Source organism: Strix aluco, chromosome 5, assembly GCF_031877795.1.
Source record: "Strix aluco isolate bStrAlu1 chromosome 5, bStrAlu1.hap1, whole genome shotgun sequence".
NCBI lineage: Eukaryota > Metazoa > Chordata > Aves > Strigiformes > Strigidae > Strix > Strix aluco.
Window position 1 is genome coordinate 12,671,472 of NC_133935.1, and position 60,948 is coordinate 12,732,419.

Here is a 60,948-nt window from a genome sequence, read left to right on the forward strand (position 1 = left end):
CACTCGTTGCAGCACTAGGACTTCCGCAGATTTTTATCACAGTCTGAGGATTCATATTTCTCTGGACCATTTCTTGAAAGACAAGACAAATGCACCACGAATGAGAAAGGAGGTTTTTGCCATCTGGGAATGCTGCCTAGGAGAGCAGATGTCATTATGCAACACAATGGGATTAGCCTCTGCTACTGTGGCTCCTGCACCCAGCCCCTCCTCTGCTTCCTGCCATTTCTGCTTCAGGCATTTTGCTGTCAATAAGAAGGGATCTGTGCAGATGTTTTGTGCTGTAGCGTCTGACTGAGGAGCTGATTATCACCATCACCCAATTTCATGTTTTCTTCCCTTCACATAGATTCTCTTTCCAAAGCCACCGAGACTTAGGGGGTTGCTGACCTGGCTTCCGAACAGCACTGAAAGAAGAAACACTCTCCTCTCTGACCTCGTGGTGATAGCACAGAGCAAACACTCACAGGTGCTTGAAGTGCTGCCTGTGAAAGTTTCTGGGAGGTTTACAGACATGTTTTTGGCTGTCCCTCACTCAAAGTGTGGTGATACCCAGCAAACCTTTTGTTCCATTTATAGTAGTGTGATCTCTATCACAAAAACAGGCCTCTCTGAACTACGAGCCCATCTCCGGGGATTTAGACCCTGCCTTACTCATGCTACATCTTTTCTGTTTTCTGCTGGTGTGAGACAGTGCCTTGCACCGAGCTCCCCTTCCCAGGCGCTCTCACAGTTTCGCTGTTTGCTGGAGAAGCTCGGGGTAATTCCTGCCACTCCCCACAACCTGGCAGCTGGCGCTGCCCACACCAGACGGGGCCCTGGTAGCTCAGAGAAGGACGATGCCTCGGAAACTGGGGAAGCCCAAAGCCTGCTGCGTGCAGACACCCTGAGAGTCTGGCAGCCTCTCCGGCAAACGCCGGATTCACCAGCCCCCACACGGTGACGTGCCCAGATTGTGTTGGATGACTCAGACTCGGCTTTACTGCTAGGGAAGATGTAAGGATAAAAACTCTGCACATTCACTTACAAAAGCACAGTAATGGAGCAGAGCTATAAGAAGATAAAACCCAGAAGGAGCTACTGAGATGGTGCTCGGCCACCATCTGAGGCTAATTCACTGGCCTGCTTACAGCTCACTTGCCCTGCAGTGATCTTGGACAAACTTCTGTCTTTTCCAGCTGTTGAAGAAGGCCACCAGAGAAGCCATGCTCCTTTTCCAGCCCCAGACAGAAGGGGACATCCTACCTCCCTCTTCCTCCCTCAGACTGGTTTGGAAGATACTATATGGCAATGCACACCACCTCCTCTAGGTATAAAACATACACACTTTTTAACATTTTCACCAAGGCTGCCTTCCACACTTACAGCCTCCTTCAAATATGATATATCAGGAGCAACCATCGCTGCACATGATTTGTTTTTAAGCTCTGCACAGAATGTATATGTACCACAGAAACTCAAATACAGTTCACAATTAGCTTAAGCTGTGGTGCCCCTGAACTTTCTTGTTCCCTGTTCCTCTCCCCCCAGGCAACGGCCACAGCAGTTTGGGCAGGAGAGAGGTCTGTTTGGAAAAGCCCTAGCTGTACGGCACATTCACACCCAAGGAGAAGCAGAGTCACCAGCATGTCATGCTCACTGCACCACGGTAAACTGGATTCATATAGAAAGTCAAATTACAATGCATGCAACAACCACCTACGCTGCGTATGAACAAGAAGGACAATATATCCATGATGGATTAGTCACTATCATTCCCTTCACCATGCTTGCATCCTTATTTCAGCTTTTGATTCCCTAATTGTAAATACATGAAAAAGGTTCCCATATTTACAGCCTTAGCTCAGTATGGTGTAACATCAAGGAGACAGAGACACTACTCTAAAATGTCTGTTCAGACCAGAGCCACCCCCAGTTTTGAGTAGTCTGCAAAAACTGCTTCCGTTTTCTCTATTTTATGTTTTGCTTCCTTCTCCTTCCCTTTCTTACTGTGCTAAGAGGAGCTGCTTGTACACCATGAAATGTTCCCTCGTCGCTCTCCCATCCAGTCAGAAAAGGATTTTCAATGACATTTTGGAAAAGAAGCTGCATGACAGTTAGTTCCCCTGAAAGTATGTCAAGAGGCAAGCACACAGATCTTTTACCTTTGAAATCTATCTCACATCTCTGTGAACCAACATGAAATTCAAAAACACTGATGAGTTTGAAACCATAGCTCCACATCTGCAGAAGTTATAGGTGCAACACTTTGTTCTGGATGCTGCAAAGGAGAGGGATATGTGTTAGCAGTGGGCTCTGGGCCACAGTGGTGTCTCACACTTAGCAGAGTTGGATTTAGCATGGATACAAGTCATGGAGAAAAGCCAGTGATTTAAACTAGTCAGATCACGGACTCACCTCTGAGCTACGGCAGGGTGTCTCTGCTAGTCCCTGCACCACAGCACATCGGAGGGGCTCTGTCCTGTCCATCTCTTCTCCCTGTGTGGATTGCTGGTGGCTGCAGTGCAGTCTGATTACCTGTGCATGTTGCCTCCCCTCACCACCCTTGTGCAGTGCCACCCGCCAGGCTCCCCACAGAACCTCATCCTCCTCTGACTGCCCTGGGGTGGGGAATAGAGGCTCCCTGGTAGGGGGAGCTGCGATTCCAGGCTCCAGAATTATTTCCAAGTGAGCTTATAGATGGGGATGACTCCCAGGGGCTTTGATGGGAAATGCAAGTGGTTTTCAGGGATTTGTTTTTCAGCAGAAGTATGCAGAAAGTGAACCCTTCTCACATACACAGAACTTTCAAATTAAAATGAGTTTTCAACAAATTCCCCAGCCACCTGTAAAGGCAGACTGTGTTCAGAGCTGAATTTCCTGAAGCAAAATCGGCAAAATGACAGAAAAGCACAAGGTGATTAAGAAAGCACTGGGAGAGTATCTGCATCACTTTTATTAAGTAAAGCTAGCAGGTGCTAAGTTCAAAGCAAGGAAAAAGAGAGCCTCCTTCAAGTAACATTCAGTTCAAATGTGGGAATACTAACCACAAGACGTTGTGGATGCTAAAAGTTTTTTCAGATTTAAAAAGTGATGGAATAATTACTGAAAGAAGAACGCATCCAGGATTATTACATATATAGATACCAACTCTGATGGAGGAGATCCCCAAAGCAAAAGAGGAGGAGGAGGCAGGGAGAGCATTTTGGGAAAGTATTGCTACATGCCTGCCTTGAGCTTATAATTTCCTTTGGGGACCTGTCATCCAGTGATGGGGATGGGGTCTGAAGCTGGGTATACCTCTTGTCCTGATATACTACAGTCTTTCCTACATTTTGGGGAAAGAAGACAGCAAGAAGGGAGTGACTAGCATAGGGTGGTGGACATGAGAGGGAGATGCTCACCTGTTTCCCATATCAAACCCAATGGTTGTGCCCATCCAGACAATACCAGCAGCCTTCCATCCTGCCCATGTAGCAGGCATCACTGATCAACAGATAGTGCAGAAAAATGACCACGGGCAATAAAAAAGGCGGATCAGTTTCTGGAAGTCCCAAAAGCATTTGCAATAAGTCTGCAGCCCTTCGGTGTGCTCTGTAATGCTCCCTATCTCTTACATCCTCCTCCAGCTCTTCCTAGTGTGGGTCAAAATCTGCACTGATCTGCACTTAGAGCTCAGCTGTTGTGATTAAACCATGACTTTCTGGGGGAGGGGGAACTGACCTGGTTGTGGTGCAGATGCTCATGAAGAACAGGACCCAGCAGATCCTACAGACTGCTGATGGTTAACACTGGATGTGTGCGGTACCTCCAGGTTCTTCCTCAGCCCCACCACTCTCAGCTCTCCCACCATCCTCTCACCATACCCCAATCCTGCATGTTCCTACACCGGCCTCACCTATAGCAGCCTACGGCTCCCCACGATGGGGGTCTGGAGCTAGACTGGCTCTTCCTGGGCAGCGGGGGCTCCCGGCAGGCTCCCCCAGAGCTGGACGGGCACCGCCACCTAGGGACCCGGCAGCAGAAGGCTGCGGCACCCCGGCACATCCTTGCACCAGCATCTGCCCTTGTCTTTGTGCCTGCTCAGCAGAGGATCCCCTTCTTCACGCCCTCCCCTTCCTGCGACTGTAGCACTGACTGCTTACAATCCACAAATCACTGCTGACCCCTCTTGTACCCTTGCCTGCAAACCTTCTCCCAGGACACTCTGCGTTGCAGTGCCAGTCACATCCCACCTGCATTAGACAGCAAGCAAACAGATTAACAGCAAGCAAACAGATAAACAGCAAGCAAACACCGTTAAAGTTGATCTCATACTGCTGAGAACCTGCTTGAAACTGGAGAGTGCCTTCCTGGTCAGCCTGAAATGCCTTCTCCACCTGTGTAGAGGTTACAGTGGCAGCACAGTGGTTTGGAGACTGGAAGAAGGAGGGGAATTATCCATCAGAAAAAAGTTTTGGCTTAAAGAGCCTGCAGAGCAGCATTTTATTTGCTAAACAAGGGTAACTGCCTATGACTTGGAGTTTCCCAGTGCATCCCTGCCTTACTCCACCTCCCACCAGAAGCTGTTTGCTGGACACTGCCCCCTCCTCATCACAGCATGCACAGACAAGGTCTGGTGGGGTGATGCATCCCCAGAGTCCTGTCCATCTCTGCAGTCTGTGGTGCTTGCCACCTTCTCCTCAACCCTTCCACATAGGATGGAGAACATCACCAACAGCTCTCAAAATGGTCATGTTTAGCTATTGTTCCTTGTCAGCACATGGAATAGCTTTCTGACACTCTCTTCTACAACGACTTGTTAGGATTTCCAAAAGAAAAGAGCACTCTCCTCACAGATGCACACACAGCATAACAATTGTTCAGATTAAAGCAACTTTGAAAGGCTCTGATTTGGCCAAGAAAATAAACAGCATTCAGACCTCAACCTCACAGAGTGCTGAGTGATAGAACTAAAATTGTGAGAGGCTGCTGAATACATCAAAATGCATGTGTGCCCTGGGGAGACACTGAGGCAAGACGTGCATGAAAGGCACTGCTTGTGAAGGGCAAAAGAAATGGCAGCCCCTGAGCTGTGGCTGGCACACAGGCAGGGAGGGGAAGAGGTGGTTGCTGCCTCTCTGTATCCCTGCCACTGGTTACAGTCATCCAGGCAGTACCAGTGGTTTTCCGTACTGACCACAGGCAAGCACCAGCATGTGACACACTGAGAGGAAAGATGTGGAGGTGGAAGGAAAAAACAAATCAGTGCCTCATAGCTACGAAAATCAGTAACCTCCACTTTCACCTCTTACATTCTCTGCATCCACCTCCTCCTGCCAGTGCAGCCTACTGCAGCGCCTTACCACTGCCAGTCCAGGCAGGTCATGTGTGAGAGGACACCTCCAGTTTTGCCACCCCTTGTCTCAAAGAGGCCCAGAAAGCAGAGTTGTTCTTCGTGGTACTGATGACGAAGGAGGGGAGAGACGGCAAACAGCACATGTGTGACTGGACATCTGAGTCGCGTCACCTCATGACAGGTAGAGTGGACAAGGTATGGTGCAACACATGACCCATCACCCTGCTGCCAGTGCACAGCACACCAGGAGCAGTCCCAGTGCTATGTCCAGGGCCTGTGGAGGCCATCAAGCTCTCCCACAGAGCTGGAAGCCAGGTGAGACCTGCTGCCCCCACCTCACAGACCAATGCTGTTCAACAGTGGGGCAGCAAGGATGGACCTGAGGGCCTCACTTCTCCAGCCACAGCCCTCTCTCCAGCAGATCTGGAAAGCTGGATGGGTACCAGTAGCATGCAGACTGAGCACCCCACACCTGGCTCCCACCTCCACCAGACTCTTCGTTTGGCCAACGGCAGATTTTGCTTGTCATGTGCATGCTCAGATTCCTCTGGACCATGTCCTGAAAAAAAACCACGAAGGCAGGCAGAAGTAGAGCAGCTATTCAGGAAATACATAGCCTCTATCACAGATCCCACTGCTGTGACACAATGCACGTGCTAGAAGTCTGCAACAGTTCAAGAAAGACTGAACAAATCCACAGGAGAAGAGAAATCCAATGAGGGCCATTAAATACACTTATGTTATCTCAGGCTTAGGAAGTCCCCAAGTTGCATGTCGCTGGCAGTGAGGGATGTCTCACTACCTGCTGCTCCTCCCCTCTTTTCCAAGGATCCAGCACCTGTTGCTGCTGAAGGCGGCAGCCAGGCTGGCACACTTTGGCACGTCCCTATTCATCCACTCTTATACAGAAGGGCGTACGAAAAATTGCTAACACAGCCATGCAGTGCCTTACCTGTGGCTACCTTCTCTGTGTTATTCACACAGTGTGAGGTCATTTTGTCTAGTGATGCTCCCACTTGAACTGGGAGCATAAGCAGTGCAGACATGTGTCCTCTTTTCCACCTGGAAGGCTCCTCTTTTGATCCCATCACACAGCCAGTTTCAAGTTACCACAATTCCACTCAAAAATGGATGTCAGTACTTAAAATAGTATCTATACATGATTTAGGTCTTCTCTTTTTCTTCTCTGAATATCACCCCATCCTTTTTGCTCACAAATATCAGTCCTTTTCAACGTCCTTCTCAGCAAACAGCCCCAGAGACAAGCAGCCACACTAGGGTGATGGAGAACCACAAGCTGTCTCTCACGCAGCTCTCCTCCTACACAGCCTCAGCAAATCCAGGTGTCCTCCTCAGCACTTCCTCTTTCACAGCTCTTCCATTGCTCATGCTGCCACATGCACCATAACCTATGTGTTGGTCTCAAACTATCCTCCTAATCCTTTTCATTTTCTTTTTTTTTTTTTTTTTTTTTTTTTGTGTTGAGTACTATGACGTTTTTTGTTTAATCTTTTAACTGTACAGGTCTCCAATAGCTCCAGAAATTAAATCACAAAGTTAGACAACAGGATGGGAAATTTTATATATTTTCCACATTTCATGCTCTGTCAGACACAAACAACACCATCTTCTCTACTTCTCAATTTACACAGTTAATTTTCTAGCAAGTGCCTCTGGCTAGGACACACACTTCTGCTGGTCATGGGGCTACGTGAGGCATATTCATGAGAGAAGCTGTGCTACAAAGTTAGCAGAACATCACATGTATCAAATACATTATAAACAAGTAAGTATTCTACCTTCAAAGTTTACCTCATATTTCTGTGAATGAATTTGAAATTTCAGAGCACCTTCCTGATCTGCCCCAAGCCCCTTCTCCACCTGGGCAGATGTCACCAAGGCTGCAGACTAGGTTGAAGGCTACAGAAACGAAGGTAGAAATGGTGTCTGTTATAGGCAATTTTAAAGCTCCTTATAGAATCTGTGTATCAGTTTAGCATAACATCAAACCAAAGTAGTTAATAGTCAAAGTAGTGCTGCACTGTACTTTAGAGAAGCAGTTTTCCAAATACAACGTTTTCAACTTTCCAGTGAGTCATGACATTCTCTGCCCTCCCCTTAATTTTATATAATGTATATATAATGTATGTGTGTGTATATGTACAGGCAAACAAACAGCCTTGACAAAGATTTTAGCTACTCCTAGGACAGCTAACTGTGCTTGGAGGTGGCATTCAGAAGCCCCCCTTGAGAGTATCAGTGACACTCCAAGGGTTGGCCAGCACTATGGGACTATGGAGAAAGTCTGTGTGCCACCTGTCGGGCAGTCCTCACAAAAACCCAAACATTCAAAGCAGGATTTCTCCACTAGTGGCTGGAACTCAGAGCTGGGTTTCAGGGGTGCAGCGGAGTTTACCTGCTTCCTGCACTCGATCCACTGCGGGGAATTGTCCAGCCAGTATCAGCGGGTTTCCATGACTGAGCATCAGGATTGATCATAAGTGTAGAACTGTCTCAAAAAAGATGAAAGGGGGAAAAAAAAAAAAAAAAAAAAAAAAAAAAGGAAAAAAGCGATCAGTTTCTGGCAGGTTGCTTAACAGTAGTCTTGAGAAGGAAACCCAAACTCAGCAGGAATTCCTGGACTGTGGTCATCATTTCACAGCCCAGAAAATTGTCTGGTTTCCAAATCCTCAGGGAAGAGAACAAGTCCTAAAAGGTTTTTGTTTTTCTGTTTTGCCTGTGCCTGAACCCAGACATGCCATTTTCTGGCCTCTGAGTGTGCCAGCACATGGTATATGCACTGAGCAGACACCTCACCCTGGTTAGGTAGCAATAGTATTATTTGGTTGTTATGGATGTTTCACCTGTAGAAGTCAATACTTCTGAGTTTCCCTGGGTTCCCCACCAAAATCTCAACAGATGTGGGAATAGATCACCTGCCTACCAAGTCCATGTCCCTTATGCTGCCCACTGCAATGAGCTGCTTCTCGTGATGAGCACCAGCCTTCACAATCCTCACGAACTCACGGAGTCATTAGAGGATTCTGCTCATTTTTGTCTCAGTTGATAGCATTAGACAGAGAGGAGTCCTTCAAGTGGACTTCCCAGCTGCTACGTAATGAAGCTTTTGCTTTACTTATGAGTCCCGTTAGTTATGTTTCAGATTCAGGAAACTGCCTAGACACCACATGTTAAGAAGAGCAAGTAGAACTAGAAGTTGAGAGAGGAAAAAAGAAAACAAATCCAAAGCTTGATCTGGGAAGGAAAAGAAAAGCTGGTGAGCAGGACATTGAGTTACTCAGACTATACAGAAATAGCAGCAGCTGGAGGAGGTCCTGATGGGAAAAATGTATTTTTTTATAGTGCTGTCACAAAATTTAGGTTTGGTTAGTAGCCTACAGTTCCATGCAGTGAAATTAATCACATCTCAGACTACACTAAAGAAATGTAAAGAGGCCATTCTGTTAGTAAGGAATTTGAGTTGCTCAATCAAAAAAAAAAGAAAATCCAGAAAAGGAAGGCAATTTTTAAGATTATATGATGGATGCGAGGACTTTCAGTCAAATAAGTTCTGTGAAGGGAGAGGTTATTTAATCATTAATATGAGGTCAGATTTTATGAGGATCCAAGAGGAAAAAGAATGTGGAGAAGACTCTTAGAAGAACTTGCTTGATGAGGGGAGAGGCAAAATGAAGTTAAGCTGGCCTTCAGAACAGAAGAACAGATCACAGCTTCAGATGGATGCCGCAAAGTATAGGTAAAAAATTTATAAACCTACAGCTCTGGTCTTGTGAGACCCCATCTTGAGTACTGTGTCCAGCTCTGGGGCCCCCAACATAATGAGGACATAGACCTGTTGGAGCGGGTCCAGAGGAGCCATGAATATGATTGGGGGCTGGAGCACCTCCCTTATGAAGACAGGCTGAGAGAGTTGGGGTTGTTCAGCCTGGAGAAGAGAAGGCTCTGGGGAGACCTTAGACTGGCCTTCCTGTAGTTAAAGGGAGCCTACAGGAAAGATGGGGAAGGACTCTTTATCAAGGAGTGTAGTGATAGGACAAGGGGTAAAGGTTTTAAACTGAGAGTACATTTAGATTAAAGGAAGAAACTCTTTAATGTGAGGGTGGTGAGACACTGGAACAGGTTGCCCAGAGAAGGTGTGGCTGCCCCCTCCCTGGGAGTGTTCAAGACCAGGCTGGACAGGGCTTGAGCAACCTGGTCTAGTTGAAGTTGGCAGGGGGGTTGGAACTAGATGATCTTTAAGGTCCCTTCCAACCCAAACCATTGTATGATTCTATGCAAGGGGTTACCTGCAAAATACAGTCAGAAAGAGTCTGCAAGAAGCAAGAGCAAAGAAGTGTACAAGGTGTTAAAGAAAGCAGAGACTGATGCAACTTCTAACATCTCCTTTGGACTTAGTAAAGGGAAAACCAGTTTGAAAGAAAAAATAATAATTAAGGAGACCAAAGCTGAAGATACAGTCCAAGAAAAATTATTCAGAGAACACTGAGAAATAAAGCTTCTCTTTGGGAATAGGTGAAGATACAGCTTCCTCCAGTGGTGGGGATACCATATGCAGACACTTCCCAAGTATTTACAGGTTGAGCACTGGCGCACCAATTAATGGGTCTTCTGACATTGCAGTAAAGAATTAAAGGAATATCTAAGTTTATTAAGAACAGATGGATAAGAGCCAGGTCAGCCTTTCCTATTGCTCCTATTTGTAAGCTAGATGTAAAAGTAACCTTGGAAAGACAGGTTGAGTTATTTAGGGAAATACTGTCTAGTACTCAACATGCCATACAATAGGCTTCATCAAAAGTAACAGGACTGCAAAGGAACAGGAACAATTAGAAAAGGTTGTTCCCTGAGCAGTGGAAGTTTGATTCCTACAGATCTGTCTCCTGCAGCCCCTAGATGAGGACCCCTAGCTTCCCCTAAAACCTCAGCCCCCTATCATTACCAGAGCTACACATAGGTTCAGGATCATTATTCCCTGGATCCAGAAACGGTCTTGTTAAATAATGCAATTGTTGAGCATGTCATGCCAAGAACAATATCTGTGTTTTCTTCACCTGGCACCCATACAGTGGTAGTGTCAGGTTATGGGGCTTAAGTTGATTTTTAGGAGTTTAAATGTTTTGGAAAATAACATGCCATTCAACACGTTCAGTCAAGCATTACGTTTCTACAGTTTAATCATCCTGTAATGAATTCTGTCAAAATTGTTAAAAAGGATTCTTAAAAATGCTAAAAAGTCAAATTTTGTACCAGTAAACTAAAAGAAAGCCTGAAATTTGTTGAGGTGTTATTTAATAGAAAGCCTAGAGCAGGTACATGAATATGTAACTAACAGCATTGAAACCAGGGACACTGTGAAATCCTAAAAGCACCACAAGAAAATCAATTAGAAATGCATTACATTGAAAAGATCACTTGAGCTAACACCTTTGCATTTGGGTACTCTTGCAGAGGCAGATGGCCTCTCAGCAGAGTCCTCTCCCGCTGGCCTCCAGTAGCTGCCACGCTCCCAAAAATCCTCCCCATGGCGGCGCAGATGAAGTGCTCCCACAGCACCCTCCTAACAGAGACCATATTAGAAAGGTGGAGAAGATATTAGCCAAGATACTTACTGATGGTTTCATCTCATGTTGAGGGCAGCCTTACTCCCTACCCTCAGGCAGAATGAGTTCGGTGTATGGTGGAGGTTCCAGGACAAGCCCACCCCAACACCTGCCCAGCTGGCGGAGAAGACACCAAGTGCCACAGAAATATTCCCAAATCTTTGAATGGTAAAAGCCCTGCTTGGGCTAGACGCGCAGTATCATGTTATGCCAGTCAAAATCTACCCTGCAGCACCCCCTCTTCTTTACCAGTGTTGGCACAAGCAGAACTGGGAACTATTCTTGCTGAACACCATATTTTGGGTTTGGGTTTTGTGGTGGTTTTGGTTAGGTCAGTTTTCAAGTAGGTGAATGCTCTGCATCTGATTGTCCCCACCCCAGGGCAGTCACCAGCAGTGGCATGGGGAAAACAGCAGCAACATACACCTGGAGGTGGGACGGCTCCTTCTGACAGTGACACAAAATGAGAGTTGCAGAGAGTGACCCTGAAATAGCATGGGTTCCTCAAGGAGCACTTCCCCTTCAGATCTGGTACTCCAACACAAAGCTAACAGCAGCTACACCTCGGCAGTCCCACACCACAGCGCACGGTTACAGCTGAGAACACCGGACTGCTGCCTGATCTTCTCATATAATATCTGGCACCCAACTGCTAGAGGCTGCGAGAACTCTCCCCGCAGTCAGAAATAGTTTTGACTTATTGGAAAATCTCCTTTTCTTCCAAACTCTGCATGTTTGCACCTGTCTTCTCCTCTCTGCCTGGTTTCCTCTTTTTCAGATCAACAAAAACCCCTTTTTCAGTGACTGGCCTGCCCCTCAAGCAGGCTCTCCCTTACCTTCTCCTCAAGGTGGTTGGCAACACCCCAAAGTCCACCTCGCTTGAAACAGCCTTCTCCCACATGATGGATGGTTTCTTCTGTCATGGCAGAGAAGAAAGGGGGAAGATGGCTTGTACAAGTGCATCATTCCACACAGCATTTCCTCTAACAGCAAAACTCTTCCCAAACCCACCATCTCCCAGCCCCTGTCTTGTCTCCAAAGGCTGCACACGCAACCGCACCAAAAGCTGATGAAGCCATGGTACAAATTTACACAATGTTGCAAGGACCAAGGTAGGGTGACAGCTGGAAATGGTCATTATTCAGTGCCTTCCCATCCTCATGAACCTGCAGCTCAGAGACATCAAGAGGAGGGTGATTGCAGGGTGAAGGCTGCCCATGGGCGGCACCCACTGGGTGCCACAGCCAGGCAGCAAGTCTGTAAACCAAAAGAGATTTCTATATAATCCCACCTATTTATAAAATTAACAGTTTAAATCAGACTTTCTGTTATTGTTTGTACAAATAATGCTCAGATTCACGTTTAGGCAAAGCACAGGATGCAGATCTATGACGATTGCCAAATCCTAGGCAAACAGCTCTCCAAAATCACTGCAGTTTTCTAAAGCAGTGGTACTGATAGCACAAGAAAGCAATTAACTGTTGTACACCACTTTCCTTCCTGAGAAAGGTGTGTGGCAGATAACTTGCTGCCATTTGCTTTGCTTTTTTTTTTTTTTTTTTAATTAGAAAGTATCATATATTCAGGAAAAAGTCCATTTAAGTGACTTTCACTTTTATTTCCCAAGCACATGGAAAGCTCTCTGCTCACCTGTGGCTGACAAGATTACGTCACTACTTTGCAAAAGAACAAGCTTTAGGCTCCTGCAAAAGAGGTGGGATATGAAAGTGCACTAAATATGGCAGCTCAGGGACTCATCCCAGTCACCTGCCTTTCTGACATTTTCTAAGGGCAGACTGTGGCCTGAAGATAGCAGGCTTTAGGAAAGCTGATGAGATCCTACACACATCCCTACTTTTGGTTCCTCCCACTCACAGCATGCACAACTGAACCACTTGTGACTTCTTTGCTGAATTACAACAGTTTATACAGCAGGACTGTTTTAAAATAAACCATTAATTTCTGTTTCCATGCTATCAGTCCTCCCAAATGTTATCCCACCATCCACCAAGTTTCAAGCACTATGTTCATCATCCAAGCTTTCCCCCATCCATCCCAGTCAGAGCACACACCGCTGGGGCACTTCTCAATCTCCCACAGAAGTGCCAGGCAGCAGCAGGGCAATTCAAAATAGCCACCACCAACTTCAGTCTGAAGGGTGGGAAGGGGGGTAGCCGTGCCAGCGGCCACCCCTCACAAAGCTCCTTTGCCTCACCGGTCACTGCTGCTGCCACGTGCGTTATTCAGCTCACCACAGACTTCCTCGCTGTTAGTGTCATGACACGGTGGGGATTTAACTTCAGCAGCTGCAATATCACTGCTTCTCTTGAACTAAACCCAGCGGGGAAAGAGCAAGGACAGGGTGTCACAGTGACCAGCAGATGTGATATAGAAGAACAAGGTGAGAAGAGCTGTCAGCAACGTGACTGGGAAACAAAGCAAAGTTCATTGCCAGCATTAATTACAAAGCCTCCAGGATGCAGGAACTTCCTGCCATGTACTGGAAAGAGAGGCTATGTTTTCTCTGTTGTGCACTATGATGTAGGTACTTTCACTTTTCCTCCTTCCACATTCTTTACCCAGTCGCCCTTTGGCACATCAGCACCATCACAGGCAGGAATCGTCCCTAAGTGACTATATCAGTGGATCAAGTTAATTGTATGCTCAGCCATGCCCCTTTCAGCAGCAGTAGGTGTCACTGCATCAGGGTACAAAAGGCAGGTACATCCCCATCCTGGGCTAGAGATAAGGTGGACATTAAAGTTTAGCACTTTCTGCTGGCAAAAGAATAGGCCCTACCAAAAAACTATGCCCCAAAATCCTTCAGGGGATTGATATTTGTTTGCTGCATTACAAAATGTTCTAAAGCTACTACTAAAATTGAACAAACATTTAAAAATATGTACTAAGGTGTAATTTATTCAGGGTAATTCAAAGGACATTCTGTCATCATTACAGGATCATACACTGGGAGAACACTGGAGTACTGCTGTACTCCACAATATAGGCAGGGTAAATCTGGTGCTTCTCAAAGATGACAAAGATGGAAGGATCTGTCGGGTCATCCACACAGCTGTCATAAAGTCTGTTTGAATCGTTGGTTCTGGGTGGAGGGCGAACGTATTTGGGGTTTCCCTGAACAAAGTTTCCAACAAGAACGTGAGCTACAAACATGCTATAGCGACCACTGAGAGGGGAACAGTAGTCATGAGAATAGCTGGCATCTCTGGCAAAGTAGCTTCCTAGGGACCAGAAAAAGACACAGGTCAGACAATAAGTCAACCGAGGAACAAACAGCTGCCATCAACGCTTTGGCAGCCACGATTCAACAACTCCACATAGCTCTACATGCATCCTTGCCAGGTGTTTCAAATCAGCTTATTTTAAAGCATCAACAGACTCTGGCCACATTTCACCATCAACCTCCCAGTCCCACCTGTCCAAGAGCTTTGCAGGTACCTGAGGCAGAGGGGTGTTTTTAGCCCCCCCTGAAATGGGATTGCTGTGGATGCTGCCTGCAGCCGTGCAGATGCACGCAGATGAAAGAGCCCTAATGGCAGGAGTGCAGGAGTCAGGGACAGTCACCTCTCACCCACCCATCAGCCTGGTTGGGGTCTGCACCCTGTGCTGCTACAGCCCCTGAACCCACACTTCTGCACTTGTACCTTTTCCGTACAGTGTCCCATGAGTCCCACAGACCCTCCAGTCAAAGTTCTGCTCGCAGATTTCAGATATGTGGGACGGACTCGTCCCATGGAACAGGAGCCGCTCATCCACGCGTTTTGATTTATTGAGCTTCTTCATCTGCTCTTTTTGCCTAGGGACAAAAAAAACCCCAAACAAACAAACAAAAAAAAACCCAACAAAAAGAATTACATGTTACCCTGGTTCAGACAAGGACAATTTCCCAACTCAACTCCTCCTGCTTTTGGGTCATGGAGGAACAGTGACACAAACCACTCTCAGTGGGGTTACTGCCTTCTTTGCACTTCTGTTGGTATCCTGCTGCACAGCTGGCTCCTTCCAGCAAAACAAAAAGTTCTCAGCATTGCTATGGACTCTGTCACCCACAACTTCATACCACATGAGAGGGTAAAGAGACAAACATCTCTTGACTGGGAATTGGTCAGTTCCCAGGTTATATAAATCCTGAATGCGTAAATGTAATTATAAAACTGAGCTGTATGAAGCCACAGTGAAGACTGTAATGTCTACCCCTACCTTTACAACGTAAAAAGTCCCTTTTTTTTTTTTTTCTTTAAACTCGTATGTGGAAGAAACTAAAACAAAAAGAATAAATTTGAGATAATACAGCTCAGTCGTGGTGAAGGAAAATAACTTTCTTTTTGAATAAAACTAGCAAGAACTCCACACACAACCTGTTAGCCTATGTGACAAAAGACTCATTTCCACGCACACAAAAGAGCACAAAGACAACCTCAATAACCTGATCACAGAGAGGAGACCCAGACCCGGCCCCTCTCAGGGTTACCCCAGGGGAGCCTCAGCCCCAGGGATGAGGGGTACACCCGGTACCACGAACAATGGAAAGAGTCCAGAGCAGTTCACAGACATAAGGAGGGTACTGCCTACGAGAGTATAGGACTTGTTATGGGACAGAGGGGAAGAGCCTTTGGGGATGGCACAGGACTTATAATGAGATGTTTAACAGAGGAACTGTATGTGGGAGAAGGGAGGGATCAGAATGGTCTGAGGAGGAACAAACATGGGAAAATAGATGGATGAGGGAGTAAAAAAGGGTTAGTTGTGTATAAACAGGAAACTGTCTGGTCAGTAGGCTTATCTGGCTATGCCCTGTGCCTGATCAATACAGTCTGCCCTGTCTTCTCATAATTTCAATTCTAACTCTTACCTGGGTGATGGACTTTCCAGTCTGTGTGCATGCACGTGTACAGGCGTTGGGGTGCAGCAACTGGAGCAGGACCTTGGGTCACAGGAGTCACATGTCCACAGCACCAGCAACTGCAGCAAGCGAGGGTGTACGTGGCACTGTGTGATCACTAGCCAGTATAAGGGTGAGGAGGGTAGCTGGCCTGGGAGCCGGGTTTCAGAGCAGCCATCAGTCTGGGCCAGGTGCTGGAGAGACCAGGAGGTCTGAGCTTGCTTACCAGAGGGACCAGGAGGTCCAGGTCAACCGCTGAACACACCATGAAGTCTATAGAGACCCATTTGAATGTGTTTGTGTCTATGCAGAACATAACTGGAGATGAGAGAACTGAGGAGCCAGCACATGAGTAGTCTGAGTGTCTAAGACCAGCTCCTAGAGGGACCCATACAGGTACATGTGTTCCAGTAACAGGCTTTCATCCCAGTCAGCCAGAGGAAGGGAACAGAATGAGGCTGTTGGTGCTGTTTGTGACTGCATGAATGCTGTGCTGTCTGTGTTGGATTTTGTGGCCAGCTGTGTGCTTATTCATACGTTTTGTGTGTGTGTATGTGTGTGTTGGTATGTGTGCACCTACTGGGAACATGTGCTGAACCTCACTACCAGCGGGACCCAGGCACACAGATACGTGTCAGTCTCACCTCTGCTGGGCTGCTGGATTTGGCAACTCCTAGTGCAGACTATGGAGGACAACAGATTAGGAAATACCAGTCTTCTGCTACCATAAGGATAATGAAATAAAATAGATACAAACCACTCAAAAACTTGCCAAAGTGTTGGGTTCTGGATCCTCTGCAGTCGGTGGATGAAGTAATCTTTCATTGTCTTCTCAAACAGATTCTTAATTTTTTTATATTCCTGGGAAGTGTAGCTGATCTGTACCAACTGAAAATTTTAAAAACACCAAAAATAAGGTATTACTGACAGTAACAACTCCAAGTCCTGCCAAAGGACTCATCAACATCCTCACATTAGAGGAAACGCCATGCCATTAAAATCACAAGCTTCTCCTGTGTTTCCAGTAAACCATCCTCTCCCTATCTTCACCCTCACTCCCCATGTGGAAGCTGACTAAGGAAAATGAATGTAATCCCACACAAGATTCCTTCCGTGGACACACATTCACATTTAGATTATTTCTACTTCAGAGTAACCTAAAGATGAAATGCACAGCAGTCTTCAGGCTGGAGAAGAGTGAATATCAATTTCACCTTAATTTGACACTCTAGCTCCTTTTCCCTACAGGGCTAAGCCCTGGTTTTATCATGGCAAATAACATTTTGCCTCAAATGGACGGAGGAAATACAACACCCCCCCTTACGACACAATTCATACAGTTTAACAGAGGATCAGGTGCCTTGGGAGAGTGCAAAGGACACGTCAGAGCAGTAACAGCTAAAAGGGGCTTTCTTATCCTGCGTGGTATATGTAGGGGGTCTCAAAGAACCTCCCAGGAGACACAGGTCTATTTTCAATGTGAAGTCAGTCTTGTTTCACCTCATAGTTGCCTACTTTATAAGACATGTTTAAAAGCTGGGAATATCTCAACTGCCTAGGGTTATCTTCTCAGAAAAATTAGTACACGACAGTTCACCCTACCCATTGGAGAGCTGGAAAGACCTACCTTGAACCCGATATCAGGCAGTGCAGATTTGTCCCATTGTGGAGGACAGACAAAACTTGAGAGTGTCATGTTTTGGCTGCAGAAAAAAAAAAAAAGGAGCAAGTCAGTCCATGATACTCCTAACCAAATCCCCCTTCCAGACGATCCAGCCACTGACTCTACAGCAGCCTTTGGGTATATCCCTGGATTTTTATATTTTTTTTGATTTCCACAAAACCATTATCCCATTCCCCAGTTGACATTTCCACACACATCCTAGTGCACCCTAATGCATCTCTTGGCAAGCCAAGACACTGGTAGGAGAGCTTCAAATGAGAAGTAACATGCTCCTAGCCTGGTGCTTGAACCTCTAGGAAACTGGACCGTGAGCCTCTTGCTCCATGTGGCTACTCATCTCTAATTTGCTGGCCTGATGAGTGGCCTGCCCCTACCTGTCCCTGGGACCAAGCCTCTCAGGAGGCTGTGGGTGGACTGTTGTGCCCTGCAGGAGCTACTGCACCAGTCAGTCAGTGCTCAACAACTTCCAGCAGTAACCCTTCCTGGTATGCATGTTTTAACCCAGCCAATAGAAACATTAGCATCCATTCAGGAACTGCAGTGTGTTTTATTTTTGAATCAACCTGCCCTTGGTTGAACAACCCTTGGTTTCAAATGCACTGTCTGCTGGCGAGTTTCTGAACCAAAGGCAGCTCTTTTTAAAATAAAGCAGTAGCACAACTAACTTTTACATCAGACATACTCAAATTCTGTCAAGCTGAAGTTCCTTTTAAAAAAGCCATAAGATAGGGTATCCCAAATAAGTGCATCCAGTTCACTTCATTTGGAGGGATTTACTTCTGTGTTTTATTTTATCCTCAGCTTTCCAGGGGATGGCATCTATCTGCTCCACAGTTCTTGGGACTGGCAGTCCCTTGCTCCTACTCCGTGCACAGTTTATTTAGTATTGTTGGGGCATAAATCAAGGAATAAAAATTCCTGGCACAGTTGTGTCAGCCCTATGTGGCCTTGCCCTCACCAAGAGAACAAATCTACTCTAGGGGTCTCTCACAGCTGCCAGAGTCTGTCACCAAACATCCCTCCAGCACACTTCACAGAAGTGTTGCATAATTTACAAATACTGTCACTGCAAAATTTACCATTAAACCAGTCAGCAAAAGGTATCTAAAAATGAATTCAAGAAATCTAAAATTGAATTCTAGACAGGTAGGAGGAACTTCTTAGCAGAAAGGTGCTGTCATCTAGAGACATTATCAAATAACAAATGTATATTACCTTCTGTTTTGTCGATCTTCAGAGGACAGAAATTCTGGCAGTCGGACAACTATTCTTTCAGTTTCATAGATCAAATTTTTTTGGGTCATGTCTTGAAAAAAACACAATGACTCAATAACTCACACTCTTACATGTTTAGAAAAACTGAAATGGAGGTAGCCCTGAATACCACGTTGTGGTGCTCTATCTACCACCCCTACCCCCTCCATACTTTGAAGCCATTCCCACTTGTGCTGCTTCTCCTCAGAGATCAGCAAGGTCAACAACCTGCTAGCATAGACTGTGAAGCTCAAAGGTAACCCAAGCACTAACTGCACCTGCACATGCATTCACATTCAGGCTGTCAGCCAAAGAAAAACACATCTGATGTCAGGCCTGCAGCAGGGAAGTGTTTTCAGTATGATGGAGGCTACAAATCTAGCTTTCCTGGCAGTGCGGGATTGTTACGTGGTGCTAAGAGGAAAGTCTGCCCTCCCTTCTTGGTCCTGTAACAATATCACAGAGCGCATGCTGTGTGACATGGCTAATTATCCATTGTTTCATCCTTTAAACACCACTCTCTTTATTCATGCCAGGAAACAGATTTAAAGTTTGGAAAGCTAATGGAAATTTTAAGATGGGTAAATAAATTAGAAACAGAAAAGCATTTCTTATTTTCCCATTTCTCTCTGTGTGCAACCAGTCCTAAATTTTCCTTTGGTGCACTGTGTGCTTTCTCTCCCCATAACTAGCTTGCAAGATGTCTGCCATGGGGTCACTTCTTCACCATTTGGCTTTTCAGTGCTTCTTTCTTTCCTTTCTTGTTTCTCTTCTTTAGCTGTATAAACCCAAATGCATAAGCCAGACACCACGAAGTTTACTCTCAGCTCTTCTTCTGAATATACAATATTGTCAGAGATGCTTTTCTGACTATAGATGTACAGGTTTAGAAGCTAGAGCAGGGCATCTCAAAACTGCAGAGAAATGTGCAAACTGCTCAAGCTCTGCTTGAGGAAAAAGACCTGTTCAAAGAAACCCTGACATAGGATAAAAACTCTGCATGAAGGAGGCTACATTAAAGCCAGCTACACTGTGTAATGAACTTAAAACAAAGAGATACTTCACCTTTAAAGTTTAACTCATACTTCTGAGAACCAGCCCTGAATAACACACTGCCTTCCCGGTCAGCTAGAAATTTTTTCTCCAGATCTGCAGATGTCACCATGGCAGTGGGGTGATCCGGATGCTATAGAAAGAGCCAGGAAATTATACCTGTTAGAAACCCATCTTTGGTCTAGGTGACACTGTGGGGAAATAACACTGTTTCCCCAGGCCCCTATCATGGGATGCCATTTTGAACTAAGGCTCTAAGGCTTCAAGCGTTTTGTTCTTCAGCAATGGAGGGGTGCCCCAGAGAGAACAGCTGCTTTTGACAACAGCAACAAAGCAGCCTTCAGCCTGGGTGGTCAGCTTCAGCCAAAAGATGTCCATCATCTCTGGACAATGCACCTGCTTTCAAAGCCAGTCCTTTGAAAGCTTTCACAGAGTAGCAGTACTGCATTGAGGAACAATTAATAAGACAAACCCACCAGGGCATCAGAGTAGCGCTGCAAGGGCACACAGTGGCGAGCGAAACACGCCAGCTGCAGAACAATGTGCCCTAAACAACTCTCTGAAGAAGGCTTAACAAGAGCTTTTGGCATCAACAGCAGATGGATCTCACCTCTTCCCCATACTCAATCCACCGCCCAGAATCATCGAGCCAGTACCAGGCGTACTCCATTTTGGGAGCAGACAGATGAGTCGGAAGACACCACAGGCGCAGAAGAGCTGACCAATGGCTGGCTGCTTGCTCGGCCCTAACATCAGAAGAGAAATCCAGATTACAGCATGGGTTTTTTCCAAAGCTATCAAACTATGTGATACCCCTGCTCTCCTCAGAAAAGGAGACCCTTCCAGCTGGGAAGTGCAGGTTTGGCCCAGGACAGGGGAACTGATGTTTGTACATATATGGGTCATGGTAAGCCTCACAGAAATAACCCTGACCTCTATGGCTTGGACCCGGGTCACTGTGTTTCTCTAAAATACATCATTCTAAAACACACATTGTAAGAAAATACAACTTGACACAATAAACTCAGCTTGTTAAGTGAAGGCCCGTGGTGCCACAGCTAACAGGAGTAAGTTCTGGCTTCTAGGCAGTGTGTGATCAGCTGCAGAAGTCAGACTGCCTGCAGAAGGCACTGATAGCATCACCCCTCCTTTAGCGTTCAGGAGAGCAAAGCTGTCAGTTGCAGGTACTGTACTGGGTGCAGGTGCCCAGGTGCTGGCAGCAGGGGGCTGCAGGGGTGGCTTCTGTGAGAAGAGACCAGGGGATGCCCCATGCTGGACACAGCCAGCTCAACAGACCCACTGCAGGACACAGCTGAGCCCATCAGCTAAGCTGGTGGCACCTCTGAGAAAGCTGCCCACCAGTGAGAAGTGAGGAAAAATGTGAGTGAAACAGCCCTGCAGACACTCATGTCAGTGAAGAAGGAGGGGAGGATGTGCTCCAGGCACTAGAGCAGAGATTCCCTTGCAGCTCATAAGGACCATGGTGAGGCAGATATCCACACTGCAGCCTCTGGAGGACCCCATGTTGCAGGACATGAACATGCCCTGAAGGAAGCTGTGATCCAGGGAGAGAAGCCAATGCCAGACCAGGCTTATCCCGAAGAACTGCAGCCCATGGGAGGAGCCACACTGGAGCGTGGGAATTTTTTCAGGATGACGGAATGGCAGAGGGCAACACTTACAGACTGAGGTCAATGCCCACTCTCCATCCCCCCCTGCATCACTTGGCGGGGTGGGGGTAGGTAGAAGAGTCAGGAATGAAGGAGTGAAGTTGAGAAGGGGGGTGGGGGGAAGGTGTTGTTCTAATTTTGGGGTTTGTTTCTCACCATCCAAACTTATTTAATTGGCAATAAATTAACTTTCCCCAAGCCAAGTCTGTTTTGCCCATGACAGTAATTGGTAAGTGATCTCCCTGTCTTTATCTCAACTCATGAACTTTTCTACCTCATTTTCTTCCCCTGTCCTGGTGAAAATGGGGAGTGAGAGTGGCTAGGTGGGTGTATGGCAGCCAGCCAAGGTCAAATTCGTTAAAAGGAAAAAAAGAAAAAAAAAAAAAAGGCCAAAAAAATCACTTACCAGTGAAGTCTCTGCTCTGTGCTCTATCCTGGAGACACAGCACCTACAAAGAGAACAAGCTGAAACAGGTAGCCACCAATAATTCAAATTCAGAGGATTTTACTTTGCTTGCTGCTGTGTTTCAAGTCCCTTTGCTTGTCTCAGTTTTGGACTCAGCCAACAGTTTTCTATTCATCTTATCCCTTCGTTGTTTCTGTAACATTACCCTCCTGTGGAGCACATACCCACAGACAAGACCTGCCCACCTGCCTGCCATGGAGTTTGCAAGAGTCTGTGGCTGAACTACTCAGCGCTGCCTGAAGAACTTGAACACAGTATTCAAACAGAAACTGGAAATGATCATTTATCCAGCTCTGGCACCTTCATGCTTTGGTAGGGATCACAGGTATTCAGAGCAGGCTGATCAGGGGAAATAATTATAGGAGGAGCTCCCTTATAGAGCTGGTTACAGTACAAAGGTCCACAAACAAAGGCTTGGCAGCCCCCAGACTGCCAGAACAAAGAGCGAGGAACGACCCAAGTGCCCTTCGCAGCCTTAGCTTGTTCCACTGCTGTCTTCTGACCACGGTTGATCTTTGTATGCAGTAACACCAGCAGTAACACCAGCCAAGCCTGTTCCTAGAAAAATTCTCCCAATTCGTTTTCTCTCAAATGCCATTGCAGGAGATTCATGAGATCCAGCACTCCTGGGAGCTTTTTTTGGATGCGGCTGTCCCTTTTCTTCCCTCTGCACAGCAGTGTGCTGCTGTTGCTGCTGCCGTGGCCAGCAGAATTTGGAGTTTGTGGATTTGAAGTGTGGGATTTGAGGGGTGGACGGGAAACAGAGAGGAAAGCGGGAGAGTTGGGTGGGTTGGTGTTTCCAGGCAGCTTTTCTTCATTGCTCACACCATCCCACTTCCCTCTCGCCCCACTCTATAGATGGATGCTAACCCCTGCTGAGACCCAGGGTCCCCAGTCTGCCCTAACCCCATTAGTTTTTCAAAATGTCTGTCTGTGCCCTACTTTCATTTTCACTTGCCAGTGTTTCTGCTCCTTGCAGGGATTTTCCACTCACCAACTAACCCCAACAAGAAAGAAACAGGTGAAACACTTAATAAAGCAGAGCAGTGAAATATTTCACTGGCAAGACAGGCAGTGTCCTCCACCTTTTGCTGAAGATTTCACTATCTGGTCTTGTGCAACTGAGAGATACCCTGTAAATTGCTTTTTATATCTCCACAGGAATAGCTGTATACAGAGAAGATTTTATACTTAAAAAGCAACCTCATGCCACCCTTTTTCTTACACACCTCTCCCTCATGTGAAAGAAAGGATGAATTAATGAAGATATAAACACAGCTTACCGTATGAGTAACTGCAAGCAGGTATCCTTCCAGCAGGCCCTAAAGCCAAGCCCACAAACCATGAAATCACCAACTTCCTCCCTCCCAGCTCAGCATCACCCCTGAAAAGTTGTTAGAGCCCGGCACACTCTGCCTCCCCAGCTCCCCTACTCACCGTCCTGCCGTCGGGCTGCCCAGCCACCACCCTTGGGAGCCGGAGGCATCAGCCACGTGCCTGCCAGTTGGACCAGCCCTCTGAACCCTTGCTCCGCATGGGAAAGGTCTCCCGGAAGCAGTAAAACCTTCGAAAATAAAATATGACGAGCCTGTTTGTGCTTCTTTGAGCCTGTTTGAACTGCACATTTGTACCTCGCTGTCTCTCTCGGAGTCTCTCTCTGTGGGAAGTCACGGATGCCTCTCTGCTAGCCACTGCCCCTTAGGAAAAAGAGCGGAGTAACATTTCCTTCTGGTTATTGCACCACACGCACGTGCATCTGCCAGGCACGAGCAGACCGGCCAGGCACAGCTGAAGTTTTTGGCAGATGCATCAATAAAATCAACATCCCTACAAACTAGCATAGTTTATCCCTACTGCTTGGTTCCTGTTGTTGCTCACCAGCACTTACCTTGAGCTGATTCCTCCCATCCTTCCAGTGGCTGGGGATATTCAGGACCTTCTTCTTTCAAGATCTCTGTTGGGAGCAGCTTCTGCTGAACATCATTCTTTGAAAGCCAAAAGCTGGCATTGCCTTGAAAAGCAAACCCCCAAATCTCAATGCAGAAAGCGGGTGCATCTCTCAACATGCTCTCCATGTTGGTTATCACACTGTGCAGGGTGGGGGGGGCACAGTACACAGCACTGCCCAGAGCAACGTGAGCTACTGCAGACCAAGCACAGAGCCCTGGGAAGCAGGCTCAGTCAGCCCCCACAGAGCTCTGCGCTGTCCTGAGTGTTTGTGTTCCTTTACCTTGAAGCCTGAGCTCCACTCTGTTCTTCCCCATGGAAATTAGAGAAGGGTTTGAAGCTTTCCAGTCTGACCTCCAGCCTTTCGATCTAAAAGGCTGACAGCATTTCCCCAGCAGAGCTCTGAAGAATAAAGCATAACGACAGGTCAAGTAGTACTAACTACATAAACTTGTTCAGATGCAAACTTTTGTTTTGTTGCACAAATTATGTTCAGCTGAATTGCCCAGAACACATTTTTATTTCCTGATGATCCAGTCAGACTAGATCAGTAGCAGCTGAAACACATAAACCTCTGTTTTAGTCTCTGGAAAGGCTGCACTCTCAGGGCATTTTATAGACATAGTATTAAAAAAACCCCAAGTCAACAAACACAAAACCACCACAAATGTGATTATGAAGTTGAACTTTGTTTACTCCCCATCTGGCCTTTCTTGACTGGCTTTTGACCTCCCATATAGTTATCTGGCTTTCACCTCCACAGTTGCACAACTTTTGTGCTTCCCTTTGACTGATGAGATCTATAGGATCAGATCCCACCGGTTCATTTCTGCATATGTGAATCCTCTAGTAAAATACTCTTCTGAACTGAAGCCAAGAGCTTCAGCAGGCATGAGATATCAGCTCTAGGAAAAACATTCTGGCTTGGTAGAAAATGTTCATATATCTTTGCTGGTAGCAGCGTACCATCCTCTCTAAAAACAAACAACTCACCACAAACTGGAAACTTGAGCTCACTGTAAACTGATATCTTCTGAACGTCATACATTTTATTTTTATCACTTTTAATTGCAATGCCATCCATAGAGCTGTTGAACCTCTGATTTCTAACTGTCAATGTAACAGTGGTACTATATCTGTCTGCATTTCCAGTATCTGACAGGTCTTAGAGCAGACATCTTATATATAGCCCTGCAAGATCATATTCCTGCACAGTCAGCAGAGGCGCCCAAGTATGGTTTCCCTACACATGTCAAATGATTTATCATGTTTAAAGAAACCTTGGTCCAGCAGGTAGGACTATTTATTTTCCCCCCAGGAATTTCAATTCTCATTCCCTTTTTCTCTTCAGAGGACATGGACAAGAAAAAGTGATGTTTCACCCTTTCTGTGTGTCTACCTGCAGACACGCAGCAGCTCTGTTGCAATTTCAGACCGCTCCAAGATTTGATGAATGAATACTGATGGTACGGCGTGGGCACACTGCGCTCACAGGGGTCCTGCAGCACAGGACCAGGCTGGCAGTGCCTCCTGCTTCTACCTCAAGATGTGGAAAATCCCCCAAACCAGTACCTAAAGGGGTGGACTCAGGCTATGATGGGGTGATGGGGCTCACCTGGTTCTGCAAGGTCTTCTGCAGGTTGGTTCCCCAGCCACCCACACTGGGGTCTGGCTGCAGGGTGCTGCCGGAAGGTGTGCCAGGGGGTTCAGCTTCAGCAAAGCTGCGAGGGTGGGGACCGACCCATGTCTGGGAGCCTGGAAACATTTCCAGATCTCACTTGAAACCACACTCCCATTTAAAGCTGGTACCTTCTCCTCTAGGTTGTGATGGTTTTCCCAGTAAGTCTGGATTTCCTGTTGGACTATGTCCAGCAGCTTGTAAATTAAACTGTGGGAGGGGGGAAATGAGACCTGCAACCATGCTGCTGCTATCCCAGCTTAATTCAGCACAGGAACGGGAAACAGTCATAACAAGAATAATAATTCTCAATTGCCTTGGAAAAAAAATCCAACTTATTTATTTCCAAATTTTGATGGTGAATTTTACAAGTTTTGGTAGATTACATTGAGTTTGTAAATGGTACTTTGGTTTTAGTCTAAGTACATAAATGCTTGATACAAAAGATTTAAAATGCTCCACATTCTGCCTCTCTTCAGTGGCCGTTAGAGGAGTCTCAGCATGCTATTTTCCATCTTTTAGGAAAAAAATAAGAATTAAGTGATTTGAAATAGCTAATTGCTGTTTTATCTGGACATAACATTGCCACATTAATAATGTAAACCAAAGTAATCCAATAACAGAAACCTTTTTTATTTCAATAGTTCAAATGAGCAGTTACGTATCAAATCAGCAAGTCATTTGCCTGCAGATTTAAAGTTAAAGCTCTGACATGAAGTGTTTTGTGCCTTCTTACAGCACCAGAAGATGCACTTATTTGGGAATCTGCCCAAGTCTTATCAGTGGCCTTGTATAACTAAAGGAGAAATTGTTTTTCACTGGAGTTGAGCCAAAACCTGAATTTTCAACTTCACTCGTAGTGCCAGGTGAGGAGCGTGGCTGGGAAGCTGGGGGAGGGATCAGAATCTATTTTGTCCTACTCTTGTTGATATTAGCTGATTTTTTACTGTGTTTGTACATTTTGAAATGTAATTTCAGAAAAATAAAATTCAAAATTGAAATATTATTTCAAAGCAAAATAAACTTATTCTGCTAATACAATAATCAAAGCAAAACATTCTAACCTTACTTTGTAATTTCAAAGGGTTTTCAAATATCTTCTCATTAGTCTGAATCAGCACTTTCTGATGAATGAAGTTTTATCCCCCTGCCTTCTCCTTTCCTTATTTCTAATTTGCTTTCCCCATCCATTTCCCTTCATAATTCTTGTCCACAGCATGGCTACTGCAACACTTCAGATTGAAACCTGCATTTGGCTTCCATGATTTGGAAGTTCTGCAACATGCTCCCTTCCTCTATTTGCCAAGTTAGGAAATTACAAGTAGTGTGTGTGTATATACATATATATACATATACACACACACACACACACACTATTTTACTGAGAACTGGGCTAGGCTGCAAAATTAGAATCTTGGTTTCAAAGACACTCTGCAGGCAAAGCAAGTTCATTTCAGAGAAATAGATTGTTCTGCTAAAAAAGAAAAAGGCAGAAACAGATGCAACCACTCATCCTGATTGCAAGTTTAGGAAGACTTGCAGCAAAGTCTTGGCTCAAGCTTATCCTCATTTGCAGTGATTAAAAGAATGAGAGTATGGCCTTTGGTAGGATCAAAGGTATCAGAAACTGAGTAAGTAAATCTTATCTTCTCCTGTGAGTGCTGATGGTTTCTCAGTAAGTCTTGATTTCTTGTTGAACTACTTCCAGCAGTACCTGTAGTTTGCGGGTAAGATAATCTGAAAGGGGGGAAAAAAAGGCAGAAAGTTTAGTCCAGAGGAAATCTTCAGATATAGCTGAAAATCAGAGCATCAGCACTGATGGTTGGAGCACTTTATGTTAGCAGATCACTGTATCCATCTTCTTACTTGCTGTGTGTTTTTTTTCTATTCAGTGGTTACTCATAGACCTCAGCCCAACATCAAACCAAAAGAAAACAAGATTCATAACTGTTATTATAAATTAAATTCAAAATTGGGCTCTTGTTTCTGAGTAAATCATTGTGCCACCAGGGCTACACCCAAAGGAAATCTATGCTGGACATTGCATGGAGTGGAGATGTATTTCGTTTACACATCTGTGCTTCTTCATCAAACAGCCCTCAGGTAGCACGTCTTCTCCCACCAGTCCTCTCCCCAGCCTTTCAGCAAGTATGTTTGTGCATGGGGTTACAGTGTCTGCCTGTCATTCTCTCCATCCTAACTTTTGATCTTGTTGCTCAGTGTCAGCCAAATTTGACCAAGAGGTGGTGATCCTGAAGATATGCCAAAGTTTAGTAGAAACCAGAGCTGTGGTGCAAAAGTGACCCTCTCTGTTCCCCCTGTCGGTAGACCTCAGTCTTGTCTTTTTTAAAACAGATCATGAAGCTGGCTTATCAGTATAATTCACAAGCCAGGCAGACACAGTCTGTGCCTGGCTGCCAACCACCTGCAGCACAGCCTACCCCTCGTCTCTTTGGCTGCAGAAGCAGTGTCTTAGGAAAGCCATTGAAGAGGTGGCAGGTGTTAGAATTTAGGTTTCATGAGGTCTGTTGGTCATGGAGTAATTTGCACTAGAGACAAGCCCTGGGAACAAGCCAACATCCCCACCCTGAGCATGTTTATGTCCACAATACTGAAATTCAAACACATACTTACAAAATGGGCTACGGCAATGTTTTGACATTTGCTTATGGATTATGAGATAGTAGACTGGAAAACCACTTAAAACCATGGTGCATCCGATGCTAATGTTCACAGGGTCTGAGTAGAAAGACATTGCCACTGTGAAGAGGCAGATGATGGTAAAAGAGATGGGAATGAACAGGGGAACCTGGGAAAAAGAGCACAGAAGACTCTCAGGAAAAACTGATGGCTGTAGCGAATTGGCCTCCATATATGCCAGCACACTTCTCCATCTTAAAGAAGATGAGAAAAATCATACAGCTTTCCTCCACACTGTTTCTGTACAATCAGTTGTGAACAAGTACAATGCATAGAACAAAAATTGACTCGTATCATCTTCAGAGCCTAGTGTGCCCTAAGAGGTGCACGCCTCTTATATTCACGTGCACCAAAACATAAACCTCACTTGCAACTGGAAGCCAAGCAGGGGGATAAGTCACCTGTACCCCACTGCTCTCTGGATGTACTTCTCCTGTGCCTGCACATGCACACCTATCTACTTGCCACCTGTGGCAACTGCTGGTGGAAAATCTGAAGCCAAGAGTAGAAGCAGGACTTTGAATAAAACCGTTCTTTGGTTATAACACTTGTGACTCATTTTGACCTGCCTCAAGCTTCCCTGAGACTTATAGTGGCCAAAACAGGATAAACCAGATTCCCTCTCACCATAGCACCTGCATCAAGAGCATGAGCTTCAACGACACACTGATGAAAGACCAAAGCAGCAGTCAGCACTCCAGCCTTATCCTGTTGGGTAAGCCAATTCATCTGGGTTACTTGGAGAGTAAATCGGAACACTGCAATAAATAATAAAACTCAGTCTTTGGATCCAACCTCAGCCAAGTTACTCCTCGCCATGGCTGATAGAATGAAGAAGCTGCTGGGCTGGTCTCATCTAGGGTGACAATCTATTTTCCGGTAACAGAGATCCTATTTTGGATGCTGACCATGCCGAGCTGGAAGAGATTAGTTGCTCTAGCGATGGCAGCCATCCAACCACCAAACTTACGTGCTCTTGCTGTCTCTCCAGCCGGAGCATCCCCTGCCAGCCTCTCCTACGTGCACACACTCACGCTGCACATCTGCTTGCGAGGTGTGTGTGCGAGGACTGCTTTTTCCTCTTACCGCTGTTTTCACACCATTCTTAACCCAAAATGTTATAGGGGAGAAGAAGTACCAGCACAATCATGTGTTTTTTATGACTTTTCTCCGCACGCTGGTGCCTGCACACGACCTGTCTGTGGCCACTAGAGCGCAGCACATGCCCGCGGCACCTGCACGCAGCCCTCCCCGCTTGCAGATAACTGAGCTTCGGGTTTCAAGTGGGTATAAAAACTAGGGAAAGAAGGGGGGAAAAAAGTCAGCCGAACTGGCCAAAAGCCCAGCATTTCCCCCCCCCCCCCCCCCCCCTTAAGCTGCTTTTAGGAATCGTTAAAGGCTTAAATCTCTGTCTAAAACAAAATGGGGCAAAATCTCAGCAACTGAAAACATCACCAGTTCTATCCACTAATAAACTTCCCCTGAGAAGTTTTAAAAAGAAAAATAGAAAACTTTTAAAAGAAAAAGAGAAAACTTATTTAAACTCTGGTTCTGGGTGAGTACACGAGTGCAGCCAACAAACGAACTGGGAAGCTTCAAGGTCTCTGCTAAACACGCTGTCTCCAGCAAAGACCAAGAAGAAAAATTACCCCAAACTTTGCATCAGGCCTCGCGCAGCTCAGGGAGGAGCCCTGAGGGAGCCATAGGAAGCGTTTCTGTCCCCTGAGCTTCTCACTGATGGGCTGCCCAGTGCCTGTGACCTCGGAGGTCTCCTCTCCTCTCCAGGAACTGGCTGGAGGCACCATGCAGGCACCACCGGACAGGAACAAACTGTGCATGCCTCAAGCACCCACCCCCCCCAAACGCCTTCGGCACGTTATCTGGCAGTGGGAAAGGTGCCCAGAGCACAAGAAAGCTGCTCCAGCACTGATTCCAACTTCCCCCGCCAACACGAGGAGGATCCCATCACCCAGCAGCGTGATAAGGGCCACCAGAGGGGCCCAGCCGGAGGCTAGGGAAAGGCACGAGAGGCCAAGGCGTCCTACGCTTTGTGCTACACATGTGTGTGCTGTGCACGTCCTCAGGGCCTGCAGCAGCAACAGTTGCACACAACCTGCCTTACACTATACAGTGTTTTTGTGCCAGCAGATGATTCCCCTTAAGTCAGGTCTGTTCCCAGGGTCCCCCCAGCCATGCTCTTTTCCCCCAAGCCTGACACCTTCCTGCTTCCCGAGAGCTGAGACTTAGCTACCACTGAAATAACATCCAGGCAAAGGTCCCTCCTTACAGCCCACAAGAGATGAGTGTGGGAATTGCCCTTTGACATCTCCCAGTTCCTAGCCTGAAACTTTGTCCCCTGGAGTAGGCTGCCATCTTATAGATGCAACTGGTGACACCATATAGAACCAGCTTCATAAGTTTTACCACATCTGGCTGTTTGGGTACATCAACCGATTTCATGAGCTCCCCACATGTCTTACTGAACAAGAGGGATTGAGACTCCTTAGAGCCTAAAGGCAACCATGGCCATGTAATGCTCTAATTTTTACCAAATAAGAGAAAGAAATTACAAGCCTGCACATTCCTGGCTGCTAGATACATGCCATGTGTTACCTTGAATGGGCTGTGCAGCTCCGGGTGACGGTGGCGATGGACAATGAGCCCAAGGGTGGCTAATCCTATGAAGAGCCATCGGGAAAAGCTGAAGAAGTTCATTAGATGGTAGATATCTCCGATACACACCATGGCAGTAACCAAAGGGAACTGAGCATTGTGAAGATGAAATATAGTCATTAAAGCCTTACTACCATCCTCAAACTAGAAAGGGTAATATGGATTACCTCCTCCAGCCCCCCTGCAATCACTGGCAGCTACTTCACAGCCCCAACATTTCAGAGGTCAGAGAGCTTTATAAAACAGTGTCACAGACTGAAGGCAAAAAGCCTAAATGCACTATTATGCTGTGCTATAGAAAGGAACGATCCTTTCAAGATCAACAGCACCTTTGATGCTTTATGTCCTAGGCAGGGGAATTAAAACATGCATGATACAAAAGTCTGTGCTGCCGGTACAAAGGCTACCTACAAAGATACCTGCTAAGTTTTTAGCAGGTCAACCAAGCTGCAAGAGGCACCTCAGCACAGTTAGGATGGAGCTGGACCATTGCTGGAAAAAAAACCAAACCAAAACTGAGAGCATCTTTGCAAATGCTCATTCCCTGCATTTTCACCACACCTGGGAATTTCAATTTTCCAAACAGCCAAAGCCCAGCAGAGGTATTTTCACAGGACAATATCAAGCAGCAACTGTGGCAGATAGTAGGGACGGTACTTTTAAAAAAGGTGTCCAAGGCTATAAGGCAGGGACTTCACGGGAGTGGGTTTGGATAACACTGCTGGCACAAGGGGACTTAATACTTTGCAGTCATTTCCAGTATTCCATCTTCTCTATTTTTTGGAGGCTGTCTCAACACCCTTTAAAACTCTTCAGCTTCTCCAGGCTTTGCAAGAAAGCCAAGACTGCAAGAATGGGGCATGTCACACAGCCAGATCTCCTTACCATTAACATGACAGCAGGAAGGGGTGTATGCCTTCGAATGTGGATCATAGAGAAGAGAGGAGGCCACTGTCCTTCCCTGGAAGCCACAAACAGAGTCCTAGGAAAAGACAGGGAGCCCTATGCATTAGCATCCCACATCCAGACTAGAAGTGAGAATATCAGTCACTGGACTGACTACCCACCCCAGCACAGGTCTGCTATGCAAGGCCACAGTTCTGCCTTTAGCCACATTTTTGGGGCATTTGAAAGAAAAACTCAATGTTGAATTCCCATAGTTCTCCCAGGACCAGTTAGTTCAATGCAGTGCAGAGCCCACTAGCAGGACCGCTGGCAGCATCCCCTTGGGTGGCCCATTAGCAGAGACCTTCGGGTAAGTCCCAAGTGACCATGAGTGAGTTCAGGTTGGAAACGGAAGCAAGAAAGTTTCTTGCCATGAGAGAAGGGGTTCATCTTTCCAATAGGAAGCGGAGGGGTCACAAACTTCCATTTTTTGTAAGAGAGGCTGGTGAGTCTATGAACGGCAATTGTTGGTCTCGATGCCTATATATATATATATATATATACAAAAAAAATAAAGTGCAGTTTCCTCAAATAATAGAGGATTTTCAGTTCTTTGGCCAGTTGTTGGAAAACATAGTTTGGCATACTGCCAAGAAGTCAGCTACACACAAGACCAGCTACAAAATGACAGCAGAGAGCTCCTTCCCTCCATCCTTCCTTTGACTCATGAAAGGGCAATTAGGGAGAAGACATTGAATCCAATTTTATAAATTTAATATCCACAAACAAATCATGCCAGAACATCAGCTGGGCTGGAGCAGGGCCCAAAGCAGCTGAGACATGAGTGTAAAACTGGATTTATTGCTGTCTCTGTGGTTTTGCAGGGGTGTGGCTGGCCAGCAGCCAGGGAGGCCCCATCACTATTTATATGGCCTTTCTGCAGTGATTATATTAATGGTGCCAGGATGGGGGAGAGAAAGGCGATAGTGACACGCACAACCTCTATGCTGTCTGGGGACTCCTCATCCTCAAAGAAAACCACTATCTAGAGGAGATAACAGGAAGGATTCTCCACACTGTATTTAGTACAGGACTTTGGGGTAGTGGATCATATAACTCATTAGATTTCACACTATGAAACATCCCTATCATATCAACTGATTTTTCCTTTTGCAATCAAAGCTGTGAACCAGAACTGGCTCCAGAGAGTTCAGGCAGCTCCTCAGGACCATCATGACACGCTTCTCCATGAGCTCTGCCCTCCTCTCCAGTTTCAAGACTCCCATAAGGACATGCAGTATAGTAGCCAGTGAAGCTAGCAAAATAATTTTTCCATGGAACAAAGCTTTTCTTATTGCTACAACAAGACTTGTTGAGCCTTGACTTTTACTTTAGGAATAGCCTGTCCCCGATAACATTTCACTGACCTCAAAGCAAAGTCCTCTGGGGCGAGTCTGCCTTTGGCCAGAGATCCTCACAACAGAGGGACCCTGTGGCCTTGCAGCAGAGCAGCTGGGTGAACCCAATGAAAGAAGACTTGGTCTCACTGAGCAGCTGCCAACATCAACAAAGCCTCTAGTTCACCAGAAACATTGACATTTCACTTTAAACTGGGGATTTAAACTGAAGGCTGGGGGCAGAAGATGAAAATCCTTGTTTGTGACCAGCCCACCAAAGCCTGGACCTGGCCAGAAATAGAAAGGGTAGACTGTTAGTCAACAGGGATCATCCTGTAGTTGACATCCTGGAAGTCAAAGCCCTTATTTTTCCCCCAAGAGTGGCTCAGATGCCATCGTGTAGGTGGGCAGTTGTACAGATCTCTGGTGCTTCCCTCCAATTCAGTGAGCCAAAAGAGTAATAAATTCTTAGGGATGTGACCTTGAAAACGTGAAGATTCCTCCATTCATGGTTCCAAAGCAGGACAGTGCGACAAGGACAGGGACCACAGAGATCAGGCTTTTGAAGGCTCGCTGCACAAAGCTCTGGAGGAAGAGCGAGTGTGTCTTTAGGAACATGTGGTCATCTCTAGACAACATCAGATTCAAAAGAAAGAAAACTTCCATCGAAGGAATAGAATATGACTCATAAATCTTGCCTTTTCTGCTGTCATCTGTGGGTTATTTTTAATTATCTTTTAGGCAAGACTAGAAGAAGTTACTGTTGCCTAATGATCCAGAGAAATGACAAAGCAATAAAGCATTTTATAGGAAAACCATCTCCAAAACACTTGCCATGACCACCCCTTGAGCATAAGCTGACCACACTGAATAAAGATAACGGTAGGGGTGACAACTCACCACAGCCACAGCAGGAGAAGCCAGAACGTCTTGCATTCCCAGGACTGTGTAATAGGAGATGTTGGTGAGCATGTACCCCACAATTACTGTGATCACGGACACGATGACAGCCAGGGGGATATTTCTGCAAGAAAGGGGAAGAGACACAGACAAAGAACAAGATGTTATCCCTTGTTATGCACAGTATTACTGCAGATTGCAACTGGCATTGGTTACATGAACCCACAAACTTATTTCCTCCCATACTGCATTTGGGAAAGCCATGGTACACCAGAAGCTGGTAACCCAAGATGACTTCTTCCCAGACTTACCGTTCAGGTCTGACTAACTCTTCACGCACAAAACTGGTCTGAAACCTGCATGGTGGAAAGAGACAGGGAGAGAGTTTGAGCCATGTCTCAAACACCAGTCTGCTGCCCATGAAGCACCCTTCCATCACACCTACCAGCCTGAATATGCAAACATGCCTGCGTAAAAAGCCAGGGGCAGCTTGTCCAAAACCAGTGACTGTCTGTCAAAAGCATCCTGGAAGTTTTTGGTGTGGCCTGCAGAAGAGATAAACAATGGACATGGAGCAGGGAAACGTCAGAGATGGGCTTCCTTCCCGTGGGATAATGCCCCTTGTACCTCTTGCCCAGACCTGGGAAGAGTGTTTGTGACTTCCTTGGAGACAGGTATTCAGATTTGTTTCATTGTTTTAATTTGCAGTGCTGTGCTAACATGTTTATTTCGCAAACAGTGACAGAACAAATCCTTTCCCCATCCAGCTATGGGAGACATTTCAGGAAGGGCAACAGCGGCAGCTGTTTCTGTTTCAGACAGAGCCTGCTGTGGGAATAAGAGATCGTGGAGACGAGAGGACCCAAGTTGTCCTGTTCTTTCTTTAGGTCTAAAATTAATTCGCCAGGTTGACCCCTCTCTTACCCTCTCCAGCCCCCTAAACAGCTGGATGCAAACTTCTCTCTGATGTGATGCAGCCAGTGAGGCAGCTAATCTGGCTCTCGCTGTGCTCCCTCCTGATCCCGCTGCTGGAGTGCTGACCCCAGCCCCATGTGGCCAGATCATGGGAACGGGGGTGGAGGAGGGAGCAGGAACAGGGAGCAGTGACTGCCAACCTGGCCTCCACTCTGGGCACACTCCTTGCCCGCTACCCCTGACAGCCACTGCAGCTTGCCCTCAGGAGGAAGAACTGAGGACACAGAGGGCAAAGTAAATAAAATCTAAAAAGTAGAGGTGGCTCAGATAGAGATCCCATTTTACCAACCCCAGTATTTTCCTTAAAGTTCTCTGCTTGAAATAACAACAACAAAATCAAAGTCAGGATTTTGGGTACAAACCATATTTTATCAAACTCCAAAAAACCCTAGGGAAGGGAGCAAGACCTAATGGCCTCTCATTCAAAGGAAGACCAATAAAAAATGCAGTCAAAAGGAGTTGTATTTCCAACACTTTCAAAACCAGGTGGCCCAAGGTTTGGTTCCACATCTATATTCAGTTCTCCATATCAAAGTCTCTTTAAAAGTAAAAGGTGCAGAGCTCACCTAGTTGGGCTTCACCGGGAAAGGGATGAAATGGCATGAGGCACATGGAGGAAGACATGCCACTTCTATGGAGGTGCCTCTGCAAGGAGCTCTGTGATGAGATTTGCACGTTTGGGTTTAAAACACTGGCCCAGCAAGTCTCTAAAACAAACCTGAGCCAAAGGGAACATAATGGCAGAGGAAAGGACAAGACCGTAACCAAAAAAAGGTAGAACAAGGCAGGGGAATCAGGCAAACTGATTTTAAAGCACAAAACTGATTTTTAGGCACAAGAAAACAAGTCAAAAAGATAATAGATTTGAAGAAAACTAAACCAAAATATGGGAGTGGGCCTATGGGGGTAGTCTTTTTATATTCTAAAATGATTGCTGACAAGTGATGGCAAATAAAAAGGATTTATTGTCTGCAATATGTTAATGAGTGATTACAATCCCCCATGAGTAACGTTAAATACAACCTGTCATATTGGGGTCTCTTGGTGAATTCTCCCTCCAGATGTCACTGACACTTATCCTCGCTGGAGGATGGGTGCCAGGGCTCCAGATTGTCATTTGAAGGCATTCCTGACAATAATGGCTCAGGATTTCTAGCTGCAGGGCAGTTCTTCTGTTCAGAAGTTGCTGCCAGCCTGAGTGGATCTTTGTTTGTTCAAAGGAGCCAGCTCCAGACATCAGAAAGAAACATGAACCTGGAGCCTACTGCCTGTGTTGTTTTCTCTGCAGAGGAAGGTAATAGTGTGAAGGGGGAGCAGGTTTCATCCCCTGAGTGGGAATGCCGTGGGCTTTTCTATAAACTGAGGCTTGGATTAAAGCCAATACCCTTGCATCACTGCCAGAAGGTACTACTGGTAGGGGTTTTTTCCCCACTCTGGATGCGTATGTGTACATGCAATCCTGAGTGAGTCCGTTGTAAATTTACTAAGTTACTGCCCATCTCACTTAGGAGGCAAAAAAGCATTAGTTTAAGCCACAGAAAGGTTAGAGATGCAGTCACCAGAGCTCAGCTGAGGGCTGGTAACTCATTACAGAGCTGTGACCGGCTCAGGTCACCACAGGATGCTGTCATACATCCCTGATGTCCATCAAATTTGTGCTGCTTTGGAAGGATTTTGAGTCACTCTGCAAACAGGCAAGCCTAGCACCAAGGAAAGACTGGCTGTGGAGGAAGGTGCCTGTATGACTCTGAGTAGGCTCAGACAGCCTCAGGCACTGAGACTCACTCAGCTTTGAGAAAGCACAGCTGAGCCAGGTGCATCAGCCCAGTGCAATGATGCAGCTTAATGCCAACTACCCTGGTCTCATCTCCCAGCTAATTCACATCCAGCACACAGGCAGGCTAAAGGAGTGCCACACCAATAAAAGCCATGACAGGCAGGCATGTTGAGCACCGTTCCTCAGCCACACAGCAGCACACCTACCCTGCGCCAGCAGCATCATCCCTGGCGCGATGATGAGTGCAAGAGCCAGGAGTTTGACGATGGAGAGAGCCGTCTGCAGCCGGGCACTCCAGGTGACGCTCCAGGAATTGAGGGTGAGGACCATGTCTGCAGAGGAGACCACACTGCTACAGCTGTAGCCCATGCTCAACGCACGCAGGAAAACATACAGCAGCACTCCCTGCTCTAGGGATGCCAGGAAGAAGGCTGCATCTTTAGAGAGAGGATGCTCGGGGTGAGAGATGTCAGAAAACATTACAGGTGTGGTCCAGCACACAGTGTTTGAAGGGGGAGCTGAGTTATGCTCCTAAGAGGGACCAGGAGCCCGGTTGCTGTTGGGTGATCCATGCCTGCCTGGGAGGAAGGTGTGAGTTTGCAGGGACGTCTCAGCAGCCCCCTTCACAGCAGTCCCTGTGCCAGCACACACCAGCCTGGAGCAGGCCAGGACAGCTTCACACGCTGGGTGCACCAGGAGAGGAGTCCAAAACCTTGAGCCTTACACCTCAACCCAGGTGGCATTTGCACAATTACACATGAAGAGTTTCTATTCCTGTACTTGGCACAATCCTCGTGACCTAGAGCTCCAGCTAGTCAACAGGAAGGCCCATTCCCCTTCTTGGAGAATAACAGTGGCCCCAAACCAGCACCTCAGATCAGGAAGTTTTGGATAGCCAAGGACATAAGATGGGGCCCCGATCCCACAGTTATCCCAGGAGATAACACCCTGTAAGTGTCCCTGGTCTGGGGCAGAGAGGCTCTGAAATCAGCAGTCCCATAAAAGTTAGTACTTACAATACCCCAGGAGAGACACGAGCTTCACAGCAGGGACCGGGGCTGCACAGGGGGCAAAGAACGGCTCCAGCATGTAACGTCCAAATGCCAAAGAAACCACAGCACTGTTGGCAGGCCTTGGCGGGGCGGCAGGGGGAAGCAAGCACAAACTGTGGTCAGCAGACAGCAGAAAAATAGCATGATGTAAAACTGCACAAAACTCATGAGGGAGGGAATTTTCCCCACCCAGCTTAATCCTGCTCTCCCATGCAGATAGTGAATTCCTATAGAGTCTTTTTCATAGTTTTTTCTCAGTAAATAGGTTAAAAATTGCATGCTGCAAAAAGATTAATTCCCAACTTGAAAGCAAAAGTTGAGAATAATCATACTGAGCAATGCAATGTGGTTCATATATCCTGCTCCATCTCAGTTTACGTGAAGGACATAAGTTATTGGGAGGTGAGGACTTCTTTTTTAACTTTAAAAAGAAAGTCACTTACAATTTTCTAAAATATTATTTAACTCAGGGCTAAGCCAGAAAGTTGTCTCCACAGGACAATCCAAAAAAGTTTCACAGTGAAAACAGAAGATCTCAAATAAATCTGGTCTCTATTGTCAGTCTCTGAAAAATACCGTGGCTCTTAGAGGATACCAGCTGCCAGGGGAGAAGAGAGATATTCGAGTACAGATCAGAGTGAACATGTGTAACTATTTATTCATTATGCATTCTTCCTTTTACCACCAAAAAATCTTTAAAAGTTGTTCAGATTGTTTCTACTCTTTCTTTTACAAACTGCCTAGACTGTTACCTGACACGGTAACTTCTGTTTTTTTTAAATCGTCACGGTATCCAGCAAAAGGCAAACCCAAAAATTCTCTTACCTGATAGCAAAAAACTCTGCCCACAGGAATAAGAAACTTGGCAGAGGCCCTAGTGTCTCCAAAATATAGATATAATGTCCTCCAGACTTGGTGATTCTCGTTCCAAGCTCTGCATAACACAAGGCACCTGGAAAAGTTCAGGTAGAAATGCACTGAATAAATCATCCCATGGATTTTCTCTTTTCTGTGTGACTTTTCAGGAATTGAATGAATCTGTTTAAAATAAGTAGTGAATTAAAGGAAGAAAGAGGGGTTTAGCAGAATCACTCTTCCCTATTTTTGTGTGCTACAGTGTTTTGAAGTACGTTTTGAAGTAATTAACTTTTCAGTCAGAAGGAAAGAAAGTCTCCATTTTCTGGTTAATGATGCAACCTTTCTATCAAAGTTATGTGGAAAGGTGTGAGATAGAAATGTTGCACTAAGCTACAACAGGTTTCCTTTGAGAAACGTCCTGGAGGTTTGGGTTCTCACTTCTCACAGTTAGACTGGTAAGATGGTGTTTACAAGGCAATTACAGCACCTCAGCCAACAGGCCGTGGCTGAACTTGTCATTTCAGTCACGTTTTTGATCACAGACCACATTCCTGTGTCCTTATCTTGCATAGTCACATAGATTCCTTCCTTCATTCAATGACACCAGACAGAGGACCTGGAAGGGCATCTCCTCTGGGAGGAAAGACCTGCCACCGGAGGAAAACACAGCCCCGATGGTGCAGAGCAAGGGAAGTGTCCGCATGAGAGGCTCAGTTGGTCTCTTCTCACATGTTCACGTACGAGTGCACCAACAGACCTGGGGACTGCCTGCCCCGGCCTTGATGAGTGCCTCTGCGCCTCCCTGACCCTGTGCCAGGGCACAGTGAGAAACCCTGGGGGAGGCACGCTGGAGAACACAGCTTAAAACTTTCAGGCAAATGGATAGAAACCTTTATGCCTCTGTCTGTGCCAAAAAAATCCCATCTGTGTTTTCTCTATATAGAGCAATTCATCATGCCATTTGAACACGTCTAAGTATGACTCTTAAGTCCTGCCTACACTGGATTCATTTGTTAGGTTAAACATCCTTTTTCCACCAAAAGAAATCATAAAACACTTATTTCTTTGAGCACAACTCTCCTTGCAATGGGTCTGAGTGCTTTTGGGATGTGACCCTGTGGGGTGAGACCATCTCTAGCTGTGCTATTACTGCTTTGCTCAGCTCAGGCGGTTGCGGAGGGAGAGTGCAGAGGAACCCAGTGGTGATATGGCCATGCCTCCGAGTCCTGTGGTGGTCATGCCATATTCAAGTCATGCTGATGGTGAGGACCTCCACTCTTCCCACCTCTCTCTTGGCAAATTTGTGCAGAATCCCTGTTCCAAGTGTCAAATATAGGCAGACACCTCATCTCATTTATTCCGGTGGGTCTCTTTACATGCTTCAAGCGTGTGTTTAAGTGCTTTGCTAAACGCATGCTATGGGACTCATAAATGCCATACTCGAAAGAAAAAAAAAAAAAGAAGAAAAGAAAGCAGGCCTTTTTAATGTACCGCAAAAAATGCGTCAGAGAAATGATCAAGGGAGGTCATCAAGCTGATAGAAGGGAAGAACAAACTAACAAATTTGGCTACAAAATACAATAACTTGATAAAGAGGCTCCCAGGGCTCTTCCAGCAGAATCTATCAAAGGATGCAAGAGAGAGAGAAGCCTTTCCAAGTGCAGAGCTTGGGTTATGTGATTAACACACACATTATCATTTATTGCTCTGCTCAGTCAAAAGAAACACCATGCTCACGTTATATTTTAAGATTTTCTTTAAGCAAAAGTACATAATTCACCAAAACCCCCACATAGTCTGCCGTGTGAAATATTGGTACGCATGTGCTAAGAGCAAGAACCACACTTGTTGCTGTATTATCATTGAATGTATCGATTTCTAAACTTGTATCTATATGTCACAGTGGTTTTTTTCCACATGGAGTATTTCTCCTTTCTTGTTTTGTTTTTTTTTTTCTAATTTATAACAGAAGAACTTTAAAGTTTGCCACCGAAATAAACATCAGATTTCTCCTCAGAGCGGAGATCTTGCAGTTCTCCTAATAGCACCTTTAGAGTGTTTCTGAGATGGTGATTTTATAGAGTTAATGAAGGAAACTAAAAGCCATGCATTTTGTCCATCATAACTTTAAGAGCTACGTTATTTCAGAAGAACTAGAATGAAACTGTCATCAAAAAGTCAACCCTTTGTGAGAAAAGACTGGTATTAAATGTCAGAAGCCAAGCCAAGGGTAACACACAGAAAGCAGGGCTGAACTGATCTGCTCCATCTCTTGCTCCAAAACAACAGCAGACACATCCAAACCATTTCTGACAGACACCCAGACACCAACCCCTGGCTGGTGGACACTCTGCAGCTCCCCAGCTGCTCCAGTGCTTCTCTGTCCTCACCAACAGAAAGGGGATCCCTTATGGCATATTAAGACTGTCACTTCTTGCCCTTTTCACAGTGTCTATGAAAAGCAGTGCACAGCCCTCGGGCTCACAGGTGCCTTTTAGATGCCTACATCTCCCTTCCACCTTATAGAATGAGTCCCTTCATCTTCTCCCAGCTTTCCTGGCAGAGACCATGTTGTCTCCATCTTCAGTCATTGTCGCTCCTGCCTTGGACTTGCACATTTTCACAGACCATAAGTGCCAGGATTTTCTCAATCACCCTGAGGGAATAATTTGAACTAAAGATCCCTGGTGACCCCCCCCCCCCCAGGGTCACCACAGGGAATTTTTGGTTTACTCTTCTCCCAACTTTTTATACGTAAAAATGTGCTGGCTCCCCTCACCTCCCAGGCGCTTCAACAAAGGCTGACAAAGCTCACCACTCACCAAACATTGAGAGGAGCCCACAGGCAAACCAAACAACCAGGGAGAAACCCACGCTGCCAGAGTTTTTCAGTACTCCTTTTGGGGAGATAAAGATGCCACTGCCGACCATGCTGCCAATGAGGAGTGAGAAAGCCCGCAGCAAAGTTATCTTTTTCCTCAGAAAAACGGCTTCCTCTTCTTTCTTGTCTTTTCCCATGGCTTGCTTCTAATGCCAGAGAAAGGTCATACATTTAGAAGCTACAGTCTCCCAAGTGTCCTCAAGGCTCACCTGTAAGATGAGGAAAGAGTTAGGGATTCATGGGTCTTCTTTTCTGGGCAAGATTTTTTGCAGAAAGCTGTCAAGATCTGTTGAATTTGTTCTCCTCAGCTGCTGGATGCACCAACCAAACCACAGGTGCATATAACACACTCAGTACCGTCTCTCACATCAGTGCAGCTCTTGAGAGGGACTGTAAGTTTTTTTTCTGCCTCTTCTGTCAAGGGGCACAGAGCGTTACAAGTTGCATGACATACTTCAAGATATGATTTCCAAATTCAACTTTGATGACCGGACTGGAACTGGCCCGGTTAGGGTTAATTTAATGGGACCTAATTTGGGGGAATATTGATATCAGTACCCTGGCAGAAAGTTGCAATCAAGACCTCAAGGATGTCTGAGGTTAATAAAAATTTATTGGGGGGCGGGGGGGGGGAGCAAAGAGCTCTGTTAGTTGGGATACACAGATGATTTAAGCTTTTTTAACTTTCTATCTATCCTTGCTGAATGAACAAACCCTGATTTTCTCACTGGGGCTTTGTTTTATCACTGTTTCTTAATATACTGTCAAGCCTTTTTGTTACCAGGGTACTGAAGAGTCAGGAATAAGTACTGTTTACAATTGTAAGACAGAGCATAGTCATTAATATCAGACATGTCGTTCCTTCTATTAATATAAAAACTTTCTTAGTAATAAAAGTAGGAGTGAAGTTTTTCCTAGAAAAGAAGGAACTTCAGACACTCCAGGGATCACACAAGTTGGTCTCGATCCAGTTCTCTCATGCCGCAGTAACCTCCTATTTCACCGTCTTGTCTCTCCAGCCTCTCTCAGTCCTAGGCTGACACCTTCACTGAGAAATTCACCTTCTGCTTAGGAAAGTAAGACCAATTCACATCAGCTACCACAGTCTAATTTGCTGTAGCAAACCTGTTTGTAGCTTTCCTAGCAGCAAGGTAGACATTGCACTCTGCTAATTAACCCTGATAGAGCAGACAAGACAGGTTTGGAGTAGATAATTCGGGTCCTGCCCCTCGTTCGGTCACACATCCCCTCCAATGCTCACGTGCTCGGCTTTAGTGTTTTTTTCATTATTCTAGTACAGTAAATTGCAGTTATAGTGAACATTTGCCCCAGCCCCATGGCTGTATACTATTGCAAAGTAACACTGTACATGAGACCATATTTTATGGATTTCTTAAATTATTTAATAATTGCAGTGGTGTGTCCAAGAGCAGCCAGCAGTCACCTATAGAAATGGATCTAAGCAGCCAGAAATTATTTTCTTGATAGTTTGTATTTTCCATCCATAGATACAAATGTCCCCATAACTTTGAGGGGACAATTCACTCACCCACGATACCTCTTTGTATGCGCTGTATAAGCTCAGTATAACTAAGGGCTTTTCTCCCCCACCCCCAGCTGTTTTCCCACCTGGAAACCGGCAGGAAGAAGCTGGGGTTATCACTTTCTCAGCACACATATGAATAGCACATGCAGAAAGCCCTCTCTCTCCTGCCAGCAGCTTTAGCTGGTTTCTCTGAGATTACGCCAAGCCTGCACAAGCATCTTCTCAATCAAACCAGCCAAGTTTATTTATTAAACCCCTAATGAGTCCCGGAGGACTCCTTAAGGCTCAGATGGGTCACATCAGTCTCGTCTGGTCCCGCAGAGCTGCTCCTCAGAGTCCCAAAACCTCACAGGGCTGCTGGAGATGATAGCTCTGGAGAGGCAGGGAAAGACCCCCAGGAGCTCCCTGAGCCCTCAGCCACGGTTCCCTCAGATGCCGATTAATTAGCTCATGTGAAACACCGATATCGTCTGGTTATTTCTCAGCCGAAAGGAGAACCGCAGAGCATTCGTTTGCAATGGTGAAACACACAGGGCTCACCGAATTAAAACCAACCGAACAGAAATGTTGTGCACAGCTATGTCTAAAATGCTGTTGTGAGATAATTAAAAGGACACTTATCTGTTTGGCTGGGTTTTAAACAAAGCAGGTGCATTTACAATCCATCAGACTCCCATTTCTTGCTGGGATCCCGAAGCAGCAAAAGACAGCGTCTCTTTGCAGGCTCTGAAATTACACAAAGAGGGGGGGAGGAACAAAAAAAAAAAAAAAAAAAAGTGAGATCAAATCAAATTTACAGATCAGGTTAATGATCCAAAGTAAATACCAAACTCCATACTTCTGTCCACATGCCTTTTTTTTTTTAATACTACTGCCATGCAAAAGTATTTGGAGATAAAACAGTGCAGTCCAGTAAATTTCAGAAACATGAAATCTGTCAGGATTTGTTCCAGAAGCTGTTGAAGAAGTTGAGGGGGGGGAAGGGGGGTGGAGGGGGGGAAAGAGTAACAGAAAGCTATTGAATAGCACTTCAAAGAGTCACCTAGCAGAGCCCACCGCCTGGAGAGACCATTCCTGCCTGCTCTGCTTTCCAGCTACATTCCAGCACCAGGCACATTAAAATGCAGAGATGTTAATCCTTGTGTCAATTCCTAAGAATATTCACAATGTGCTTAGCACAAAGGAAACACACAGAGCTGCTTTTTGTTCACCCTTTTGACTTAAAGGACAGGCTCAAATCCTTTTTCTTCCAACATGCAGTACCTTTGCATGAGATCATCAGCTAGCAGGACTGGAAAAAGCCAAACCCATTTCATAACTTTTCATACCTGCTGGATCTTTATTCCCTTGTTCTTAATCTTTACCGATTTCTTTTTTTCCTATTTTAGCTGTTAATCTTACCTCATAGGCACTGCAGCAGGGATGGAGATGAAGGAGACAAGCGTAAAGGGAAAATCATATTTGTTATTTGTAGTGGTGTCTAGAGGCCCCAGCTGAGAGCAGGACCCGTGGTGTTCAGCACACAGGCAGAGTTGACGTTACTCTGCTGAAAGGCTAGCGATATAAACAAGCAAGTTGGAAAAAGCAGAGAAGGGAGAGAGCATCATTCTCAGCCAGGGAGCCGAGACCTAGAGGAACTAGTGACCTTCCTCCTCCCATCACACACGAAGCAGGTGGCATCCCTGGGAAACAGATCATACCTCCAGAGTCCCAGTTCAATGGCAAAAAAAAAAAAAAAAGTCAGCTACTAGGGAATACTCCTAACTATTTACAGCTGTATTTTCTTTGTGTGGGCCTCAATCAATACCATACAGCCAAGAACAGGTTAACCCCTTCCTGCTCATACTGCAAAAGATAGAGGCATCAAAGTGTTCTCCGCAGTCCCACTATTTTGGGGTTTTTTTAGCGCTAGAAATGTCATTCCAATTCAATGTCCATCACGAGGCACAGGATCTAACTAAACAAAATCCGTGGTGAATGGGAGCTTTTTTATTCATGCATGAAAGTAGCATAAATAAGCTTTAACGAGACTGGCGGTGGTCTGTTCTGGGAACTTGATCAGAAAATCTATTTAGGAGACCTGAGAGATGTTTGTTTATAGTCCAAAATGAACACAAGAAACAGGCTGAAAAGACAAGACCTGCAGCTCAACTACTTTTCAGCTTTTTACAGCTGGTTTACCACCCTGGATAAGAAACTGAAAGGGACAGTAGTCAATAAATCAGGCTCAGGCTTGCAGCCCAAGATGTAATAATAAATCCAGGGTGATTGCCTGAGGTGTAAATGTAAGAATAATTTCCATCGGCTCCTGTTTCTACAGAGTTTCACAAATTTAGTCTCATGAGCTGTCTATCAGTGTCTGCCATTTCCTAACATTTCTTTCTTAATGAAAACTCTTTTTTAAGCCTTGACAGCAAAATGGGTTTTGGCTCAGGTCACACCACTTTTATCATCTCATTTAGGCATTTCCAGTCGTCCTTTGGGCAAGAGTGACTTTTTCTGGAAAACAGACTGATGATGTGGTGAATCTGTACCTCCTGATGATGTGATGATGACCTTTTAATTGAGAACCTAAAAGTGTTGAATCCACACTTTGGCTCTTTGGCTACAAATTAGGCTAAACTGAGTCTGGCTTTCAAGCAGCAAAATTCTTGTTGCTTTTAGAGTTCCTTCCTACAGGGATTTATATCCTACAACAAGTTTAAAATTCTTCATTATGACCAGTCTGCCAAAGCAGCCATTACAAGCAGGGATATTTTAATAATAGTAGCACCGATTCATTTTCATACAATGTCATCTCACTTTTCTAAGCATTTAAGTGTAACTCTCCATCCAACTGCCACAAGAAACTCACACTTCTGTACATCCAGAACTGATTTTCCATGAATGTTGTGCAGGAACACTGGCTCTTTCATGAGCATTTCTTCCTTTCATGTTGCCAGTGACATGCAAAACTATCAGAAAGGTGCACCAGCATGCCTGTGAAACGAACTAACACGGTTCCCCTTTCTTACAAGCAGGAGAAGGGAATACCCCAGGCACTTGCTTCCTTGCCCATCAGACCCAAAAAGCAGTATCCAGAGGACCAGGCACTGGGGTACGTAAATCCTAGGGAAAAAAGCCACTCACATACTAGTGCTTCCCAAGGCCAACATCTTGACTCTATAATATCTCTTGTGGGGCACAGTGTAGGGAACTGTCCTTAGAGCTTTGTTCTTTTGTGGATGGCTCTCCAAGTAGCAAGCTGTTTTCACTCTTCAGATCAGACCTCCTCCCTGGAACAAGACAATTTGTCCTATTTGAAACTGTTTTCTTAGCTGCGTAAGACAGAACACAAACAAAAATAAATCTAAACATTTCTAGCAGAAGAAACCCAACAGAGAAGGCTAATGCTGTAGCAAAGTACGGCCAAAACTTCCCCAAACAAGAACTTCCCCTCCTGCCAGCAATTTGCCGTGCTGCATCAGTGCTGCTGTCTGAGGGTTAGTCTGCCTTTGACGTGGAGCTGGGCAGTGCCAATGCACGACAGCGCTTGCTCTTGCAGGAGAAATTCCTCCATGAACCAGGTCTTTATTTTACCTCTTGCCCTGGCTGAGAGCTATAAAAGATACTGCTTCCTAGCCACTGCTTGCTGATTTATCAAAAACAAGTTTAACAGCTTCAGGCTGCTCCCTGAGCAACAGGAGTCCCCATCATGGTGTAGCAGCTGCTAAACTGCCACCCATCCCTGGGGCTGTCAGTCTGTGGAGCTGTTACTGTTGGGGGGGGGTTTATAGAGCCCAATATTCCCATCAGCATTAGGCCAACGGCATCATCATCCAGAACCACCCAGTGCTTTTGAACGGTAGACTAATCCCTGAGCCTTCCCAGAAATATTCTGCAAGAACAAGACATGTTTCCTGAATGGGACGAAAAGCCAAAATGGCCAAGCTCATCACCAGCTTTCCTCACAAAGAGGAAATTCCCCACTAATGCAAGCTATTTTATCCTGCTTTGGAGGCAGCTCTCTCCAGGTGAAACTCTCAATGCAGAAGAAACACTCTGCTGCTTCTGCTATTGTCAGATGTTGTCAGATGGTGGGCCCCATCCAATGGGGGTTCCTGATCTACCCCTGCTTTAGCCATCGTGAACTGAAGCCCTTCAGAGCTGACTGTAGTAATAATAAAACTCCTCTTTCCATGTTGTCTCCTTAATCTCACTGCAGTGTTGTTGATTTATCACCCCAGGCCTCCAGCTCCCTGCAGGCTCCACCACAGTGCCTGGCTTTGCTCCTTCTCGCTGTGCCTTCAGGGAATTAAAGAAAATTTAAACATTAAAAAAACAACCCTTCACACATGCATTAGCCACTTGCTCTGATTGCTACTCACTGTCTACATAGATGTCTAATTCATAGTTAATCTTCAGTGCTTTGTGCCAAATCACCCACTCCAGTACCTGACTCGCATGCAGCCCAAACTCTGACTTGAACATACCTCAGGGTGGGGGGACTCTCTCCTTTTGGCCTCTCTGCTCAGCTGTTACTCATTTATTAAAATATAAGCCAAATATACAATTATGCTGGAGGGAACATGTTTCCTTGTTAACCCTTTCTGGCACTTATCCAGAATTTCTCAGGCTACGGGGATTTATATTTTACTATGCAGAGTTTCAGATTAATTGCTCACCATTCCCCACGTCTCTGACAGAAGGAAGGGGGACAAGGAGGGTTTTCTCTGACCAGAACCGCTACTTCATCCCCCATGAGACAATGCAGGAATGCACGTCCAGAGTTTCTTGTGGCCCATCCCAGGTAACAGGAAGCAGTGCCTTGTAAAAAGACAGCAAACCCTCTGACCAGAAGGAAAATGGGGCTTATACTTAGCCCTGCCAGAACAGACAGGGCCTCTCTAGCCCAGCCGTGGGTATGGGCTGTGCTGTCAGCTGCCAGACAAGGGTCTTGGTAGGGCACGGGAGTGCGAGAAGGTTTGGTTAAGGCTGGCAGTTATCAGAGGGGAGGGGAGCGTGCTCCATGCTGGGAGCAGCTTGGGCAGAGCTTTAAACCCTGGTCTGAAAGGAGTATCTCCAGTTGTGCACACAAATCCCCCAAAGGTCCTGTTTTGTGCCTGCAGTCAAGCAGAAACACATTATTACCTCTCATGGTTTAGAAGAGGTGAGGGAATGAACATCTGGCACTGGACTCCCCAAGCCCTCACTAGCTGCAGCCTGTTTTACTTACAGCAGAAGCTGAAGTGCAAAGACACAGCAGAAATACGTGCTGAAGGGCCATTAGGTTCCTGATCACAAGGAGGAGTGTTATTCCAATAACTGCATCTACAGAGCTTGCTACGGGGTGGCATTTGGCACCACGTCATCACAGAGGTGAGTTGTGCAGGCCTGCCAGCTTTCCCAGAGCCTGAAGGATGGCACCAGAAACTAACCAAAAACCCAACTCGCATGTTTTTTCAGGTAACATGCAGGCCACCTCCCATTTTCACTTGTATTTAGTGAGAATCAGATTCTGGGAATGAGCGTGTCAACAAAACCAGATCAACATGCTCACTGGGAAGGTTAAGTCAACACAAGGGCATGTTTATTCAATTTTAATGTAAGTACAGTCATAGAAGTATCTGCTGGGAAGGACTTCTGGGTGCCTCCGGTCCTATCTCCCATAAGAAGCAGGACTGATGCCGACACTAGCTCAGATCAGCCATGGCTTTGTCTAGCCGAGTCTTAAAACCCTTCAAGGCCAGAAAGTCCCTGACCTCTCTGGGTAACCTGTTCCAGTGCTGTGTCACCCTCCTGGGGAGAAGCTTCTCCCAGTGGCCACCCTGAACATCCCAAGCCACCGCTTATGGCCGTCATCCACAGTCATATCATCTACCACTCCCGAGACCTGCAGGAGCTCAGCCTCATGTCTCCCTGTACTCGCCTTTGGTGATGGTCCTTGCCACCCGTCCCCTCTGCAGCAACCAGTCCCCAGAGGCTCACTTCAGGTTTCCCTGAAGTTACTGGACTCAACACAGCTGCGGGTGGTGATGGTTAAATGCAGATAACTACGGGCAAGTGAAAGGCACCAAGTGGATATTCCCCTCCAACCTGAGGTTCCAGCATGAGCCTCACCATGTCTCTGATGTCCCAAGCCCCACACCCAAACGACCTCCAGCCTTGGAAACTCTATTTTTGGCACTCTTTTTTTTTTTTTTCCTTTCTCTCTCTTTTTTTTACATCCTGGACTTCGAACCTCCCTGTGATCTCTTCTTGTGCACATAATTGCATCATTCATGGCAGGTAACGTTAGCATGAATAGAAGGAAATACAAACAGCACTTCACACAGCACGCCGGCAGCTGGGAGAACCTGCAGCCAGCAGAGGTTACAGACCCCAGTCAGGTCTAATAAAGACTTGCATCACTGGAAGGGCAGGAACTACAGTTGCAATTATTCATGTTGAAACAGAGGTCACTGCATCTCCTGCTTCAGGGGCAAATCTGAGCACTGCGGGGCATCTCAGAAGGTTTCCTTTGTGCACAGCACTGAGCACTGGGCCAGGGCAGCCCAGCAAGGCTCTACTGCCAGCCACTCAAAGAAAGAAACACCGTGTAGTTTTTTTCCTTGTTGTGGTTTTGCACAGACACAGCATATGTGTGAAGAGAGGAAGGGAGGACCTTCTGTTGCAGGATGGTGTTGTAGCCACGTGAGGCACTGGAATTTGGGGTCACTGTGGCCAGCACCAAGGAGCCACTGTCCTGAACATGAAAGACCTGAATTCAGCTCCTCTCCTGGGTGCCTTAAAATGATACCGACCAGAATATCCGTAGCCCCATCCTCTCCACACAGCAATGTCTTGGGGGTATTTGCTGTGTAGGCACCAGCAATTCAAACTTCTGCTCATTTCTGTTCCCAGCACACTTGTCACATAAAACAAGGAGTAGAGGGGGACTGTGCAGGGTGACTACCACTCACCTGGCAGAGGTAGGAGGCAGCAGGCGGCTGTTTACCTGGGCAAGATCACTGCTCTGGTAGGGGCTGTCGTACTATCAGCAACGCTGGCTGGCTTGCAGGATCCTCTCCGTGGAGCCAGTAGTTTGTGTGAGGTGCCCCGTGCAAGTGAGAACATTGCAAAATTCAGGACATCTGTGCAAATTCCAGACCGATGCAGCTGCTCAAATGTAATTATGAAAAATATTAGCAATTGAATTGGGAAGGCATTGCAAAACAGCTAAGGAGAAAGAAAATAAACTGGCATGCTGTGATTGATGTAAGCATGTAACAGCCTCCACATGTCACTGGGACCAGCACGATCTGCACCAGCTGAGGCACTGCTTCCAGAGACAGAAAAACACTTCCAAGGGGAGCGACTGTGCAGCTGAGGCCAAGCCCTTGTTCCCTGTCACAGTGCTGGTGAACTCTGTGGGCCTCCCCTGCCACGCAAAGATGGGTTCTCAGGGACACAAGGCCTCTGGCCACAGTTTGGGCTTCTGTGCTTGTCAAACCTTGAAACTGAAGCATGATCGGCTGGGGTGAGCTAAATAGATATCAGGAATACTCCTCATCCCAGTTCAGAATTGGACCTCTGAGCCACCAAGGGTGCCTGTTTTCAGCCAGCGGTGATGCTGAGCATCCCTAGACCTCACCACAGCCAGCACAAGCTGCCAGTCCCTGCCGGAGGCTTTCCACCCAGGCGCAGCCCCTGCTTACAGCTGACCTGGCCCATTGGTGCTGAGCCCTGGAGAGGCATGGGGATAAACAAAGAGGGAGGTGATGGTCAGTGCTGCTCGCTGGACTCACCCATCATGGCCAAGATTGTCAAGCAGCCACCCTCTCCTTTCCTGGTGTCATTTTGGCTGCCACCTGCCTGATACCCTAACAGTTTGGTATAAAAAGTTTGGTGCAAAAAGCTGGGGAAAAGCTTCTGTTCCAGATCAAACGGTGCACGTCATTCAGCCCCAGACCAATGTGCCATACATTGTGTGACCACGTGAACATACAAACCACATCTAGCTTCTTGCTGTACTTCTATAAAGCACATCCAGAAAGAAGATGCAACATATCCTGCATATCAACAGAAAGAAGACAGTAGGAGCAGTATTAAGAGATTATCCCAGATGCGTTTAACTGGTTCTACTTAACATGTGGCTACTCAGCGGCAGGTACAGAGGATACCAGGCCACTGTGTTCAATTCCTGTTACTATCTCACATCCCTCCTCAGCCAACTACTGGTGCTTCAGATGAAGGAAAAGGTTTATTGTGTTCTTTTCCCCCTCCTCCCCAATATTCTTTTTGTTTGATCCTAGGAAATTTAACTTTAAAAGGCACTAGCAGAATGCTACAGATGCGCAGCTGATGGAGAAGCAAGCAGCAACTTCAGTCCCAAGACACAGGAAAGCCAACGTGAATCTTTCCATGGGTTTCAGGAGGCTTTGGGTTAGACCTTCAGGGCAAGGAAGGAAAAAACAACAAACACCCTTGCACCGAGGTGAAGCCTTTGGGGGCTTCCCCGTCCCGAGGGAGCCGCATGCCGTGCGGCCGACGGGCGATCTGGCAGGCACATCCAGCACTGGATGTTCCCACCCAAGCGGGATGCCTGCAGATGGTTTTTCCAGGAGGGCTTGGAGGCAGCTCGGGGATTTTGCTGCTGAATCAGGCATTCTGCGGCGCAGGCAGAGACCTCACCACTGGCGCCGAGCCCTGCAGCTGCACAACGCCTGGCACGCGCTGCCGGGGCCACGGAGCCAACACAGACAAGCTTGGGGCGACACGGGCTCGCCGCGGCCACTTGCTCGCTTCCAGCTGATGGCATCACTGGAGGCTTGTGTCCCCTCAGCAGGAAAAGCTGAAAAATAGGCACTGGAGAACAAACCACAGGAAACGCGTCCCTATCTGGGAGAGAAAGGACGACTTGTACAGCACATGCCAAAGACATTGGAGCACAGAGGAGGGGTGTAGATTTGGCACACGAGCGCAAACAGTATGTCCCTGCCATACCACGTCACTGGACTTCTTAGGCATAAATATTTAGGTTATTGGTATAAGGGTGCGTGTCCTGAAATATGTAATTGTCAGGCTTTTCTGGGAGTTTTTCAAGTGCAGTATGTCTCAGTCCTTTCTCCCAGACTGCTTGCCCCTTCAGGGAAAGATGGCCTTGTCACTAAAGGCTTTGTTTTCAGCTGCCACCATCTCCGCAAAGCAAGCAGCCAGGGCCATTTTTCTTCCTGCTTTGCCATAGGTTCTTCAGAGCAAGAGCTTGTTGAGCATGAGGATAGCACGGACCTTGGCCAAGCTCTGTGCATGCAACAGCGATGTAAATATATACATTCTCCTTCCTTGCTTCTCTTTGATGTGAGTTGTCTTACGCAGATCTCGGGGCAAGCACAGATACAATGTTCCCCCAGGTTTTGATGCCTCCTGAAGACCCCAGAGCCTGTGCCTGCCAGCTTGTATTTTTAATGCCTGTCCACAGGAGTGCTGTGGAAAGGGCAGGACCTGTGCAGCCTTGTGGCAGTATTTTCATTTGCTGTGTTTACAGTGCATCTCCTCTCTTTTGGCAGCTAGCAGTGGTGGGCAGTTAAAGGCACTTCAGAGTTCAACACTGTGCAAGTGTCTCACTCCAGCGGGCAAGGGCAGGAGAGGTAAGAGTAAGAGCAGCAGCTCTGGAAAGGGAAATGAGAGGGGCAAAGATGGGGGAATGGGAGATTAAAACATCAGATTGAAAAGGACTGGTAAATCCCTGGTGAGGAATATAACTGGGGAGGTAGAGAAGGAACAGATTGCGGCTCAGTAATGAGGCAGACGGCATTTTCTTTGTGATCTGAAAATTCATTTGGGCTTTCTGACAGAAAAAGATCCCATGCTATCCAGAAATCTGCATGATACATGACCTGCCTCCCTCTGCCTTCAGCGGCAATAGCTGCTGGAGCAGGTGGGTCTGGCAGAGCCCACCTGGCCCAGCAGGCACGCTGAGCCCTTGCAGCGCCCTGGGGAGAAGGCAGGCAGGACATCGGCAGGGCCATACCTTCCTGGTGCCTGCTGAAGTGCAATGCTCTGAGTGGCACAGGCCTGTCAAAATGGGCAGGATGTTCTGCTTGGGCCACAAAGCCAAGGTGACAGCCAGGCTCAGCATCACAGGCAGTGCCCCAGACACAAGGGTCTGCCTAGGATCATTAAAGGATGGCTGAGGGCATCTGGCAAAACACTGTCTTGCTGCAAGGGTCCTGGGATTATTAAGGTCGTAGCACTTCTGTCAGGCAGGAAGGCTCCAGCTACATGTTTTCAGTCTGTAAGGGCTGCAGACAGCAATGCAGAGCATTTCAGGATATGACACCCTTGGAGCAGGGACATTGCTACCAGCCATCAGGAATGGTGTTCTGGCAGTGCTGAGGCATTCTTGCAAAACTCTTCCAGGGAAGGAGAGGGAGGAAAGACAGCAAGCCACAGATCCTCACATCTAGCTCCCACCCCTCAGTTCCCTGTATTTCATTAGGCAAATAATAGCTCAGGGTCAATAGCATCAGCCTCTTTCCTAGAAATGAAATAACCACAGCCAACTATCAGGTTGCCAAGCTGGGGACCCAAGGATGCAGGCAGAGGTCTCTGCTCTGCAGTCAGCTGCTTTTGGTGTCTTTAGCACAGCATTACTTCTACGACACTAGGCAAGAGCACGTCTCTCTTTTGCTGTGGTTTGGGGAACATAAGTGCATGAAAGATGGGGCAAGAGCTCCCACCCACACATTTCGTTTCCTCACTGAAGCCTTGGCAGAAGTACTCAGGAATAAAGGGGCAGAGGGGGCCCATTTGTTTTCTTTCCTTTGGGACAAAGAGATTACAGTTCTCAGAGTTATCGGACTGATACGTTCCTTCAGTATTATAGTCTCCAAAACAAAAGAACAAAGAGAAATTCAGCATCATCAATATCTCTGTGGGCATAGTGCACCTGATGGCTCACACAGAGTTCAGCTCTATGAAGATACAAACCATCACTAACGTTCACTGGGAGATGTCCTCTCCCTCACCATTTGAAGGGAGGAAGAGCACAGAGACATGAAGCACCCCTTGCAATATCTGGGGACAACCCAATGCAAAGACTTGGTTTGCTTGGACCAAGTCACATACACACTTGCACCCCAGAAGGTAGGGACTGCCAAGCCCCCGAGCCATCTCCCTGCTTCATGCTAACATGTGTACTGCTACCCCTCGTGCAGTCGGCAGCAATCCCAGACCTGAGACCTCCACGAAGAAGACAAGCTGATGAGAGGAGCCTGGCTAAGGAGGAATTCATCAAGTGATGGGTCAAGCTCTTCAAGATCCACCCTTCCCATCAGCTGACATGAGCCCTCCTCTACCTGTCCACAAACTTAGCTCACAGCCAGAAACAAACGTCACCAGAGCTTACTTTTACTCTGGAAGCACAGCAAACAGCATAGCATCAGTACACGGACCAGATCACCAGCAGCAGGGCAGCAGCCACCTGCAGCCAGAAGTCTAAAGACAAGGTTACTCCAGGTCCTGTTTTTTAAAATATAGATTCTCTGGCATGGCACTACAATACACTGCTTTTTATATGCACATCCATTCCTTGCAATGTTCTCCCTGCTATTGGGAAGACAGAATTTCTGTAGAGCAGTTAACGAACAAATACCCCTATTTTTGTCCCTCTTACAGTCTAATTACTCAAATTTGCCAAAATTATCAGCATGATTTTTCCTACTTTACATAGAAAATCTCTGTAACCAGCTCCAGCTGCCTTTCCTCGTCTTAAGTATTTGCACCAGTAAGCACCTATGCTCACTTACAGCTACACAGACCCAGGCTGGTAGATCAAAACCCCACGCTCCACACCAGTGCTGAATCAGCGAGAGCAGTTAGCGGTCAGGAAGATGACCAACTGATACAGGACATCCTCAGCAGTAAATGGCTTCAAATGCAGATGCCCCCTTAGGAGATACGCTGTAGGCTCACGTGATAGGTGATAGACTGCTACAGGGCTTGCCTAACAGCATTTTACAGTGTGTTACTTGAAACACCAGGCTAGGCAGTCTTCCTTCAGACAGAAAAAAAGTCGAGCCCCTGCTACATGGAACCAGCGTAGACGGGTTTTGTGTACCACTGTGCTTGCAAAAGGCATGAATATACTTACATCCTTCTTTGTTGCATATCCATTTAGGTGTTATCACCAGTTTTTCATATTTAGTTCTTGTATTTTCCTCTCCTATTAAAGTTTTCATCATGTTTTGGACTCAAGCTCACTGACTCTTTACAAGCCAACTGTGGCCTTTTATTTCAGGACGTTTGCCTACAGAGGGTGATATGTTTCTGGCTGGTGCTGACATTGCACATACTGTTAAGAAAAGCTTGTCTGTAAGTCTGCAAGGTCAGGATATTTCTAAAGAGTAACAACAAAAAAGCAGACACCATTTAAAACAGATCTCAGATCACTGGTCACTGAGGTACTCTGCTTTATCAGTCTTGAATACAAAGGACTGAGTATCAGCCCTCATGCTTTGCCGAAGCAATGTTCCTGCCTTGTACGAAGAGACGCTACAAAAGGTATCTCTGTCCCAATTTACTTAAAACAAAAAACAAACTAAAAAAACAATGTGGTTCAGCCATAGAAATGCCATGCAAATCCCCATGAGCTGATTTTTCCAGGGAGGTTCCTCACCTCTAACACTGCTGATAGAAAGTCAATATTTAACAGAACAGATGCCACAGAGATACACTTCTGTTTCTGGAAATAAACATGAAGGCCATATTGAACATGCCCACACATCCCCAACATGACACAAACTTACAGATTGTGAGGACAGTCATGAGCTTGATCTCAGAAAGCTGTCTGGATTTATATGCAGACTGGTGACGAGGCATGGGGGAGAATAACCTAATTAGCTGCAGTCCTGAAAAGCTGTGTTCATTTCAGGCTCTACATAACTGTTCTTCCAAAAGACACTGCAAACTCCAAGGCACAAGTGCAACATCAACTTTATCGAATTACTTTGTTAGGAAAATAAGTTGCAGAGCAGAGGTTTTTACTAATTTAACTCAGCAATAAAGTGCCTTCAATGGTAACAATTCCTCAGCCCAACTGAACAACATGCAGCTTCCTAGAGCAGTTGAGGCATGATCTGTGTGGATTTCATTGGGATCCATCTTTTTTTCTTCTCTTCTTTTCACTTTCCTCCAGTCTCTTCATTTTAGTGGCAGACAGATTGCAAGATGGATCCCAATAAAGAGACATTTGAAGTTTTTCTTTGCTGTGACACTGAAGTAAAGCCTTTAATCAATAAGTACAGACTCACACAAGAGATCACATTGGATTCTCACCTGTCCTTCCTCAATGAGTGAATGCCTAAAAATTGATCAACAGGATAAAACCCTTCTGAACGTTTTATTGCACGCACAAAGGCTTCTTGAGACAAGTGCACTCTTAGACTATGGGAATTCTGGTAGTTAGGCAACTTACATCAGAGCATGGAAGCTGGAGGGAAGATCTAAGCAACAAGAAAAAAGAAAAAGGTTACAAGATGTTACACAAGGAAACTCAGCAGCAAGGTGCATTTGTATACCTTCATCCCCATGATTCCTCATGGGTACCTGCACCAACTTACGGTAACAGCCAGGAATACAGCGTTGTTTTTCTGATGGATGGGACTACTAAAAATTTCCAAGTGTACCAAAGTAGCACAAAACCCCCACAAATCCAAGCCACCAAAACTGTCATGAGTTGGTATTTCCACCTCCCTCCTCTCTCCCCCAGCCTTCTCCCAGAAAAGTTATTGAGTCAGTCAAAAAACATTTTGGTTTTATTTTAAGGCATTGGCTGTTTTACTGTTTAAGTCCAAGTTACTTTGAAACAAAAATAGAATTGTTTGCATTTTTTTTCCCCTGAAGCAAAGCAGATCAAAACCTAATCTCCTTTCACACACAACATAGGTGAAGGGAATCTGCATTTCCCCCACAGAAGAGTGCTGTGGGAAAGACACCCCATACACATCTCCTGGGTTCATGGGAACTGGAGGTAAACTCAAGGACCAGCTGAGAGATGCAATAAAAAGATTGGCTTTATTCTATTGTAGGAATATCCCTTTGACTATGACCCTGCCATTTTAGTCATGGTTTCTCTGGGGTACATCATGACTAACATCTCCCACTGTACATCCCTGACAGCAGAGGAAGTGCTGGCCTCCAAAGCGGTAACTGTGGTGAGTACAGTCCTTTGTTTTTACCGGATATTTTCAGGGTAGCACAGAAAAAGCAATCACATCTGGGACCATCTCAAGAGGCCGTTGGCAAAAATCCAGAGGCTCCACAGAAGAAGCAGCAGATTGTGGATTTCGATGCCTTGGGCAGGATGTCTGTTTCCACAATGGCTGGGGAAGGAAGGAATATAAAGGGAGACGGTCTGATAAGAACGTGGCCATGATAAAAAGAGTCTGTTCAGTATTAATTTATTTTAGCAAGAAGAAAGGTGCCCACAGTCACTGGGTTACAGACGTTAGTCTCTTGCCTCAGTGAAATGGGAACTGGTTAGTCTTGAGGCAATGTTAAGTACTGGATTTTAAAATGAGTACAGAAACAGGCAGAGCGCACAACAGATGTGACAGACACTGGGTTCTTCTCATTTCCTCAGCAATTTCAGTGCTGACAGCTCCTGCTTTATCCCGAACAGAGAAAACTTAGCATCTGCAAGGTGAAAATCTGTGCTTTCTGAAATCAAGAACCTCTTCTAAATAAAAACTACCAACCTTTTACTTACAAATTTGTTCTGCCGCCCTTGGATAGCTGGGAACATTCACATTAGCAAGCGGAGCGGAGTTACTGACCTGCCTATAAAGAACTTCACTAAAACTTTAAAAAGCACTGTATCATGTGAACACTCTCCACTTCTGGCTGCCAGCTGGTCTTTATGGCACCTCGGCTTACTTTTTTTACCAAGGGAAAAATAAAGATTTTGGAAGTAAAGTTTGAGGCTGGGATTCCTTGTAGAAACGCGGCCATTAGCGCAGCACGAGGGATCATCACGTTCTCTAACCTCCCATGGCACCTGCCCATAGCAAGTTGTCCCACCTGCCCTCTGTTTTGGGTCGCTTTGCCTTTTCCAGATGTAGTTTTATTTTGTGTAATCCTGTGACAAATGCCAGCACTGACTGCTTTAAGAGGATGGCTGCCCACACCGTGCTTTGTGTCGAAGTTGCTCTTCTGGTGAAATGCCGACAAGCTTTGAGGCAGCAAGCTAAAGCTGCAGGCTGTATCGTGAGCTCCTCCTGGTGGTCGCTAATATTGCATTAACTTCCCCTGTGTTTGAGCTCAAAAATAAAAACAGCTTTTGGACATTTTTCTCTTCTTCTATACTCAAGAAACACATTTGAAAATGGAAAAAGAAAATAAACTATATATTCTGAGGATGATGTAAAGGCTTTCATTCCCCACTACTTGCAGATGTGGCTAAAGGGAATGAACACATCCTTACCCTTCACACTGATTTTTTTCAATAAAAATCAAGTTTCACATTTTCTTCCAAGCAGAAGAAATAATTGTTTCCTGAAGATTCCACTCTTTTGTATGACCCAAAGCCAAATAAATACATCCTTCCTAACTATTTATGTCTGCTGAAGACAGCCTTCTCCATGCTGAATCTGCAGGGCAGGAAGAGGGAAAGAGGAAGGGTTACCCATACCATTTTCTGAGATTGGGATGGAATGGATTGAATGGAAAATTTTATTCTACTCAAATAGCATAGCTAAAAATATTACAGAAAGCTAAACTGTAAATAATCCTGGCTCAAGGCATTAACCTAATCCGTTTGTTAGGCACTGCATAAGCATCTAGCACCCATCAGCTGCTGTCCCAGAAAGGTTACATCACAAAGAACAAGCAGTAGCACCTCAGTGAAATAAAAGGTGGGAAAGAAAACATTACAAGAGTTTTTGCAAAAACTGTCACTAGCAATGGTCTCCACTCCCCTTCTAGCTGGCCATTAGTATATGGTATTTGCAAGGCCAGAATCTGGATCCATTATAGTCCAATCTTTCTGGCAGTTGATAAAGAAATCCAAGTAGAGAGATCCAGAGATCTTAAATAATTCTCAAAGAGGTCACATGCTTTAGATGTTTGGTTTAGATGTTTTTATAGAAAAGGAAATGTGTCTGTTCAACCTCCTGCCGCCCTGTTACTACAGTGACTGAAGCACTGATGCTTCAGTGCTGCAGTGGTAACACGGCTTTCCAGGCTAAGCTGCTACATTATTAGGTGACTGAAACATTGGACAAAGTTAGATTCCACTCAAGTTCACTCAAAGTAACAACTGAAGAATGACATATAGCAACACAACAATGGTTTAGAAAAAGCTTTTCCAAAATTGCAAAATGGAGAGGTTCACTTCATATGATGCCAGTAGTGGGACTGAAATACAATTTGCAAAAGTAAGATTTAAATACTACTTCAAAACACTCATGCTCAAGCTGACCCCAGGGGTTGCATTTATAAGAAAGTTCACACCATTCCAGGTATCAGCTTGGATACCTCCATATTATTTTCTGTCCTGCTTATCACAGAAACATGTTTCACCTCTCCAAATCTGACATCCGTGCAAAGAACAGGGCAGTGACCGATCCAGGGAGGCACAGAACCCTCCCTGTGGCAGTGGCTGGGGGCCTTCCTGTAAGAAGACCCTGGTGAGACTGGTCAGATCTCAGTCTGCTACTGCTTCTCCCCCAGCACGGGGAAAAGCAGTGATGTCCATCTTTTGGGGTCCCACCACTTCCATGCTCTTCACCACACAGGCTAGCAGGGTTTGAATACGTGAGGAAAGAGGTGGAAATAAGAACCCCACAGGAGCTGGCATGTCAACCTGTCGGGATGGGAGAAACACCTTCTGCTTTTTGCAGGTGCCTCAGTGATGTCTGCAGACTGCTGCTTCAGCCTCCTAAAGGGATCACATTCCCCTCCTGACTGACCCTCGCTGCTCCCTCCCCTCACCAGTACACCTCATCCATCAGCAAAACAAAGGTTAAGATATACAGCAGCACAATCCAAAGTCTTCTCATTAAATGAATTCCTACATAGGAGAAAACAACTCTCAGGCCGAAGAGAGGATCACCCTGCCTCCTTCCCCCAGCAGGCTGGGCTGGGAAGCACCACGACAACTTTTTGCCAGGAGAGCACAGGAGTTCTGAATCATCAGAAGTCTTGATCGAGGATCCCAAAAGAACAAACTGCAGCATCACCTGAAAACCCTTAGAAGCACAGCTACTTAACACTACATCAGCTGAGGCATTTAGACATCATTAAAATCAGTGTATGCACTTTCAGCAGCTGAACTGGTTAGAAATTAAGGGTAGGACTGTAGCCAAGGTGTGCAAATTTAAGCAGCTTCTTGCCTATAAAAAGAAAACCATGGTGCTTCTAGCCAGAAATCAACCTTATTTTGGCCCTATTACTTGCATCCATCTCTTATCACCTGGCAGTCTAAGTATTTCAGATATTCATTATTATTCATCATTCAGTACAACTCTTCCAGACAGGTGAAAACAGTGAAAAATCTAGCATTTCTGCAACTAATTAAGAAAAAATTACCTCATCATATACATATGGTTTCCCTTCTATTCTCTACCACTATGTACATTTCAATTTGGTTAGTCAACATAGCATCTTTAAGATACTGTGCTTTAGTGCTTCGGCTAATGACTGGAGATACAGGCTCCACAGAAATTTAGTAGACCAGAAATTTCTTTTTGTGT

The 60,948-nt window shown here is 46.0% G+C and overlaps 2 protein-coding genes across 7 annotated transcripts; both read right to left on the bottom strand.

Moving 5' to 3' along the window:
• Positions 1-13,831: 13,831 nt before the first annotated feature.
• On the bottom strand, positions 13,832-23,482 carry LOC141923712 (protein mono-ADP-ribosyltransferase PARP12-like). 2 transcript variants are annotated; one of them, XM_074825337.1, is made up of 9 exons: positions 23,406-23,482; positions 21,909-21,951; positions 20,443-20,578; positions 19,845-19,965; positions 18,741-18,831; positions 17,469-17,544; positions 16,599-16,729; positions 14,604-14,755; positions 13,832-14,180 (listed from the first exon to the last, which is right to left on the bottom strand). In XM_074825337.1, exons 3-9 carry the CDS (start codon positions 20,500-20,502, stop codon positions 13,891-13,893), a joined length of 921 nt encoding a protein of 306 aa, XP_074681438.1. In that variant the 5' UTR covers positions 20,503-20,578; positions 21,909-21,951; positions 23,406-23,482; the 3' UTR covers positions 13,832-13,890. The 2 variants fall into 2 exon arrangements, with proteins under 2 accessions (XP_074681438.1, XP_074681439.1); XM_074825338.1 differs by lacking the exon at positions 23,406-23,482 and having other exon boundaries at positions 21,909-22,260.
• Positions 23,483-25,775: 2,293 nt separating this feature from the next.
• On the bottom strand, positions 25,776-41,903 carry LOC141923713 (cystine/glutamate transporter-like). 5 transcript variants are annotated; one of them, XR_012623382.1, is made up of 13 exons: positions 41,633-41,903; positions 38,778-38,904; positions 37,917-38,032; positions 37,107-37,232; positions 34,594-34,693; positions 34,460-34,504; positions 34,149-34,272; positions 33,730-33,833; positions 31,852-31,948; positions 30,907-31,056; positions 28,228-28,402; positions 26,658-27,330; positions 25,776-25,803 (listed from the first exon to the last, which is right to left on the bottom strand). XR_012623382.1 is itself a non-coding variant. In XM_074825341.1 (12 exons), exons 1-12 carry the CDS (start codon positions 41,826-41,828, stop codon positions 27,266-27,268), a joined length of 1,425 nt encoding a protein of 474 aa, XP_074681442.1. In that variant the 5' UTR covers positions 41,829-41,903; the 3' UTR covers positions 25,906-27,265. The 5 variants fall into 5 exon arrangements, 3 of the variants coding, with proteins under 3 accessions (XP_074681442.1, XP_074681441.1, XP_074681443.1); XR_012623383.1 differs by lacking the exon at positions 25,776-25,803 and having other exon boundaries at positions 25,906-27,330; positions 30,907-30,994; XM_074825341.1 differs by lacking the exon at positions 25,776-25,803 and having other exon boundaries at positions 25,906-27,330.
• Positions 41,904-60,948: the final 19,045 nt, after the last annotated feature.

What these genes read in the sequence shown, in the direction of transcription:
- LOC141923713 (XM_074825340.1), bottom strand. Translation starts at nt 41,828, where the DNA reads ATGGGAAAAGACAAGAAAGAAGAGGAAGCCGTTTTTCTGAGGAAAAAG. An exon ending in GATGATGCTGCTGGCGCAGG is followed by an intron (nt 34,694 to 37,106) that starts GTAGGTGTGCTG and finishes TCTCTTCTGCAG; the next exon opens with GCCACACCAAAAACTTCCAG. An exon ending in GGAATCTTCACGTTTTCAAG is followed by an intron (nt 31,949 to 33,729) that starts GTCACATCCCTA and finishes GTCTTTTCCTAG; the next exon opens with GACTCTGTTTGTGGCTTCCA.
- LOC141923712 (XM_074825337.1), bottom strand. Translation starts at nt 20,502, where the DNA reads ATGGAGTACGCCTGGTACTGGCTCGATGATTCTGGGCGGTGGATTGAG. An exon ending in TGCCTGATATCGGGTTCAAG is followed by an intron (nt 16,730 to 17,468) that starts GTAGGTCTTTCC and finishes TAAAATTTTCAG; the next exon opens with TTGGTACAGATCAGCTACAC. An exon ending in CTTTGGCAAGTTTTTGAGTG is followed by an intron (nt 14,756 to 16,598) that starts GTTTGTATCTAT and finishes TTTTGTCCCTAG; the next exon opens with GCAAAAAGAGCAGATGAAGA.